The 71257-nt window shown below is 47.0% G+C and overlaps 2 protein-coding genes and 2 long non-coding RNA genes across 4 annotated transcripts; 2 read left to right on the top strand and 2 right to left on the bottom strand.

Annotated features, from left to right (window-relative positions):
• The first annotated feature begins 2700 nt into the window (after positions 1–2700).
• On the top strand, positions 2701–13462 carry NDUFB8 (NADH:ubiquinone oxidoreductase subunit B8). The gene is made up of 5 exons (XM_079975521.1): positions 2701–2859; positions 7235–7361; positions 10054–10153; positions 11664–11819; positions 13305–13462. The coding sequence occupies exons 1-5, from the start codon at positions 2766–2768 to the stop codon at positions 13392–13394; spliced, it is 567 nt and encodes a 188-aa protein (XP_079831647.1). The 5' UTR covers positions 2701–2765; the 3' UTR covers positions 13395–13462.
• Positions 13463–25563: 12101 nt separating this feature from the next.
• On the bottom strand, positions 25564–26814 carry LOC307216552. The gene is made up of 3 exons (XR_013839142.1): positions 26467–26814; positions 26159–26298; positions 25564–25990 (listed from the first exon to the last, which is right to left on the bottom strand). It is a non-coding gene; the product is annotated as an uncharacterized lncRNA (long non-coding RNA).
• Positions 26815–29441: 2627 nt separating this feature from the next.
• Positions 29442–56806, bottom strand: WNT8B (Wnt family member 8B). Its single transcript, XM_079975399.1, has 7 exons — positions 56523–56806; positions 48141–48174; positions 43637–43775; positions 36204–36329; positions 34272–34414; positions 31627–33152; positions 29442–31320 (listed from the first exon to the last, which is right to left on the bottom strand). Exons 1-6 carry the CDS (start codon positions 56588–56590, stop codon positions 32592–32594), a joined length of 1071 nt encoding a protein of 356 aa, XP_079831525.1. The 5' UTR covers positions 56591–56806; the 3' UTR covers positions 29442–31320; positions 31627–32591.
• On the top strand, positions 48409–50779 carry LOC307216212. The gene is made up of 3 exons (XR_013839001.1): positions 48409–48530; positions 49366–49447; positions 50240–50779. It is a non-coding gene; the product is annotated as an uncharacterized lncRNA (long non-coding RNA).
• Positions 56807–71257: the final 14451 nt, after the last annotated feature.

Genomic DNA, 71257 nt, shown 5'->3' with positions numbered 1-71257 from the left:
AGATCAAAACCCATTCCAGATTATTTATCATTAAACCCATTTGCTCTAATGACAACATTAGTTATAAACATACTAATTTAATGAAGACAGTGATAAACCAGGTATACCTACATCTAACTGCTGTTTATTCTCAACACGAATGTGTTGCTTGCTTGCTCTTTCTGTTTCTTCTGCCTTTTTTCTTATTTACAGAACCCTCCCCTGTGCAAGCAGACCTGGAAGACATGCTGCTGCTGGGAACTTTACATTGGCATATTACAGTATCAGGAGGAATATTATGGCTTAACTTTGCATCAGTGTAACCCCACTACCAGAGCAACCTCAACCGTGTGTAGTGATAGGTGGAATCAGAGATGTGTCATGGGAGAAGTACAACCTAGTCAGCAAAACAGTGTAATTTTACCCCGGGCAGAAGAGGTGGTGTATATGTTAACTGTTATGTACTAAAGTTCTCACCCTGGGCCAGTAGGGGGATACTGTAGTTTTCACTCAGGTCCACATATGCAAATAAGGGATTGAAAGTGACATTCAGTGATTGGATAATTACAGAAAATGGTTACTGTTGCGTTCTAGTGGAGCTCTATATAAGCAGGCTGGCTGAACCCTTCAGTTCTGTTCTGTTCTGGCCTGTGAATAAACAAGAGTTGTTTGAAGAATCGCTGTGTCGTCTGATATGTTCACCCACAACTTAACATTAACACTCATGTTGAACTCAGCAGACCACCATAAAATACTTCTCCCATCTCCTTCCACCCTGCCTGCGCAACCCCCGTGGATTCTGACTATGTAGCCAGTTACTGCATATCATCATCATCATCATCATCAAGGGGACACGGGTGGTGCTGTGGGTTAAACCACAGAGCCTAGGGCTTGCCGATAAGATGTTTGCATGTATTGCTGCACTGTAGTTATTACGAGGATCTACGCCTGACCTTTATTGCCCCAGTTCTACAAAAGCTTAAAAATGAACCAGAACTCCAATGTATGAGAGCCTTGGTAGAAGATAAGGTTCCTGAAATCACGATCAATGTTGCTAAATTCTGTGTAGCCGCTATTAGGCGCAGGAAACAAGAGCTTTCCAATGTCAACATGCAGGCGAAGGCAAATACCTAATTTTATTCATGCTGTCTAATTTTAAATTGCTGTTATGGCCTAATCTGTATTGAAATTGTCCTTTGTTTTTTTCCGGTGTTATGCTTCGCTGACTAGCTGTACGAGTTAATCTGGTCTGTGACCGTTTAATAAAATTTGATTTGATTTGAAGGTTGGTGGTTCGAATCCCCATGACGGGGTGAGCTCCCGTTGCTCTGTCCCTGCTCCTGCCAACCTAGCAGTTCGAAAGCACGTCAAAGTGCAAGTAGATAAATAGGTACCACTCCGGCGGGAAGGTAAACGGCGTTTCCGTGCGCTGCTCTGGTTCGCCAGAAGTGGCTTAGTCATGCTGGCCACATGACCTGGAAAAACTGTTTGCGGACAAACGCCGGGTCCCTCGGCCTATAGAGCAAGATGAGCGCTGCAATCCCAGAGTCGTCCACGACTGGACCTAACAGTCAGGGCTCCCTTAACCTATTATCATCATCATTATTATTTCAATTTGTATACCCACCCTTTATCAAAAGGGGCCGTGAGCTTATCTGGGAGTAAGCCATGTGGACTTACTCTCGAGTAGATAAGCTCAGGCTCCACAGGAGCCATGCTATAAAATAAATAGCAACGAAACAGCCATGAGGTTTGTTTAAACAAGAAAATAACAGGTTTGGAATTGGAGTAACAGGTTTAGAATTGCTCAAGAAAGATGTTAAATTATTTTTGTATGCCACAACTGCTGCTTGTATTTTGTTAGCTAAAAAGTGGAAAACCCAAGAATTACCAACGTTAGCTAAAAAGTGGAAAACCCAAGAATTAACAACGACAGAAGAATGGCAGATGAAGATGATGGATTTTTCGGAGCTAGCCGACCTAACTGGAAGAGTCCGCGACCAGAAGGAGTAATATCAAGAAGATTGGATTAAATTTAATGATTACTTAAATATGTTAAGTTAAATTAACTGAAAACAGCTTGCAGATACTCAATTGGTTTAGGATTTTATTTAAGTTAAGTGATGAATTAATATGTTTTAATTTCATAATGTGAAGATCTAAGGATTTAATGTTTAAGTTAAATTTTATAAGGACTGTGATTTGGAAAACTGTTAAAAGGATATGCAATGAAATTCAACCAAGGGGAAGCGAGGAAGTCACTGAACAATGTTAACAAGTGTAATTTTTAATAAGGCTACGATTTATGTTTGTTTGTTTTATGTGTTTGTTTGTTTACAATGTTGTGAAAACCAGTAAAAAAAATTAAATAAAACGCGACAATTAAATTAAACGTTTCACTTTCAATTGAGGGAGAGCACGAAGGCCCCGTCGCCCCGTCTCTCGCTTGAGGGGTGGGCAAGAGACCACAGAAGCAACTGGCCCTTAGCCGCGCGTGCGCTGTAAATCGACCCACTGTTTCCCGTGAGGGAAGAGGCCGCTTCCGCCCGGCGGGAGGCGGTGACGGCGACGGCACGCGGAGGCATGGCGTCAAAAGCAAGCGCGGGGCTTAGGTCCTGCGACGCAAAGGCTGGGGATGATGGGAGCTGTAGTCCAAACGACAAGGCCGGCATTTCATGCGTCTATGATGTGCGTGACGGAGCGCGCCGCGCGCCTCCGCCCCCCCTTAGCCCCGCCCCTTTCTGCCGCCAAAGGCCAGAGTCCCTTTCGGCGCTTGAAGGGCCGCCATGGCGTTCGGCGGCGCCGCTGTCCGGCTGCGGCCTCTCCAGCTGCTGCGGCCGCTGGCGTGGAAGGCGGCGGCTCCGAGCGGCGCCCGTGCCGGTCCGTGAGTTGCTGCTGCTGCCGCCGCCGCCTCCGCCGCTTCCCATGGGGTGGTGCAGAGAGGGGAGGTGGGGAGGTGACCTTCCCCTCAGGCAGGCGGGTTGTGGGGGTCAACATCCCTTGGGGGGGGGGGGTCACTGCCCCACAGGTGGGGGTCACCTTTCCCTCAGGTGCGGGGCCACGTTCTCAAATGGAGGGGTCACCTTCCTTAAAGGTTCAGTGACTGTCAGATGGGGGGGGGTCGCTTCTCCACAGGTAAGGGGGGTCACTACCCCAGGTGGGGAGATTAAAGGTAAAAGGTAAAGGTACCCCTGCCCGTACGGGCCAGTCTTGACAGACTCTGGGGTTGTGCGCCCATCTCACTTAAGAGGCCAGGGGCCAGCGCTGTCCGGAGACACTTCCGGGTCACGTGGCCAGCGTGACATCGCTGCTCTGGCGAGCCAGAGCCGCACACGGAAACGCCGTTTACCTTCCCGCTGGTAAGCGGTCCCTATTTATCTACTTGCACCCGGAGGTGCTTTCGAACTGCTAGGTTGGCAGGCGCTGGGACCGAGCCGCGGGAGCGCACCCCGCCGCAGGGATTCGAACCGCCGACCTTTCGATCGGCAAGTCCTAGGCGCTGAGGCTTTAACCCACAGCGCCACCTGCGTCCCTTCGTCACCATAGTCACTTTTAATTTGCATACCGCTGTTTTGTATTGCTATACACAAGGCAGCTTACAAGCTGAAGAGGCAACAAAATATGCAAGAAAGTTCACAAGTTCACACACCTTACAACGATCCAATACAAATAAGCCATAATTTAAAAATGACTTAAAATAAACATGTAAAATAAAGAATATTCAGTAATCCATCAGCCTGTAATACACAATAAAATTAAACTCTCAAAATATCAGCCAATAATGATTCAAGAGAAATTTACTCTCAACAGTTACAATAAACCATTACTAAATTATATCAATAAAAATAACAAGTCATAAAATACCACAATACATTAACTATGTAAAAAAGATTGACTTAAACAACAAGGTCACATAACTTTTGAAATTAGTAAAGGAATCCCCCCACTCCTTCCTTCCTTCCTTCCTTCCTTCCTTCCTTCCTTTCTTTCTTTCTCTCTCTCTCTCTCTCTCTCTCTCTCTCTCACACACACACACACACACACAGCCTTCGCAGTCACTTCTGCTATTCTTAAAGCTGTGGCCTGGGAGAGGCTTTTCTAGGGTACCTTCATAATAATAATAATAATAATAATTTATTATTTGTACCCCGCCCATCTGGCTGGGTTTCCCCAGCCACTCTGGGCGGCTTCCAACAGAGATGAAAAATACACTAAAATATCACATATTAAAAACTTCCCTGAACAGGGCTGCCTTCAGATGTTTTCTGAATGTCAGGTAGTTGTCCATCGCCTTGACATCCGATGGGAGGGCATTCCACAGGGCGGGCGCCACCACCGAGAAGGCCCTCTGCCTGGTTCCCTGCAACTTGGCCTCTCGCAGTGAGGGAACCGCCAGAAGGCCCTCGGAGCTGGACCTCAGTGTCCGGGCAGAACGATGGGGGAGGAGACGCTCCTTCAGATATACTGGACCGAGGCCATTTAGGGCTTTAAAGGTCAGCACCAACACTTTGAATTGTGCTCGGAAACGTACTGGGAGCCAATGCAGGTCTTTCAAGACCGGTGTGATATGGTCTCGGCGGCCGCTCCCAGTCACCAGTCTAGCTGCCGCATTCTGGATTAGTTGTAGTTTCCGGGTCACCTTCAAAGGTAGCCCCACGTAGAGTGCATTGCAGTAGTCCAAGCGGGAGATAACCAGAGCATGTACCACTCTGGCGAGACAGTCTGCAGGCAGATAGGGTCTCAGCCTACGTACCAGATGGAGCTGGTAAACAGCTGCCCTGGATACAGATTTGACCTGTGCCTCCATGGACAGCTGTGAGTCCAAAATGACTCCCAGGCTGCGCACCTGGTCCTTCAGGGGCACAGTTACCCCATTCAGGACCAGGGAATCCTCCACACCTGCCCGCCTCCTGTCCCCCAAAAACAGTACTTCTGTCTTGTCAGGATTCAACCTCAATCTGTTAGCCGCCATCCATCCTCCAACCGCTTCCAGACACTCACACAGGACCTTTACCGCCTTCACTGGTTCTGATTTAAAAGAGAGGTAGAGCTGGGTATCATCTGCATACTGATGAACACCCAGTCCAAACCTCCTGATGATCCCTCCCAGCGGCTGCATGTAGATGTTGAAAAGCATGGGGGAGAGGACAGAACCCTGAGGCACCCCACAAGTGAGAGCCCAGGGGTCTGAACACTCATCCCCCACCACCACTTTCTGAACACGGCCCAGGAGGAAGGAGCGGAACCACTGTATGACAGTGCCCCCAGCTCCCAGCCCCTCAAGACGGTCCAGAAGGATGTCATGGTCGATGGTATCAAACGCCGCTGAGAGATCCAGCAGAACTAGGAAACAGCTCTCACCTTTGTCCCTAGCCCGCCGGAGATCATCAACCAGTGCGACCAAGGCAGTTTCAGTCCCATGATGAGGCCTGAATCCCAACTGGAAGGGATCCAAATGGTCCGCTTCTTCCAGGCATGCCTGGAGTTGTTCAGCAACCACTCGCTCAATCACCTTGCCCAAGAATGGAAGGTTTGAGACTGGGCGATAATTGGCCATCGTGGCCGCATCTAGAGATGGTTTTTTAAGAAGTGGTTTAATAACCGCCTCTTTCAGCGGGTCTGGGAAGGCTCCCTCACAGAGGGAAGCATTCACCACCCCACGAAGCCCATCGCCCAGTCCTTCCCGGCTAGCTTTTATAAGCCAGGATGGGCAAGGATCCAGGAGACAGGTGGTTGGCTTCACTCGTCCAAGCAGCCTGTCCACATCCTCGGAGGTAACAGATTGGAATTGATCCCACACAACTTGACCAGACAGGACTCTAGCACTCTCCCGCCCCGGCCCTGCTCCCACGGTGGAGTCTACTTCTTCCCGAATCTGAGCGATTTTATCTGCAAAAAAATTTGCAAAATCATTGCAGGAGAACATGTGGCCCGTACTGGGCCCCGATGTTACAGGTGGTTCCGCTAAATTGTGAACCACCTGAAAGAGTCTCCTGCTGCTGTTTTCTGCAGATGCAATAGAGGCGGTGAAGAAAGTCTTCTTCGCCGTCGCTATCGCCACTTGGTAGGCTCGACGTTGAGCTCTAACCTGTGTCCGGTCAGATTCAGAATGGGTTATCCGCCACCGGCGCTCTAGCCGTCTCAACGATTGTTTCATTGCCCTCAGATCCGTGGAAAACCACGGGGCTCTCCGGGCTCCATGCAATCGGAGAGGGCGCTTCGGAGCCAAACAGTCAATAGCCCTGGTTAACTCCACATTCCAGCGGGCCACCAGGGAATCGGCTGAAAGGCTATCAACATGGGATAAAGCATCCCCTACCACTCTCTGGAAACCATTTGGATCCATTAAGTGGCGGGGGCGGACCATCCGAATCGGTCCCACCTCCCTGCAGAGGGGATGGGTCACAGAGAAGTCCAGTTGCACCAGGAAGTGGTCTGACCATGGCACTTCTTTCGTTTCACTTTTACTTAGTGTCAGATCACCAACATCCGTAGAGGTAAACACCAGGTCCAAGGCATGTCCGTGGCTATGGGTTGGGCCAGACTTATTCAGGGACAGCCCCATGGAGGCCATGCTTTCCACGAAGTCCCGAGCGGCCCCTTGTAAGGTCGTGTCGGAGGTTTCATGCCAAACCTCCACACCCCCACCCTTATTGATTAGACTCTTCTTGTCATTCTACCCCTCACCCCCTAGCTGCCGCTGCGCTTTATGCAGAATGTCGTGCTCTTTCTGCATAAAGGGCAGGGATTTGTGCTTCTGGATCTCTTTGCTTTAGCTCTCATTTTGAATGGCAGGTGGTGACTGAGGATGGAACCGCCTGTGATTCTAGACTACATGCAGGGCTGCTGGAAACACACCCATGTTGGGGTTGTTTCTGCAGATTTTCCTGTGTTATGTGAACTCGCTGTGTGTTCCCCTACACTTGCTCCACATCATTGATTGTCACAGAAGTAAGAAAAAAATGCAGGGACGTAACACTACTAGATCTGGCAAAAGTATTAGATTGTGAAGGGGGAAAACATTGTCATTTTCAGTGGCAACCCCACTTGTTTTGCCGTGAGGTGAGTGTGCTGCTGAACACAGCTGTACACTTATTTCCTTAACTGTGAATTCAAAGCTTCCTTTAATGCAGGCCTAAATGAATTCAGCTTTTTGTTCTACAGCACTGTACTGTTCCTGCTCTGAACAATCTATTCTTTGTAAGCTGCTATTTCCCCCTGTAGCCTTGGGCTTAACTTGCATTTCTTCCTCTAGCTTCGGACATGCCAAAAGACTTGCTGCCTGGGCCTTACCCCAAAACTCCGGAGGAACGGGCAGCTGCGGCAAAAAAGTACAACATGAGACTGGAGGACTATGAACCTTATCCAGATGATGGCATGGGGTGAGGTATACTTGACTCAAAGATTGGGTGATGTGGGGAGCTGGGATTGTGAAAAGCATATGCCTCTCCTGGTGTTGTTTGCAGACACTTGGGTAAAATAAACATAATATTCATGCTTCTTGACTCTTCTCTGCCTACCCCACCCCCAGCAATAATAGATTGTTTTCATGAAGTTCAGACAATGGGGATCCAACCACATAATCCTGGGAACCCCTTGGACTTTGCAAGGCCAGCCAAAAAGGAAGGGACAATTTTAAGCACATATTCGGGTCAATACTGTCTCTCTCAGCATGAGCCACATTAAGATATTTGTTCATCTTCCCATCAACTCAGTGACTTGGGTTATTAGTCCGGTTTTTACCAAGGAGTAATGAAAACTAGGGAAATGAACCTGCATTAGCAACATGAGGTCAGGGCAGTGCCTCAGGATTTTAAAATAGGGAAGATTCCTACCCTATCCAAACCCACTTGAGAATGTTAAAAGGTAAAGGGACCCCTGACAATTAAGTCCAGTCGCAAACAACTCTGGGGTTGTGGCCCTCGTCTCACTTTAAAGGCTGAGGGAGCCGGCGTTTGTCTGCTTCCGCAGACAGTGTTTCCAGGTCATGTGGCCAGCATGACTAAGCTGCTTCTGGCGAAACCAGAGCAGCACATGGAAACGCCGTTTACCTTCCCGCCGGAGAGGTACCTATTTATCTACTTGCACTGTGTGCCTTTGAACTGCTAGGTTGGCAGGAGCTGGGACCAAGCAACGGGAGCTCACCCTGTCGCAGGGATTCGAACCACCAACCTTTTGATCGGCAAGCCCAAGCGGCACAGTGGTTTAACCCACAGCGCCACTCACATCCCTGTGTTGAAAATGTTAGTAGTGTGGGTGGCGCAGTGGGTTAAACAACAGAGCCTAGGATTTGCCGATCAGAAGGTCGGCGGTTCGAATTCCCGCCACAGGGTGAGCTCCCGCTGCTCGGTCCCTCTTCTGCCAACCTAGCAGTTCGAAAGCATATCAAAGTGCAAGTAGATAAATAGGTACTGCTCTGGCGGGAAAATAAATGGCATTTCCGTGCACTGCTCTGGTTTGCCAGAAGCGGCTTAGTCATGCTGGCCACATGACCCGGAAGCTGTACGCCGTCTCCTTCGGCCAATAAAGCGAGATGAGCGCCACAACCCCAGAGTCAGGCACGACTGGACCTAATGGTCAGGGGTCCCTTTACCTTCAACTACTCCTTTAGAATTACAGTCTACACTGTGGGGAATCCATAACTGATAGGGGAGCTTAGATTTGAAGTGAAGGCAGGAATCCAAATGCAACAGGGGTTCTCAACTGGTTTGGGCCAGTGAATATAATTCATTGGGTAATTCTGAGCAAATCCTGGGGTGCCAGTTGCAAAATGGTTGCTCTGGGGGTGCGGGTGACAGAACACCAAATGTTTGCCATGTCTAGAAAGAGACAGGAATGCAAAATGATGTGGGCATCCCCTTTCCATCAACAGAAAAAAGGTACCTACGTCAACCACTTCTGCATTCACTCACAGAGCAGTTCTTTGCACACCTTCTGTGTTCAGAACGGAAGGGAGGGTTGATGTCCAATCATGGCATCCAATGAAATGTGGGCATGTTTAAGGGGACCTGTTCAGTGTAAGAGATGCTGAGCCAATACACACAAGCACTGAGCAGGAAGGGCAAATAGGCCCTCATGCATTGCTGATTTGGAGGGCAATATTTACAGAAACCTTTTTAACAGACTCCATAGATACCCAGGGGGTCAGGTTGGTGACTGCTGAAATACAACAACATTAAGTCTAAAGTTTTTAAATGTAAGTAAACAATTCCATGTTAATGTTGTCCTTCTGTAGAATGAAGCTCTTCAAGACTCATAATTGAGAAACATTGGCCTAATTCATGGAGGATCCTCTCCCTTAGTTCACATTTGTAATAATATTAAAGTGGCACTAGCTGCCACTGTGACATAAACTCCCTCTCTCTTCCCCTCCTTCCTGATTGGAATTTGGATCTTTTCTAACCCTGTGATACATATTTTTAATTAAATACACAACTCCGAATGGGTTTTGTTTCCATGACTTAGTGGTACAGTGGTGCCCCGCAAGACGAACGCCTCGCAAGACGGAAAACCCGCTAGACGAAAGGGTTTTCCGTTTTGGAGGCGCTTCGCAAAACGAATTTCCCTATGGGCTTGCTTCGCAAGACGAAAATGTCTTGCGAGTTCCTGCGGGTTTTTTCCCCTTTCCCCCCCCCTTTTCCTAAGCCGCTAAGCCGCTTATCAGCTGATCTGCTGATAAGCCGCTTAACAGCTGATGGCTAAAAGCCACTAAACCGCTAATAGCGCTAATCCGCTAAGCTGTCAATGGGCTTGCTTCGCAAGACGAAAAAACCGCTATACGAAGAGCCTCACGGAACGGATTAATTTCGTCTTGCGAGGCACCACTGTATATCACACTATATCCCGCAGAACCTGCAAACTAGGAAAACTGGGAAATGGTAAAACACAGGCAAATTGCTTTTTACAGAATGAAATGGCTGAATATTTTTTAATGCATAAACATAAGAGTACTCAGATCTTCATAGGATGCTTTACCTGCTTTCTCTTCCGCTCTTGTATTATTGTTCTTGTAAGCATTTTTCTGTTTGTCTAGTGCAATGGATTTATGGTGACTTCCTTATATACTTTTCATAGTTACGGTGACTATCCCAAGCTTCCTGACCGATCCCAGCATGAGAGAGATCCTTATTATCAATGGGACCATCCTGAGTTAAGGCGTAACTACGGCGAGACAGTAAGGATGATAGTTTTTTGTGTTCCATTTCTGTGATTTCAGTTTGCAGTCCATATTTGTCTGGGTTAGGGAGAGTATCACCGAGTTGAGACTTTTTACTGAATCACATTCTGATGCTTCCAAGCTCAAAAGATCTTTCTGTTCTTGAATTTACTTAGTGTACACACATTGACGCTTTAGAATCCAAGTTTTGAGTATGAAAATGATAATTGTATGTGTTTTAAAAATAGATTCTGACCTTGCAGAGATTTTGCTTTCTGATTGCAGTGTATGAAGTCACACAGTGTCATCAATACCTGTGGTGCTTTGCAATGTAACACAAACTAAACAGGTCCTTTTCCTAAGAACTTAGTCTAAACATGGATAGGGAGGGGACAGAAAGGTGCTGGTAATAAGGGGTAAGCAGGAGCAACTGACGCAGGTGGCGCTGTGGGTTAAAGCCTCAGCGCCTAGGGCTTGCCGATCGAAAGGTCGGCGGTTCGAATCCCTGCGGCGGGGTGCGCTCCCGCTGCTCGGTCCCAGCGCCTGCCAACCTAGCAGTTCGAAAGCACCTCCGGGTGCAAGTAGATAAATAGGGACCGCTTACCAGCGGGAAGGTAAACGGCGTTTCCGTGTGCGGCTCTGGCTGTGGCCAGAGCAGCGATGTCACGCTGGCCACGTGACCCGGAAGTGTCTCCGGACAGCGCTGGCCCCTGGCCTCTTAAGTGAGATGGGCGCACAACCCCAGAGTCTGTCAAGACTGGCCCGTACGGGCAGGGGTACCTTTACCTTTACCTTTAGGAGCAACTGAAGTTATAGGCGCATAGGATGTGTTTTCACCTGGAAACACAGCTTTAACAAGGGAGGGCAAATATTAGAGAGAGATCTTTATCAGTGGCTTGAAGATTAATCAGAGAAGGTGTATGCATTCAGGGGGATGATGTCACCTAGACATCATCCAGACGTCCTGCATTGCAGGGGGTTGAACTAGATGATCCTTGGGTCCCTTCCAGCTCTATGATTCTATGACGTAAACAGCATCAAGGATAAATGGATGGCTCTGTTTCAGGGAGCAGGAGGTCTCTAAGCAGATCAGGGCAACAGTTGGAGGAGTGAAGATCACAGGCGAGAGTATATTAAGATACAAAACAGAAAAAGTCATCATGGGATGATGTCTCATCACAGCAGAGTCCCTTATTTGCAGAAAAATCCAGTTTTTTTATGTTTTTTTGTGGGGGAAGCAAAACAAGTCTGGAAGGGGAGCATGCGAGGAAACTGGGTGTGTCCCCCTCCTGGTTTTTTTACTGGGTCTTCACAGCTAACTTTGTTTGCTTGTCACATCAGTTCAAGGGGAAGATTTATTCCTGCGATGTGAACTAGTTCACGTCTAAGCTTCCCCATAGACAACCACTGGTTCATAGTATAAGCAATGAACGTGTGTGAAGCCCTCTCTCATCTCCATAATGACCCCAAGATAACTCACAGGTGCTGTTGGCCGTATATAACCACGCCTCCCCTTTGTCTTGACCAGCTGCATTGGCATTTTGATATGTTCATCCGGAACCGGGTTGACACATCTCCCACTCTCGTGCCCCGGAACACAATGTTTAAGTACCTCTTCGGCTTCATTGGTTTCATGGTCACCATGTTTGTTCTTGGCGAGATATTTCCATCCTACCAGCCTGTGGTGAGTTACAAGTCAGCCTTTTTGAATACCAGTGTTAAGTTGTGGGTGAACATATCAGACTACACAGCGATTCTTCAACAGCTCTTGTTTATTCAGAGGCCAGAACAGAACTAACTGAAGGGCTCAGTCAGCCTGCTTATATAGAGCTCCAGTACAACGTTACTGTAGCAACTTTCTAAAACTATCCAATCACTGAACGTCACTTTCGCCCCTTCATTTGCATAAAAACCATCCAATCACTGAACGTCACTTTCGCCCCTTCATTTGCATAAAAACCATCCAATCACTGAACGTCACTTTCGCCCCTTCATTTGCATAAAAACCATCCAATCACTGAACGTCACTTTCGATCCGTCATTTGCATAACTATGTACAGTATCCCCCTGCTGGCCCAGGGTGAGAACTTCAGTACATAACACCCCTCCCCACCAAGAAAAGGCGTTAGTTACAATTGTAATTGTTTTCTTATATACAGCACTACACGTAATGGTTCATATAGGCACAAAAGCATATCGGTTACATTTCACATACTTCCACATACTTAGACCAACAGTGTTACATGTCCAACAACATAGTCCTTTAAATAGCCTTGAATAGCCTTTAAGAGAGGGTCTTGAATATCTGGACAACCACTTTCTGTCTTTTGTTAAAATATTTGGGGAACCTCAGGCTAGGGAGTCATCTGTGCTCCTCAGGACTCTCCCTAAGCCATTCCCCTCTCTCCAAGCCACACTTTCTGTTGCCCAGCTGGAATGTGTCATTGAACTGTGATCGTGCTTCTGGTTTGCCTGCATAGAAGAGGGGTGGGGTGTAAACCTTGTGAGTTTTTTATTATTATTATTATTATTATTATTATTATTATTATTATTATTAACTAAATTTGTATATCGCCCTACACCCACAGGTGTATTCCAGCATGTGGCTGGAATGTAATCTGCTGTAGCAAAGTCAGAGTTGCAGCCCTGGATGAATCCCCATAAAGAAATGGTGGCCCTGAAAACAAACTATCCTTGAACCCTGAACTTTGTCTACAAGGATGGGGTTCTTACTGCTCACAATACAGTGGTACCTCAGGTTAAGTACTTAATTCATTCCAGAGGTCCGTTCTTAACCTGAAACTGTTCTTAACCTGAAGCACCACTTTAGCTAATGGTGCCTCCACCTGCCGCCGTGCTGCCGGAGCCCGATTTCTGTTCTTATCCTGAAGCACTATTTCTGGGTTAGCGGAGTCTGTAACCTGAAGCGTATGTAACCTGAAGTACCACTGTAGATTGTTTGGCAGGTGATAATCATCTGTCTTAAGTGAGAAATGCAGGTGGCCATGTGAGCAAGTGAAAAGTGGGGGACATGGTCAGATTCAGCATGTGGGTTGGCAGGTATTTTGTTGCTTTGAAAGGGCTCACCCGGGCCTCTTGGTGTGAAGTTCTGTACTCTATAAACATGTAGTGTGATGAGTTAATTCTCGCTGTCTCCTGTTCTCTGCAGGGCCCAAAGCAATTTCCCTACGGCGATCTGCATGTGGCACGAGGGGGAGATCCCAGCGAAACACCTGTGGTGAAGCACTATGAGATATAAGAATGGCTGGAACTGCAACTCCTCTTTTACCCTCTCTGATCAGGATTATCTATAAAACAAACTGTACATCGTCTCAAGATCCTGGTGTGGTTTTTTTTTGAGGGGGGGTGGACACGACGGGAGGGCACAACCATGAAAGCCTCTATTTAGTTATTTCTGATTTGTATGAGTATGTTGTACAGTGGGCCGTGTGGATTTAGCATGCATCGCTCTAAAACCTAAAGAGAGTTCTTTTATGTGTAACCTTGTTTCCTTCAGAACCTTTTGCATCGTGTGAGAATCGGCACACAAAGTATGATCAATACAGCATGACTCAGAAATGTTGTAAAGTAAAAACAAAAGAGCTGTAATATTCTGACAAACATCCAGGTTATTCAGTTAAGTAGCACTGGGACCAGCTTATTTTTGAATGAGGGGCAAACAGTTAGCAAAAGAAAAGAAGCCAATCTCAGCTACTGTGTGGTTGGCTTGTCAGGCTAAGGCCTGGGTTCAAATGCCCATTCCGACATAATATTAACTCTTGCCAGTCACAGCCTGAGCTATGTGTCTGGGTTTTTGTGAAAGATGAGGGGGAGGTCAGTTATATATGCAGCTTTGAGCAGTGAGATGTAAATGTGATAATAGATAAAATAATCTGTCTTCTGTTTAAAAATCTATTTATCCATAGTAAGGAAACATTTATCATTATTATTATTTATTAAATTTGTATATTGCCCTATAACTTTGGGTCTCAGGGCGGGTCGCAAGATAAAATCAGAATATTAAAACTACTAAATACATAATCAAAACCAACCCAGTAACCTCCCCTCCACCACCACTTGTACAGCGCCAGCAAACAGTACCAAACTGCAGTGACGGAAAATCAGAAAAGGGGACTTCAAAAAGAAAGCATTTCCTTGCCTTCCATCAAAACCTAGCTATCAACTCGCAAGGAATTGTCACAGAAATCCATAGATCACAAGTTACTACCAAAAAATATCCCCTCAGGCCTGAAACAAGCAGAACCAAATGAGAAGTCTCACCATGTGTAAGAAATAAAAAACAAGTCAGCACCAGTAATAAAAACAAACAAACAGGGTATTGAAGAATAAATGAAGAAGTAGAGGAGGTACAGACAAGCCTTCAGCAAAGTTAACAGTGGATAAACCCTTGGAATGAGTGTGAGAATAGGGGCGTTGCATAAATAAAATACCTCTATCTTTTTTTATCACGGAGGCTATACAATGCAATACAATTGGGTGAAGGGAAATTCTAATTTTGTTTCTCTGGGTTACTTGACACCAAGCCAAAGAAAATGATCCTTCGCATAGTGGTACGTGTTCAGTCCAAGTGCATTTTAAAGATCACTTTATAAAGATGTCTCGCCCCAGCAGCATGAGCAGCTCAGTTCAACAACAAAGCTTGCTGTAATAACGAAACAGCATTCCACCAACACTGCTGCAGTGCTGCTTAACGACAACCTGGCGATGTAGTCCGATCCTTGATGCGAATGAGCACTTGGACTAAATTTAGCCACCGGCACATGCGGGGCGAGGGGGGGGCGGGGAGCAGCTGCAATGCCATGTGAGGGTCAGAGAGAATGCTCCCACTTCCCCCCTCCCCGTGTAATTATAAGGGGGAAGGGAGTGGAGGATACAGGACCTTGCCAGAAAAGGCAGTGACTGTTAAGACTGCAGAGGATCAGGCTGCTCAGATACAGATAGCACTGGGATCTTAACGCCTTCCTGAGAGTAAACACCAGTGGATACAATGGGACATACAAAGCATTTGTAGGCTGAGATGTACCATGAGAGGTGCAGAGGGAATCCGGGTGCAAGAAAGTGACAGAACGAGCAGAGTGGGAAGGTTGATGGGTCCAACTCATGGGTGCAACTCTCCTTTGCTTCCCAGCCAACTCAAGCAGTCGGTTACGAAGCCTCGTGCTCCATTGGCTTGCATGCAGACTGGTTGCACTTTTAAAAGTTCACAAACACAAAACCCGGTGTATTGATGCCAATTTGTTTATCAACCTGGGAATCGCCACGCAGGAGCACCCTGCAACATTTAGCGGCTGGCCCTGCTTGCCTTGTGCTCTGTTTCTGCTCTTCAGAGACAAGAACAGCTTCTTACGTTGCCAAGGCTGCAACAGTCGGACGTAAGAGAGAGGTAACCAGGGTAACCCCGATGTTTCCAGAAGTGCAAAAAAAGGGAGGTGGGAGGGGAAACTGTAAGAAGCACCCAGAACAGCCTGATGAATATGCTAGAGGGGCAGGGGGTATGAAAGCCAGTTGGTGGGAATGGAATAGAGTAGCTTGGGAAGAAAAATAAATGAAGAGACGCATAGATATAAAGTTGTTTAGTCGTGTCCGACTCTTCGTGACCCCATGGGACCAGAGCACGCCAGGCACTCCTGTCTTCCACTGCCTCCCGCAGTTTGGTCAAACTCATGCTGGTAGCTTCGAGAACACTGTCCAACAATCTCGTCCTCTGTCGTCCCCTTCTCCTTGTGCCCTCCATCTTTCCCAACATCAGGGTCTTTTCCAGGGAGTCTTCTCTTCTCATGAGGTGGCCAAAGTATTGGAGCCTCAGCTTCAGGATCGGTCCTTTCAGTGAGCACTCAGGGCTGATTTCCTTCAGAATGGATAGGTGTGATCTTGCAGTCAATGGGACTTTCAAGAGTCTCCAGATATAAAGTAAGGTAAAGGTAAAGGGACCCCTGACTGTTAGGTCCAGTTGTGGCCGACTCTGGGGTTGTGGTGCTTATCTCGCTTTATTGGCCGAGGGATCCGGCGTACAGCTTCCGGGTCATATGGCCAGCATGACTAAGCCACTTCTGGTGAACCAGAGCAGCGCATGGAAACACCGTTTACCTTCCTGCCGGAGCAGTACCTATTTATCTACTTGCACTTTGACGTGCTTTTGAACTGCTTGGTTGACAGGAGCCGGGACTGAGCAATGGGAGCTCACCCCATTGCAGGGATTCGAACCGCCGACCTTCTGATCGGCAAGCCCTAGGCTCTGTGGTTTGACCCACAGCACCACCCGCGTCCCAGATACAAAGTACAGGCAACCTATTTGTCACCACCCGGCAGGGCAGTAGACAAAATCCTGCAGTTCCTGCACTGCTAATAGCAGTCTGAGGACAGCTGTCTTTTGGACATTGGGAGTGTGTGTTTTTTGCATACACACACCCAAGCCACTCCTCCTGTCAGGTGTCGCTCCCTGGAAATATGCTCTTTTGAGCTGGGATCCACTCTTCTGCCAAGGGGCAGGGCAGCTTCCATCAAATTCTGCCCTTGTGCACTGTGGCTAACCCACCAGGAGCTACGCTACTGTTAGGAAAAGAAGCAGCAGCGAAGCCCTGACGCCCCAACTTTCTCCAGCTCGGTAGTGCTGGGAACTGGAGAAACAACACAGCTACACCTTCCCAGTCTTGGTGGTGCTGCCTGGAAAAGAAAATGGGGGTGGGAAATGCAACCACAAAGCTGTTTAGGACCAGCAAAGCTGCTGAGAACTTAAAACCGAGGGCTGCTGTGATGTGAGTGAAACAACAATTGCAATATCTCAATTTAGGTGAGCGCCGCAGCCACTGCGATAGTTTTATCCTGCTCCCAGTCCCTCCAAGTGTCCCTGTTTTCCAGGGACAGTCACAGATTTACGGAAGCCATCCAGGTTTCCGATCTGATCCTGGAATGTCCTGTTTTTCCTTAAAGGTAAAGGGTCCCCTGACCATTAGGTCCAGTCATGACCGACTGGGGTTGTGGCGCTCATCTCGCTTTATTGGCCGAGGGAGCCGGCGTACAGCTTCCGGGTCATGTGGCCAGCATGACTAAGCTGCTTCTGGCGAACCAAAGCAGCGCACGGAAACACCGTTTACCTTCCCGCTGGAGTGGTACCTATTTATCTACTTGCACTTTGATGTGCTTTCAAACTGCTAGGTGGGCAGAGCAGGGACCGGGCAACGGGAGCTCACCCCGTCACGGGGATTCGAACTGCCGACCTTCTGATCTGCAAGCCCTAGGCTCTGTGGTTTAACCCACAGCGCCACCCGTTTCCCTATTTTCATCAGAGAAATGTTGGAGGGCATGGAGTTATGTGACCCCACCGAGCCAAGGAGATAAGTAGCTATACAATCTTTAGAAGACATCTGAAGGTAGCCCTGTATAGGGAAGTTTTAAAATGTTTAATGGTGTATTATGTTTTTATAGATAACAGGAGCTGCCCAGAGTAGCTGCAACAACCCAATCAGATGGGTGGGGAATAATAATAATAAGAAGAATGGAATAGAATTTCTCTATTTTCATTGGTGAAGTGTTGGAAGTTATCATAGAATCATAGAGTTGGAAGGGACCACGAGGGTCATCGAGTCCAACCCCAGCAGTGCAGGAATCTTTCACCCAACAGTGGGTTTCAAACCCACAACCCTGAGATTAAGAGTCTCATGCTCTACGAACTGAGCTATTGCAGCTTATGACAAGAGAAGGTGCCAACTAACACGAGGGGTTGACTCTGCGCCAGCTACTTTGGGTAGTCCCAGCATGCCTTGCTTGCAAAGCCCTCTCTCCTAAGAGCACTCAGCCTTGCTCCTATATCCAAGTGGTGGCAACTTTGAGCGTGCCCTGTTTGCTGCGCTGTGCCATTCCCATGCAGCCAAACACACACACACACATATCCCCATCTTCACACAGAGCCAGCTGTGTGTGAGAGCATGTCACTTCCCTTCTAGAGGGCAAAATGCCTCGAGGAGAACATGGCGCCCGAAGCCTCGATTGCTGTGGGTACATTTGATGGCGGCAGAGGGGGCTCGATTGTTTAGCGGGATGGGGTTTGTAAAGGCACTTGCTTTGAGTATAATACTTGCACTAACTTCTATTGAGGGAACAGTGTGAGTCCCCGCAAAGTCCTTTCTCCAAGTGTCTTTGAAGCCAAGAACCCATTGAAAGGAAGAAAGCCCTGAAGAGGGGATTAGTTTGTTCAGCAGCTGTGAATTTCAGTGGGAGGTTGATGAACTCCAAAGTCTTTGTTTAATTTCTTCCCTCTTGTAAATGGCCCTGCTGGAGGGGAGAGACCCACAGGACTAAAACAAGGAAGAATCCGAGCAGCGGGGCGCTGTGTACCCGCCACAAGGACTTTTCCCAAACACTTTCGGGAAAAGGTGTTGTTGAAGAGAGCCAGTGGGGATTAGCATGTGAAATGGACTTTCCATTGACTCCGCCGTGGGGAGGGAGAAAGGCAGTTGGGTGTCTTGGTTATTGGACTTTTGTTCCCTCGCGCCACCCTCCTCTTGAGGCCCGCTAAAGAGGTTTTGATTGGGAGGCAGCTGGGTCTGTGTTGTCTCGCTCGAGATGTGGCCACCTGGGAAGCCCAATGTAAATATTTCTCCTCTCAGGAATGCACCTTCATTAAGGAGAAATGAATATGGGGAAGCATCCAATATGCGAGGACAATGGCCCGCTGCCTCGGCCGCTGGGAAGCCTGTTGCTCCGGCCGACCCTGGGCTGGCCCTGCACTGCTGTGAGGGGTCAACGCACTCTGCAGCTGTGTTGCACCGGCATATGTGGCGCAGAAAGGAGCCTTCGGCCGAGTTCCCAGAACCCCGTCTGCTTGGGCACCCGCCTGGAGGGAAACCGTCCTGCGCTTTGCCAACAGGTGTCACTCTGCTGAATGGCACGGCTTGGAAGGCCGCAGCCCCCAAGCGCCAATTGTGTGGGGAAGAATGCCGGCCGTGAAAGAGGGGGCCCCCGTGGACCAGACCGGGCTGGGCCTTTCTGCTTCCCAACACGGGTGGAAGGGCAGCGTCAGAGAGCTGCTCTCTCAGGTCCCCCCCATCCTTGTGCCACCCCCTCCCCACATTTGCCTGTCGACTAATTGGCACCGGGACAAGGAAAAGGGAAGAAAATGAGCTTTGCAAGAAGGGGAGGGCGGTGCAGAAAAGTGATCTTTATTTCTCTGGCTCCGCACTCAACGTGCAGCCCCTCTGAGCTTCTCAGGCGTGCTCTTTCTGAGGTGCAAAACGGGATGGAGAAGGCTATTCTTGGAGAGGAAGCGCGCAAGTCTACAAAAAAACAGGCCTTGCGATGATGCAGTGCTTCCTCAGATAATTTGGGAACATTCTTCACAAAAATGAAAGGGCCAGTGCGCTTCAAGTTCACCTGTCATGCCCCTGGAGTTGCTGCTTTACTCCCGCCACAGGGGCAAGGGGTGATTCATGGCTTATCTGGGTCTCTCAACTCTCCGGGCTAAACTCTTCAGTGGCCACAGGTAAAGGTAAAGGGACCCCTGACCATTAGGTCCAGTTGTGGCCGATTCTGGGGTTACACCTCCCATCTCGCTTTATTGGCCGAGGGAGCCAGCGTACAGCTTCTGGGTCATGTGGCCAGCATGACTAAGCCATTTCTGGCGAACCAGAGCAGTGCACGGAAACGCTGTTTACCTTCCTGCTGGACTCGTACCTATTTATCTACTTGCACTTTGACGTGCTTTCGAACTGCTAGGTTGGCAGGAGTAGGGACCGAGCAACGGGAGCTCACCCCGTCGCGGGGATTCAAACCGCCGACCTTCTGATCGGCAAGTCCTAGGCTCTGTGGTTTAACCCACAGCGCCACCCGCGTCCCTCAGTGGCCACAAGCCACTCCTCAACCTGGTTTGGTGTTTTTTAAATAGCAGAACTCACAATGCTAATTGCGTAGGACATCACTCTTAAAATATTGCAGGACAGGCTCACCCACAGGAGTAGTTCTTGCCTGTTTGCAATTTCCCAGCAGTTCTTTTCTGCTGCCCTGCACCTAGCAGATGGATATCTCAGTCTGTAGCAAACACTTAAAATAAAATAAATTAAAAATCTTTGTTTAAAAAGAGGCCTCCTTTGTGGCCAAATGCGAAAGCTGGTTTGCATGGTTCTTGCACTCTGGTTTGCCTGTGTTTTGCATGTCCTTTGTTTCTCTGATGAAAATAGGAGCATGAAAATAGGGACAGAACTACATAAATGGTATAGAAACTTATTTAGGTATGCTACTACAGCAGCAAGAATGTTGCTTGCCCCAAAGTGGAAAGAAGCAGAAGTCCCAGTAAAGGGAAGAATGGATACAAAATGGATATGCAGAAATGGCGAAACTTACCGGAAGAATAAGAAATCAAGATGACAAACTTTTTATAAAAAAGTGGAAATGGTTTATTGAATATTTGCAGATAAATTGTAAACAGATAAAAACATTGGCAGCATTAGTGTAACAACCTTCCGTTTTATAAGAGTATATATTTCCAGTAGATAAATAAACGAGCAAGTTAAATGAACCTGGATTTGCAGGAGATATGAAAAAATAAATTTAAGGAACCGCAGAAAGAGGGGGGGAGGGAGTCAAATTTTGAAATGTTAAATTGATTGCAAAACTAATGAAATGTATAAAATAGAAAAGTATAAATGAAAACTAAAAAAAGAAAACAGGAGCATCCTATGCATGCATATTCGCATCTACATTGGTCACCGTGTGCCAATTGCAACCTCTACGCCTAACCTAGCCCCAGAGCCAAAATGAAGGCATTTGGCACTTGGCTTCAAAGGAGGACACAGATCAGTTAGTTAGAGCGTGATGCTGATAATGCCAAGGTCGTGGCTTTGATACCCATACGGACCACCTGCATATAACTGCATTGCAGGGGTGGGATCCTCATGGTCCCTTCCAACTCTTCAATTCTATGATAGATCTTGTGGTCCTCATGGCCAGATTTAGGTTTGATGAGGCCTTAAGTCAGGGGTCAGCAACCTTTTTCAGCTGTGGGCCGGTCCACTGTCCCTCAGACCATGTGGTGGGCCAGACTATTTATTTTTAATTTTTTTTTATATTTTATGAACGAATTCCTATGCCCCACAAATAACCCAGAGATGCATTCTAAATAAAAGGACACATTCTACTCATGTGAAAACACCAGGCAGGCCCCACAAGTAACGCAGAGATGCATTTTAAATAAAAGGACACATTCTACTCATGTAAAAACACGCTGATTCCCGGACCGTCCGCGGGCTGGATTGAGAAGGTGTTTGGGCGGCATCCGGCCCATGGGCCTTAGGTTACCTACCCCTGCCTTAAGCTACTGAAGGTAATGGGGCCCTTTATATGTCACTGTTTTTGTATGTGTGTGTGTTGAATATATGCTATATGGTAATTTATGGACCTATGGTAATAGGTATCTGAAGCCATTTGCACATGTTGCCATGAAACCAGTCCATGCAGAATGTAGGCACCCTATACAGTGGTACCTCGGGTTACATGCACTTCAGGTTACATACGCTTCAGGTTACAGACTCCGCTAACCCAGAAATAGTGCTTCAGGTTAAGAACTTTGCTTCAGGATGAGAACAGAAATCGTGCTCCGGCGGCGCGGCAGCAGCAGGAGGCCCCATTAGCTAAAGTGGTGCTTCAGGTTAAGAACAGTTTCAGGTTAAGAACGGACCTCCGGAACGAATTAAGTACTTAACCCGAGCTACCACTGTATATGGAAATGAGCAAACCAGTGATATTTTAGGGAGTAGGCTAGCAGGAGGGGCCCATTACTTACATCAGGCACATCCAACAGGTAGATCATGATCTACCGGTAGATCAGTGGATGTCATGTCAGTGGTAGATTACTGGTAGATCACTGGCTCCCCCCAAGGAAGCTCAAATAAAAAATGCTCAACAACTTTGACCTGAACCCCCAGATCACTGCCAGTCTTTAACTCTGTGAGTAGATAGTAGTCTCTTGGGAGTTGGCCACCCTGACTTACATCATAGGAGCCTACAGAACACAAAACACTGTTGCTGTTTGTAGGTTTTATTTTATTTGTTTTCTATCTTATATTTTGGAAATGTACATCCAGGTTTTTTTCCTTTAAATCTTTTGGGGGCCCTCAAGAGAGTGGGGCCCTAAGCTATAGCTTGTTTAGCTTATACGTAAATCCAGCACTGGTGGTTCTAAAGGGAACCAGGTACTATGGAGAGAACCAGTAAGATATGGTTACAGAAGGGGAAAGAATGAGAAAACGTTCAGACACTTGTCTTTGTTGAATGGCTGCGTACCAGCTTGTCTGTGTGCAGAACAGTGGGTTTGTGTACTCAGTTCCACCCAGGGAGAGAAATTCCAGACCACTTGAAATATTAAGTTGTGGGAGATGCAAAGAGGTTGAGGGAACGTTTTTTCATATGTGGTGGACGTGTAAAAGAGTAAAAGTGTATTGGGGATTGATACATAATGAATTGGGGGGGAAATGTTCAAAAGTACTTTCCCAAAAAAATCCAGAGTCCTTTCTGTTGGGGATAATTCAGACTGAATTTCCCAAAGCGTGTTCTCCTTCATGGAGAGCACGTGTTGCAGTGGGGGCCGCCAGGACACTCCAAAGTTGGGGGGCGGGCTAATTGATCGTTGGCCACTGATGCGATTGGGGCTTCCCTTGTTGTTGGGAAGAAGTTAATGTTGCCATTTATTGATTGACAGCCAGAAATAGTAAAACTCCTTGCACGAGGCTAGGGCTTCCTCTTTTCGCCCGTGCATTGGATTGCCCGTCCCTCCCTCCCTAGAATAGGGTTGTTTGCTTTGACCTTGCTATGCCTGTCATGGGGTCGTCTGCTTTGGAGCGGGGGCCTGGTAGGAATTTTGTCCATCTGGCTGATTGGCTGGGGCCATTTGGTTTTTGCCTACTGCATAGCAAATCGTCACAACTTGTAAGGTTCGCAGTTAGGCATTGGTTTATGGTTTGGTTGGTTGAGGGGCATGGATTGGCTGTGCCTGCCCCTCTAATGCTGCTGCTGCAAGGGATTCCGTTAAAGGAATTGGGAGCTAACTATTGCTTGTCCACTCTGAAAAGGGGGCTCGGGCCATAGCAATGAGCTCCTGGTTGCATTTGGGGTGAGGGCAGGTTCCCTGCTCCGCGTAACCTCCGAGTGTATTCCCCCATTCTGACTTTCGCATCGTGCGGAATGTCAGTCTGTCCCCCATGGTGGGGGCAGATAGTCGCAACCAATGCCTACGCAACCACTCACAAATTTGTATTTTAATAAAGTTGTGGCCAAAATTATGCCAAAAATCTTAAACAAAAATTTCTGTGTGATGTGTGAGTTATTGGGGTGGACCTGGGGACCTCGACACACAAGTATCAGAAAAGGTTATTTATGTATGCCACTACTGCGGCACAAAAATGGAAAACGAGTGAGGTCCCAACCAAAGAAGAATGGCAACTTCAGTTGACATAATATGCGCAGCTTGCAGACTTAGCATATAGAATAAGAGAACAAGAAGATCATACGTTTAGAGAAGATTGGAAAGCGTTTATTGAATATATGGGAAATATGCAGCTGAGAACGCTGGCAGCATTAAGATAAATTCAACAGTGTAAATAAGCTTTGATGGATGCAATAATGGAATACTGAATGGTATAGTTTTTGTAAAATATGCAGGGATTTATGATATGCAAAACGAACCATGAAAAGAGAAGAAGGGAAGTCATTGACATTTTAAGGTTGTTTAAATGAATATTCTAAATTGTAAAACAGAAAAAAATATGTGTGTGTGTGAGAGAGAGAGGTTGCGGGATCAATCACGAGGAGGAGAAATTTTGACTTCCCGCATGACCTCCTCCCTCAGTACTTATGAAAGACTTTAGTTTTCTTGTAATTCACAGCCAACTGTTCTCTTTGTCAGTATCCTGAGAATGCCCTCATCAATCCTTTGTTTGAGATAGAAGTACCCCTCTACTATTGTCCATGTTGGATTGCTCAACCATTCCTACTGTGTCCTTTCTTTTAGCAGATCAAGACGATCAGGTGATAGCAAAAACTGCAAGATTTTTCACAGGGGGCAATTAGAATAAGATCTATTATTTGATTTTTGCTGTAAACCTCCAAAATGTATTTTGCATAGTTAAGTTTTCACCTCTATCTTCAGTACATTTTTATTTTTATTGCTATGGCCAGTGGCTGATGCAAATAAAAATTCTTCTTCTACTACTTATGAAAGATTTGTGCTAGCCAACTGCCACCGCCAGAGGGAGCCTAGGAGATTTCCTGTGAAACCTTCTCTTTCTGAGGATGATTCCAGATGTTGGCTTAATCGTACAAAGACTGCTGCAGAAACTTGTGAGATTTCCTGCAGAAAGGATAAATTCAGATTACATGGGGTTGGAATACAAAAGGCTCATGCAGAAACTTGTGAGATTTTCTGCAGAAAGGATAAATTCAGATTACATGGGGAGGGAATAGAGTGGTACCTCGGGCTACATACACTTCAGGTTACATACACTTCAGGTTACAGACTCCGCTAACCCAGAAATAGTACCTCGGGTTAAGAACTTTGCTTCAGGATGAGAACAGAAATCATGCTCCGGAAGTGGTAGGCCCCATTAGCTAAAGTGGTGCTTCAGGTTAAGAACAGTTTCAAGTTAAGAACGAATTAAGTACTTAACCCGAGGTACCACTGTACCAGGCTTGTTTATCCCAGAACAAAATGCTTGTCTTCCCATTAGTGGCATCCATATCACTTCTTCTCCTTCCCAGTGTCATTCCTGGAGATTTCCCCTATTTTAAGGCAGGGGTTTTCCCTCCAATCCTGGCCATCTTGGACTTTCCAAGGATTGCAAAACACCCCTATATCAATGGGGAGTCAGGCCGGTGCAAATCTGCATTTTGCCCCACTACGGCAATCCCGCCGACGGGCAATTTGATACCCACAACATCTTGTTGATGCTGCGAAAAACTCACATGTGTGAGGAGCACCCAGTCTGCAATGAGCACCCATCTGAAAGCACCCTAAGACTACAGAGTCTTCCACTGGATCTTCCAGTGTTTCTTCCTCGTTTTATTGCAGACAAAGATCTGGTTCCTGGGAGTCCTGTGGCACTAACAACAATTAAGAACACGGGAAAAAACAAAGAGCTCCTTTTCCCTCCTTTCCTCTTTCTCTTGTAATCATGAAATGCCAAGCGGGGAGCACGCAGGTTGGAATTTTATTTCAAAAGGATGACTAAAGTAAAGGTAAAGGGACCCCTGACCATTAGATCCAGTCATGGCCAACTCTGGGGTTGTGGCGTTCATCTCGCTTTATTGGCCAAGGGAGCCGACTTACAGCTTCCAGGTCATGTAGCCAGCATGACTAAGCCGCTTCTGGCGAACCAGAGCAGCGCACGGAAACACTGTTTACTTTCCCGCCGGAGCGGTATCTATTTACCGTATTTTTCGCTCTATAACACGCACCTGACCATAACACGCACATCGTTTTTAGAGGAGGAAAACAAGGGAAAAAACATTCTGAATGAAACAGTGGATGTATCATTTTTGTGTTTCATGCTGTGGCCACAGACATGTGATCTGATGGTGAATTTGGGGTGACCCAATGCAAAAATCCTGAGAATCCCTGTGGATCCATGCTTTGTAACCACGTTTTTGCACCATTGCAGCCCCAGGCAACAGTGGGTGCGTGATTTTTTGGGGGCAGGCTGTAGCCATGGACATGCTATGTGCTCTGATGGTGAATTTGGGCTGACCCAATGCAAAGATCCTGAGGATCCATGTGGATCCATGTTTTGTAACCACGTTTTTGCACCATTGCAGCCCCAGGCAACAGTGGGTGCGTGATTTTGGGGGGGCAGGCTGTAGCCATGGACATGCTATGTGCTCTGATGGTGAATTTGGGCTGACCCAATGCAAAGATCCTGAGGATCCATGTGGATCCATGTTTTGTAACCACGTTTTTGCACCATTGCAGCCCCAGGCAACAGTGGGTGCGTGATTTTTGGGGGGCAGGCTGTAACCATGGACATGCTATGTGATCTGATGGTGAATTTGGGGTGACTGAATGCAAAGATCCTGAGGATCCATGTAGATCCATGCTTTTTAACCACGTTTTTGCACCATTGCAGCCCCAGGCAACAGTGGGTGTGTGGTTTTTGGGGGGCAGGCTGTAGCCATGGACATGTTATGTGATCTGATGGTGAATTTGGGCTGACCCAATGCAAAGATCCTGAGGATCCATGTAGATCCATGCTTTTTAACCACGTTTTTGCACCATTGCAGCCCCAGGCAACAGTGGGTGCGTGATTTTTGGGGGGCAGGCTGTAGCCATGGACATGCTATGTGATCTGATGGTGAATTTGGGCTGACCCAATGCAAAGATCCTGAGGATCCATGTGGATCCATGCTTTTTAACCACATTTTTGCACCATTGCAGCCCCAGGCAACAGTGGGTGTGTGATTTTTGGGGGGCAGGCTGTAGCCATGGACATGCTATGTGATCTGATGGTGAATTTGGGGTGACTGAATGCAAAGATCCTGAGGATCCATGTGGATCCATGCTTTTTAACCACATTTTAAGTGGGGAGGGAAGGAAAAACACAGAAGGGACAAGGAGCAGGAGAGGGGTGTGCAGAGAAGCAGCTGGCTAAGAATGCAGGAGAGGGGTAGGGAGGAAAGGAAGGCAAAAGTTTTCCCTCACCTACCCACCCAAGCCAGCCAGCTCGCGCTCTCTCTCTCTCTCTCTCCCTCCTGCATGTTTTCAGCTTTCCCCTCTGCTTGCCTGGAGGGGAGGGGCTTTCCCTGCTCTTTGTTCCGTTTGAGCAAACACAGCAAGGAAACAGAGATGGGTGGGCAGTAAGACCCTGAAGCAGAATGCCGGAAAGCAGCCGCTTCCTCTTTTCAAGTTTCCCTTCTAGGAGACGCGCGGTTTGATTTTTGCCTGCTTTTTTTTGCCTCCCCTTGCACTATTTGGCTCCAGGGACCACACATTCGCTCAATAACACGCACAGACATTTCCCCTTCCTTTTTAGGAGAAAAAAATCTGCATGTTATAGAAGGAAAAATACGGTATCTACTTGCACTTTGACGTGCTTTCAAACTGCTAGGTTGGCAGGAGCAGGGACCGAGCAACGGGAGCTCACCCAATCGTGGGGATTCGAACCTCCGACCTTCTGATCGGCAAGTCCTAGGGTCTGTGATCAAAAAGATCATTGAGAACATCGTCGAGCAAAGGGGAATTCCAGACTGTCGCTATTTTGCAAGTGGGAATTCTAGCTCGTAGCAGCCAGGCCAGGTTGCACAATTATCGTGGATTTGGCACTCAACAAATCCTCTTATTTGGGGAATTTTTGCAGTTAGGAAAGTGTTGGGTAAAGTGGTTCATTGGATAGTGTGAAATAACAATTGTGATGTCATGTAACACCCACCAGAAACAAATAATAATGGATGGTTAATAAACCTACAACATGGTGCAGCGGGCTGAAAAAATAGAAATAAAAAAATACCACACGGACATCTCAGTGTTTAGCAAGCACTTAGCTTTCAATTTATTTATTATAACCTAGACAGAGGTCTATTGACCAGTAATAGGTAGCTAGACTGGCTTTAATATGGAAAATTAACAGCAAAAGCTGATACGACATAGATAAATTAATGCCTTGGGGATTAATCTCAGCATGTCCCATCCCAAAGTCCCATGAAAAAAAGTTGTGTTGTGTAACCCATGCACAGCAAGGAGGGAAAAAACAAGCAAACCAGTTTTCTATCCAAAGTTACAAAGCTTCATCACTAGGCCTAATAGAGATACACAATCTAGACGGATAAACAGTTATGCATACGTATATCACAGTTAACTGTGCAATAAATAAAACTTCAAAGTGCTTAACTCTCCTATTTACAACATAATTAAATACCTTACTGGTGTTATCCATGCCGTCTACTAAGGGGAAGGGTTTTGTAAGTTGTAGCATTATGAATAATAAGAAAGAGGGTTTTAATAAATTCATCCTGCCCTGGGGTGACTGGGTAGGACATAAGAAAGCACTTTCACCCCTCCCCTCAAATATAATGTCTAATGTGAGGCTGGGGGCTGAGAAAGCTGCTGTGTGGATGGTTTACAAGCTGGTTTTGGACACAGCACCCTGACTGTCCGCATGAACTCAAAGTGTAGTCTGCTCAAATTTGGGTGATTGTTTTTTTCAACCCAAGAAGCAGTCTCCCTGTGTCGGCAGCAGTTAGCGCTCAGATCAGCCCTGTGTTTGCTCTTCTTGGCATAGTGATGTATGGAAGTGAGAGCTGGACCATAAAGAAGGCTGATCGCCAAAGAATTGATGCTTTTGAATTATGGTGCTGGAGGAGACTCTTGAGAGTCCCATGGACTACAAGAAGATCAAACCTCTCCATTCTGAAGGAAATCAGCCCTGAGTGCTCACTGGAAGGACAGATCCTGACGCTGAGGCTCCAATCCTTTGGCCACCTCATGAGAAGAGAAGACTCCCTGGAAAAGACCCTGATGTTGGGAAAGATGGAGGGCACAAGGAGAAGGGGACGACAGAGGACGAGATGGCTGGATAGTGTTCTCGAAGCTACTAACATGAGTTTGACCAAACTGTGGCAGGCAGTGGAAGACAGAAGTGCCTGGCGTGCTCTGGTCCATGGGGTCATGAAGAGTCGGACATGACTAAACAACAACAATATCAATGCTTGGCAGTACAGACTTGTGGAGAACAACTCTCCTGCAATCAGTTCCTGGAAAGAAGCAGAGGGCTTTCTCCGCAGCATCGCTGGGAGAGATAAAGGGAGGAGAAACTTGGCGAGGATCTTAACGGGGACAAAGAAAAGGCGCTGAAGAAAGCAAGAATGGATACTCCAGATGGACTGCCGAAAACATGAGAGAAGGAGTCATGGGATCTCGAAATCAGGACGTTTGAGACAGCAGCTGATTAAGAAGGTCAAATGGCACCCTGAAATTTTCCACCCAGAGCCTCTAAAACGCTTATTCACACTGCGCTGCACTGTTGAGGGCTGGAGAGATTATTAAAGAGGCAGAGGATTCTCCCCGTGGCACAGACAGCCCAGAAGTGCTTGAAGAAAAATCCTTCTAATTCTCCGGATAATAAAACTCCAGATATTAAGTAAGCATTGAAAATAACGTTCCTGTGCATTGAGATTTAGTTTACATTTCTGGATCAAAATTTCTTTCTTGCAATATCACATGTTTTCCATGGTGAAGATGTGCAATGATCTCCATCGTTCATTTTTTGCTGAGGGCTTTCCAGAGGAGCAAAGGGTTTTTTTTTTAAAAAAAAAAAATTCAGAGCTACACTTTTGCTATCTTCAGTCTAGCACCAGTTGTAGTATAAACACTATTAACTGGGAAACACTGGCCTGCGAGTGCTCCAATTGGAGAACCGCCTTTACCAAAGGTGTCATGGGCTTTGAAGACACTCGAACTCAGGACGCAAGGGAGAAACGTGCTAGGAGGAAGACACGCTTGGCAAATCCACACCGTGATCAGCTCCCGCCCAGAAACCAATGTCCCCACTGTGGAAGGACGTGCGGATCCAGAATTGGCCTCCAGAGTCATTTATGGACTCACTGTTAAAACTGTGTTCATGGAAGACATCTTACTTGGCTATGAGTGATTGCCAAAGAAGAAGAAGAAGTCGTGAAATATCTTATCGCCACATTGTAATGGATAGGTTTGAGGGAAGCCTTGGAGGGAGGGAGCTGTCAGGTCTTTTTTGTAAATGGGGCTGGGTGAGTCTAGCTGGGGTCTAGCCCCATACAATTTGGCACCATACAAGGGGGATCTACACTGGGCTCTGCTTTCCCTGTGGATCCTGCTGCCCGAGGCAGTCTCCCCATCTTGTCCTATGGGTGGGCCGGCCCTGGCTGAGGAGCCTGCAGACAGCAAGCAAAGGAATTTTTAGAATAGCCTTTCCCAAGCTAGTGCTCTTCAGATGTTTTGGAGTACAACTCCCATCATTCATGACCATAGGCTATGCTGACTAGGTGTGATGGGAGTTGTAGTACAGAATATATGGAGGGTACTAGTTTGGGGAAAGTTGGGTGCTAATGGAATAGCTTTACTGCTTTTCAGTAGATTTTTTTTAAGCACTAGACGAACAATGCAGCATGCACAGGGAGCATGTGTGCATAGGATCTGAGAACATAAAAGTTCGCAAAAAGGCATGTTCTCTTTGTCTGTTTCAGTGTCATTGTCATAAATGAAGCCACTATCAAAGTGAAATTTGGCTCCCACTACAGCTGCAAAAAGCTACAACGCACTATTGGGAGAAGAACAGCATTTTCCAAGTACAAAAGCCTTGATCACTTGAGTGCCGTGAAAATGTGATATCCTCACCCCAGAAGAACTATACTGGGAGAGGATGTCTTGACCTTACAATTGACTGAGCAATGAATGTAAAATTATCGTGCCAAAAAACATAACAGAACAAACTCTCATTACCTGGTAAGGCCATGAGATTATGATTTTTTTTTTCTGATTCTAAGGAACAGTATGTCCATATTTTTTTTATTCTTTTCGGCACATTATAGCAAATTTATGAGTTATGGAAATGCATTTCCATTAGGGAGCACTCAAAACAGAAGCTGTATCCTTCCTTTTTCACCCATGTTTGTCTCTCCTTTCACCTTCCACTTCAGAACTGCATTCTTTTCCAACTGCAGCTAGTTCCTGGTTCCTATTCCCTCCCTGAATGTGCAACGTAGTCTGCCACTCATATTTCCTGTTCCTCCTGGCCCTTCAAGGTTCGTTTCAGCGTTCAGGGATCCCTACGAGTGCCCTTTTCCTGAGGAGCCTCTCAACACAATTGGCTTCCCTGAAATAAAACTCTTTTTAACTCACTTCACTCCTCCTTGATCCAGCTGTCACAATAAAAGGGCTAATCAGGTTCTGCAACAGAAGTCAGAGAGAGAGAAAGACCTCTACTTTTTTATTTTAAAAAAGTGGGTGGGTGGGTAGCTGTGCTTTTCTCAAACCTGTAGACAGAAGCATGGTCCTGATCCCAGGCATGTACTGGAATGTGGAGTTCAAAGCTAATAGCAAAGGACACAGAGGAAAGCTATCCTTGAAGACAGCAGATAGAGCAACGTGGCTCAAACACACTTGGATTTCCCTGCCTATGTAAGCAAGCTCTGCAGATGTGGAGTTGCTACCTTGCAATCTTGGATACAGTGGTGCCTCGCAAGACGAAAATAATCCGTTCCACGAGTCTCTTCGTCTAGCGGTTTTTTCGTCTTGCGAAGCATCCCTATTAGCGGCTTAGCAGCTATTAGCGGCTTAGCGGCTTAGCGGCTTAGAAAAAGGGGGGAAAGGGGGGGAAGGGAAAAAACTCGCAAGACTCACAAGACGTTTTCGTCTTGCAAAGCAAGCCCATAGGGAAATTCGTCTTGCGAAGCGCCTCGAAAAACGGAAAACCCTTTCGTCTAGCGGGTTTTTCGTCTTGCGAGGCATTCGTCTTGCGGGGCACCACTGTAAAAAAAAAAAAGTCCTAGATTGGGTGGATGTTTAGTAGCTTCTGTTAAGGGTAGGATGGCCTCTGAGGTCGCACCAAAGGACCATGTGTTTCCTTACTTGGAAAAGAAACCCAATTCTTGGTCCAACAACAAATCCGCTCCAGTGGTATGCGGTCGGTGGACTAAGCTAGTCCCCTAAATGTTCCCGGTAAATCAGAGTATTATAGTATTATAGCCTGCTGCCTCCTTCCCAAAGCCCAGGAAGCCTTTGCTTGGCTCAGTGAGGGATATCTGATGCTCCGACGGGTCCAAGAGACATTCCCTCACCTTCCCAAAGCCCACCCAGCTTTGGGAAGGAGGCAGCAGGTTTCAGCATCCTGGCAGAGGCCTAACACCTCCTTTGCAAAGTCCAGGAAGCTTCTGCCCAGCTTAGGGAGGGAGGCATGATGCTCACATGCGGGACATAATGTATGTGCAATCTCTCTCTCTCTCTCACACACACACACCCTAACACCCTCACAAACTGTTGCCTCTGGCCCTAACTGCTCCCCTATGAAAAATTTCACCACACACGACAACTGTCTGCAGGGGCGCCTGGAAACTTCATCTTTGCTGGAATGCCTGTGAGCTCCCTCCCGTTGGGCTTCCCCAGCTACAGTGGTACCTTGGTTCTCGAACTTAATCCATTCCAGGAGTCTGTTCGACTCCCGAAACCATTCAAAAACCAAGGCGCAGCTTCCGATTGGTTGCAGGAGCTTCCCGCACCCGAGCGGAAGCCGCGCTGGACATTCAGCTTCCGGAAAACGTTCGCAAACCGGAACACTTCTTTCTGGGTTTGCGGCGTTTGGGAGCCGATTCGTTCGACGGCTAAGCCTTTCGGCAACCAAGGTACCACTGTACCGGGTCGTTGGTTCTAACTTAAATACTATCCAGAAGTGAAGAAAAATCTGAGGGGGAGGAGGTTGGCAGGGGGCTGGTATTAGGGCTGCTTCCTCTTGAGCTTGCGGGAGGCCGTGCTGCCCCCACCACGTTCCCGCTTCTCCTTGCGCACGCAGTAATATTTGGTGACGCGCTTGCGGCACTGCTCGCACCGGACGGCGCAGCACCAGTGGAACTTGCAGTTGCAGCTGGACACCATCTCGGCTCGCCGCTCCTCCACGGCCAGCCCACAGTCCCCACACAGACGCTGACAGCTGCGCTTCTCCCACTTGCTCAAAGCCTTGCCCCTCTTCAGGCACTCCCGGCCCTCCGTCCCCAGCAAGCCCAGAGTCTTGTTCTCCAGGCAGTAGTCAGGGGAGTCCTCCAGGTGGACCAGCTCCTTCTTAGAGATGGAGCTGAAGGTTTCGGCAATTGCCCCCCGGCTGGCGGCACTGTTGCCTGCCCCTTGGAGCAAGTCGACCTTCAGGCCTTTGTGGTATTTCTCCTTCAGGTAGGTTCCTACTTCTCGAAACTCGGGCAGCTGCAGCCAGCAGGTCTGCGTGGTGCAGCTGCCGGATACTCCGTGGCATTTGCAGGTCCTCTTCATGGTCCCTTTCACTGCCTAGAGAGGAAGGAAAAGACAAGAGGGAATGCCATGCAAGAAGGCCAGGTGAACCGGAAGCCACTCCCAGGGCCGGATTTCGGTTTCTGAGGCCCTAAGCCACTGAAGGTAATGGGGCCCTTTATATGCCCTTTGTCAACAACGAATTGTCACTGTTTTTTTGTGTTGAATATATGCTATATGGTCATTTCTGGACCTAATAGTTATCTCAAGCCATTTGCACTTAACAAAATATGTATTTTATCAAAGCAATTGCTTTTTATCTTATATTTTGGAAATGTACATCCACTTTTTTCCTTTAAATTTTTTTGGGGCCCCTAAGATAGTGGGGCCCTAAGCTATAGCTTATTTAGCTTATACGTAAATCCGGCACTGGCCACTCCCCACCCCCCTGCCCAAGTTCAGTAAAAAGGTAAGGTAAAGGACCCCTGGACGGTTAAGTTCAGTCAAAGGCAACTGTGGGTTTGCGGCGCCCATCTTGCTTTCAGGCCAAGGGAGCCGGCATTTGTCCACAGACAGCTTTCTGGGTCATGTGGCCAGCATGACTAAACCACTTCTGGCGCAACAGGACACTGTGACGGAACCCAGAGCGCATGGAAACGCTGTTTACCTTCCCACCACAGCGGTACCTATTTATCTACTTGCACTGGCGTACTTTTGAACTGCTAGGTTGGCAGGAGCTGGGACAGAGCAACAGGAGCTCACTCCGTCGCATGGATCCAAACCGCCAACCTTCCGATTGGCAAGCCCAAGAGACTCAGTGGTTTAGGCCACAGCGCCACCTGTGTCCTGTGAGTTCAGTATCTAGAACTAGAAGACTTTTGACTGAAGTGGATCATAATTTTCTACCTGAAAGGGTACTTTGCAACTGTTTTGGAAAACTGTTCCATCAGTGGTCAGAGTCTTCCTTCCAATTTCGACAGAAATTTATGAATGGCAAACCTGCTGACATTAAATTCTGGAGCCTTCAGGAAATTTGCCAAAGTGTTTCTCTGTATCAAGCCATCCATCTAAATTGGCTGCGCCAGAGGAGGCTACCTCATCAGGAAGGAGGCTAAAGGATACCCATCTCCTGCTTCAACCTTTTTCATTTGCCATAGGTGGAAAATGTGTTGTTACCTTTCTGCCTGCCTCATTGTTATGCAGGTTCATCGCTGCTCTGGCGTCCTGCCCTGTCTCAAGTGCGTCCACAAACTGCTTTGAAATGGCCTCCCCAAAGCCCACGTTGTCGCTGCAGCCTCCCCACAGCCACCCTTGTCCTCCTGTTGGAGAGAGAGAGAGAGAGAGAGAGAGATGTCATCAGATATATGGAGTCAAGAGGCAGGTGAGCTTCTCTCAGTCCTTTCATCCTCATGGTGAGTGTTACAGCTGCAGCCAGAAAAGAGCTGGATTCTCAATAACGAGATTTATTTTAGGGGCAATAACAAATTCTGCAATCCCCAGAGCGGTTTAACAATCAAACCCTTTTTGCAGGGAACTCTAGGAATTGTATCTTTCCAAGGGGAATTAGGGAACGCCTCGCAAACTCTCAGCACCCTTAACAAACCACAGTTCCTGGGATTCTTTGGAAAAAGCCACGACTGTTTCAAGCTGGCTGAGTGAGTGCATTGAATTGCACAAGGAGGTTGAACTAGATCACCTCCAAGGTCCTCCGCCCATCTCTAGGATTCTATGAAAATACACCATTTCTTGCAGAATACTGAAGCTACAGTCATAGAATCATAGAATAGAATCATAGAGTTGGAAGAGACCACAAGGGCCATCGAGTCCAACCCCCTGCCAAGCAGGAAACACCATCAGAGCACTCCTGACATATGGTTGTCAAGCCTCTGCTTAAAGACCTCCAAAGAAGGAGACTCCACCACACTCCTTGGCAGCAAATTCCACTGTCGAACAGCTCTTACTGTCAGGAAGTTCTTCCTAATGTTTAGGTGGAATCTTCTTTCTTGTAGTTTGGAGCCATTGCTCCGTGTCCGCTTCTCTGGAGCAGCAGAAAACAACCTTTCTCCCTCCTCTATGTGACATCCTTTTATATATTTGAACATGGCTATCATATCACCCCTTAACCTCCTCTTCTCCAGGCTAAACATGCCCAGCTCCCTTAGCCGTTCCTCATAAGGCATCGTTTCCAGGCCTTTGACCATTTTGGTTGCCCTCCTCTGGACACGTTCCAGTTTGTCAGTGTCCTTCTTGAACTGTGGTGCCCAGAACTGGACACAGTACTCCAGGTGAGGTCTGACCAGAGCAGAATACAGTGGCACTATTACTTCCCTTGATCTAGATGCTATGCTCCTATTGATGCAGCCCAGAATTGCATTGGCTTTTTTAGCTGCCGCGTCACACTGTTGGCTCATGTCAAGTTTGTGGTCAACCAAGACTCCTAGATTCTTTTCACATGTACTGCTCTCAAGCCAGGTGTCACCCATCTTGTATTTGTGCCTCTCATTTTTTTTTGCCCAAGTGCAATACTTTACATTTCTCCCAGTTAAAATTCATCTTGTTTGTTTTGGCCCAGTTCTCTAATCTGTCAAGGTCGTTTTGAAGTGTGATCCTGTCCTCTGGGGTGTTTGCCCACTTCTCTGGAGCAGCAGTCCTATGTAACTGCCACAGCACTGATAGGGGAGAATCAATTCTGCACAGTTTTCTAGCTCAGTTGGTTAGAGCATGGTGCTGATAACAGCAAGGTCACAGGTCTGATCCCCATGTGGGAAAGCTATCTATAAATTATAGGACTCTCAGGGACCCTTCCAACTATGATCTATGATTCTAATAAAGTGAGGACGTAGAGAAGGGCAAGAAATGTTATGTTTGGATTGGCAGTTTTGCTTCTCTTGCAATAAGAATGGTCACAAGAGTAGGGTGGCCATACATCCGGATTTTTCCAGACACGACTTGGATTTCAAAGGCAGAAGTGATGGGGGGGGGGGCGGGTCCAAAAGGCAGCACTTTGTCCTGGATCTTAGGCAAGTCAGTCGAAAAAGCTTCACAACTTTTGGGATGTCCTGGTTTTTTACTTTTTGAAATATGGCAACCCTACACAAGAGTCCTTACCAAGTTGCCCGTTGCGTGAATCATCGCATCCACAATTGTCAAAGTCGCCCAGGCTGCAATTGCGTGTCAGTGTGTACATGACTCCAGCGGAGCTGATCGCATGGACAAAGGCTGTTTCTCGGTTTGCTGTCAAACAAAGACACAGGAAAAAGGAAACTAAAGGAGGTGCAAGACAGTACAGCAGCAGCTCCTGGGATTTGGAGCATCCATGATCAGAAAGGCTGAATGGAAACATGGAATTGTAAAAGGGTAAAAGATCATTGGGAAATGATCCATAATGAATTGAAAAAAATAACAACAACAACAACAACAACAACAACAACAACAACAATAATAATATAAACTGAACAGCAACCTTCTGTTTAGAAATGGCGAAGAACAACTTAGGGCTCTTCATCCAGCAGAAACGAAAGGTAGACAACATTCTACTAAATAACATGAACTGATGCTATTATTGATTTTTTGGGGGGACCAGTCTGCTAAGAACTGCCTAGATTAAAAACAGGAGAGTTAACTCCTACTAATGTCAAAGACAGCCATGGGAGGGAGTGGACTTATAGATCTCTCCTCTGCCATCCTGCCCCTAACACGAAGGCTGAAATCTTTTGCCTCTGATAGCAGAAAGAACAGTCACCTAAACTACTCAGGATCACTGATGTGCCATGTAGTGATGTGACTGCTTTTCCCACTGCATTGTAAGTGTGGGTTAAATGCAAATAAATATCTAGTTGCTTCAGGGTTGTACAAATAATTGGCGGGGAAGGGTCTGGCTCCTTCTTTCCTTGCCAGGAGCAGGTACCGAGCAACGGGAGCTCACCCCATTGCGGGGATTCGAACCGCCGACCTTCTGATCAGCAAGTCCTAGGCTCTGTGGTTTAACCCACAGCGCCACCCACGTCCCTTGAAGCCATGTAGATTGCACTCAAAAAACCAAACCTGTTAGAGAAAACAATACACAGAGCGTATTGTCTGGCTTTTGGTTCTCTACATTTCTCTTGAATGGCAGTGCCACTGATGGGTCACAGCTGGAGGTACAGATGTGCAAAGATAAGCATAGCAGCCAGATTTGGTAACCAGAGTGCTTTTCTTCTGTTATGTACTGGGTTGAATAGGATCCAAACTGCAGCAGTCTGATTGGCCCTAGAACAATAGGATCCAAAAGGCAGCAGCCTGATTGGTCCTAGAACAATAGGATTCAGAATGCAGCAGTCTGATTGGTCCTAGAACAATGCAGCAGTATGATTGGTTGGCAGGAACTACCCAATCATGCTCCAGATAGAAGTGAATCCACAACCTGATTGGCTTACAGTAGAATTCCGGAATTAGCCAATCATGTGCAGCCCATTGTGTAAATAATGTATATAAAGCAGATACCTTGAGGGGACTTTCTTTCATTCCTCCTCACCACTATGAGCTGAATAAAGAGCATGAAATCACTTTGCGACTCTGAGTATATTTCACTGGCGACGAGGATGGGATCCCGCTGAGCTGACTGCCACACATAGCACCGCAGCACCGCCACCTGCCGCATCGCTGCCTCGCACCGTGTATCCAGGCTTCAGCTCCGGGACACAAGGAACTCAGAATGGCAACCAACAGCAGCTTTTCGCCGTTCAACCCAGCATCTGGAGACTGGGAAGCATACGCCTCCCGTTTCACCTTCCTCCTAGAAGCCAAAGGGGTCACCGATGAAGAAGACGCCAAGAAGAGGGCAATATTCTTCAGCGTCTGCGGAGAGGAGACGTTTGAAATCGCCCGGGCTCTCCTTGCGCCTGAAGACGTCGCTACTGTTCCATACAAAACAATAATGGAACAGCTGAAGGGGCACTTTTCGCCGCAGCCCTCAGTGGTGGCTCGTCGAAATGCCTTCTACGCAAAGCGGCAAGCCCCTGGGGAAACCATAACTGGGTTTGTGACCTCTCTCCGCCAAGCCGCCCGGTTCTGCAACTTCTCAGAACTGGAGAACATGCTTCGTGACCGCCTCGTCGGTGGCCTGAGGGATGAGAAGCTGCAACGACGCCTCTACGCTAAGAAGGACCTAACGTTCCAGGTCGCTCTGGAGGAGGCCCTGGCAACGGAAGCTGCCGAGAGGTCGACGCAAGAGGCACGGCCGAGCCAGCCATCCCAACCGAGGGTCCACCATGAAGACCTCACCGACGACTCAGGATCCAACAGGGAGGAGGTGCACCGAGTACAGCAGCGCACTCAAGCAGCCCACATACCACAGCTGCCTCGACGAGAAGGAGGGAACTGCGCAAGCTGCGGAGAAAGTCACGAGAGGAGGACCTGCCGTTTCCGCAACGCAGAGTGCAGGCAGTGCAGAAAATCGGGACACATCGCCCGGGTGTGTCGGGCTCGGCTCACCCGACGCCAGGCATCAGATGACCAATCCAAGAGCCCCAGGTCCCAGGGCCCAATGCACCAAGGCAACTCGACTGAGCTCACGGACTTCCAGGTATACCAGTTGCCCCACCCCAACGTAGAGAAAATTTATGTTGACGTACAGATAGAGGGGGCCCCATGCCGCATGGAGCTTGACACGGGTTCAACTCTATCCATAATCTCGGCAAGGACCTTAAGGAAACTCTGTCCTACTGGGGGTCCCAAACTCAGGCCGGCCCCATTCACCCTCCGGGACTTCCAGAAACGTAAGGTCCCCACAATGGGGGTGGGGACCTTCAGGGTGCAATACCGAGGGCGGACGCGGCAACTGGAATTGCTGGTGGTCAAGGGCCCCTACATTAGCTTACTGGGATTGGCATGGTTTGGACCACTGGGGCTAGCCGTCACCGGGGTGAACCACACTAGCTTACAAGTGGACGTGGACGCCATATGCAAGGAATTTCCGGGGGTTTTTGATGGGAAATTGGGACAGTATACGGGCCCCCCCATTGCTCTACAGCTTGACCCCACAGTACGACCGGTCAGGCTCAAGGCCCGCCGGGTCCCGTTCGCCCTGAAACCCCGTATAGACGAGGAATTGGACCGGCTTGTGGAGCAAGGAGTGCTGGAGCCGGTGCCTAATGCCCCCTGGGAAACCCCAATTGTCACACCCGTCAAGCCTAATGGTTCGGTCCGCATCTGCGCAGACTACAAATGTACCATAAACAAGGCCCTTACGGCCCATGCATACCCAGTGCCAGTGGTCAGCCATGTTCTTGCCACCCTGGCTGGGTCGAAAATTTTTGGCAAGCTGGATTTGGCCCAAGCATATCAACAGCTGCCAGTAGATGAGGCCACAGCAGAGGCACAGACGATTGTGACGCACAGAGGAGCATTCAGGGTAAAGCGGCTGCAATTCGGTATCAGCGTGGCACCAGGCATATTCCAGAATCTAATGGACTCTCTACTTAAAGGGATTCCTGGCGTCACCCCCTTCTTCGATGATGTGTTGATTGCCGGGCCCACACCAGAGGAGTTTGAGGACCGCCTCCGCACTGTTCTGCACCGTTTCCAGACGGCGGGTCTCAAGGTGAAGCGGGAAAAATGTCTACTAGGAGTGCCTCAGGTGGACTTTCTGGGATTTATGGTGGACGCAGAAGGGGTCCACCCGACTGGGGACAAGGTACGGGCCATTTGTGATGCCCCAGCACCCAAGAACAAGACTGAACTTCAGGCCTTCTTGGGACTATTGAACTTTTACCATTCCTTCCTTCCCCACAAGGCGGCGGTAGCGGAGCCCCTACACAGACTCCTGGACAAGCGGGCCCCTTGGGTGTGGGGCCAGCGCCAGGAGGCCGCATTCCAGGCAGTCAAGGACTTGCTTGTCTCAAACTCGGTCTTGGCACACTTCGACGAGAGGCTGCCGGTGGTGCTAGCATGCGACGCCTCGCCCTATGGAATTGGCGCTGTCCTGGGACACCAACTCCCGGATGGAAGAGAGGTACCAGTGGCATACTTTTCCCAGACACTCAACGCAACCGAGCGGAACTACTCGCAAATCGACAAGGAGGGTCTGGCAATTGTGAAGGGAGTAAAAAAATTCCATGATTTCTTGTACGGGCGGCCCTTCACCGTGGTGACTGACCACAAGCCGTTGCTTGGCTTGTTTGCCCCTGAAAAGCAGACCCCCCAAGTGCTGTCTCCTCGTGTCCTCAGGTGGTCAATTTTCCTTGCCAGCTACCAGTATGCACTGATTCACCGTCCGGGGAAGGCGATGGGCCATGCGGACGCCCTCAGCAGGCTACCACTACCGGAAACAGGCCCCGACCCAGCACCTGCACAAGAGGTTATGAGCCTGGAGCTGCTTCCTGACCGCCCCATTCAGGCACAAGAAGTTGCACACCATTCCAAGAAAGATAGGGTCATCTCCCGGGTCCTGGACTGGGTGTGGAGGGGATGGCCCAGCAGCAGCCCCGGGCCAGAATTCGCCGGCTACACAACCCGCAAACATGAACTGTCGGCCCACAAGGGGTGCCTGTTATGGGGAAGCAGGGTCGTTGTTCCCCAGCCCCTCCGCAAAAGGGTCCTCACAGCCCTACACGAGACACACCCAGGGGTAGTAAGAATGAAGGCCCTTGCCAGGAGTTATGTGTGGTGGCCAGGGATCGATGGAGAGATAGAGGCCTGGGTCAAACACTGCCAGGCCTGCCAAGAATCCCGCCCAGATCCCCCAAGGGCCCCAGTCCAGTCCTGGGAGTCCGCCCGAGCACCATGGTCACGCCTGCATGTGGACTTCGCTGGCCCCTTTCAGGGGAAAACATTCTTCATAGTGGTGGACTCCTACACCAAATGGCTGGAAGTCGCACTGGTACCGTCCACTTCTACGTCCGCAGCCATCCGGGTACTACGCAGGCTGTTTGCAACCCACGGGCTCCCTGACACTCTTGTCTCAGACAACGGGACTGCATTTACGTCAGGAGAATTCCAAACCTTCACAACGCAGAACGCCATCCGCCACATCCGTTCGGCGCCATTCCACCCTGCCACCAACGGCCAAGCAGAACGCATGGTGCGGACCACCAAGGACACCCTTCGCCGTATGACACAAGGGGATTGGGAGTACCGCCTTGCCACATTCCTTCTAGCACAGCACAGCACCCCCAGCTCAACGACTGGCCGGAGCCCCGCTGAACTACTAATGGGTCGGCGCCTTGCAATCAGATTGGACCGCCTTCACCCCGATAGAGCTCAGGATGAGGCAGTGGTGGGGGAAGGCAAGAACCCCCGGACCTTCGAGGCTCAGGACCCAGTGTACGCAAAGAATTTTGGGGCAGGCCCAGCATGGGTACCCGCCACAGTCACCAGGGTCACTGGCCCCGTGTCGTATGAGGTGCTAACGGATGGGGGGCAATGCTGGCGCCGCCACTGCGACCAGATACGGCGACGATTCCCAGGAGAAAACCAGGAAGAGGAAAGGGCAGAGGAATCCCAAGGAAACAGAGGGGCAGTGAGGCCCATAGAGCACGAGGGGCCAGCAGGAGAGGCAGAATCATTAAATACAGAGAGGACCTGCGAGGCCAAAAGGACACTGGAACCAGAACCACGACTGAGTGAGCCGGTTGCGGCAGACCAAACAGCCCCATCACAGCCAGCATCCTTGGAACACGAGCCAGAACCTGAACCCCGGACCAGGGAACACCCCAGGCCGCAACGCACACGTAGGCCGCCGGCGTACCTCGAGGACTATGAATGCGACCTCCCGGGCAGGACTGGAACTTAGAGGGGAGGGGTGTTATGTACTGGGTTGAATAGGATCCAAACTGCAGCAGTCTGATTGGCCCTAGAACAATAGGATCCAAAAGGCAGCAGCCTGATTGGTCCTAGAACAATAGGATTCAGAATGCAGCAGTCTGATTGGTCCTAGAACAATGCAGCAGTATGATTGGTTGGCAGGAACTACCCAATCATGCTCCAGATAGAAGTGAATCCACAACCTGATTGGCTTACAGTAGAATTCCGGAATTAGCCAATCATGTGCAGCCCATTGTGTAAATAATGTATATAAAGCAGATACCTTGAGGGGACTTTCTTTCATTCCTCCTCACCACTATGAGCTGAATAAAGAGCATGAAATCACTTTGCGACTCTGAGTATATTTCATCTTCTTAAAAAAAAACAACGTTTAGGGGTACTCTCATTTTGACTCAAGAAAATCACCATTTTATAGTTCAAATTGAGGGAAATGAATACAGTAAATGGACAAAAGTACAAAGAATATGCATTACTCATATTGAAAGACTGACACTCAATGAGGCCAAACTTTCATCAATAAAACACCACACGTCCACATTCCACACAGCTTCACACATTAAACCATGGGTAGACAAACTAAGGCCCGGGGGCCAGATCTGGCCCAATCGCCTTCCAAATCAGGCCCACGGACGGTCCGGGAATCAGCATGTTTGTACATGAGTAGAACATGTCCTTTTATTTAAAATGCATCTCTGGGTTACTTGTGGGGCATAAGAATTCGTTCATTTTTTCCCCTTCAAAATATAGTCCGGCCCGCACAAGGTCTGAGGGACAGTGGACTGGCCCCCTGCTGAAAAAGTTTGCTGACCCCTGATGCTCGCTTCCATATGCGACTCAGGAAACACCGGGAAAGGAAATGAAGGTGGTAACAAGAATCAGAGGTGGTAACAACGAAACCGGCCAATCACCATGCTATTCAACCGAACTGACAATTCACCGTGCTAGAGAAGAAACTATTTTTTTAAATAAAAAAATTGTTTCTTCTCCATTAGATTCACAAAATGTTAAGGGGTATTGCGTACCCCCAGGAAGAAAAGCACTGCGTAACCATATTTGGCTAAAGCAGCAGTCGGCCTTAGCTTTTTCTCCTCGGCTCCCCTGTTGTGTAATAGATAGATTAATTGCCAGGGAACTAGATTATGTGGGTGATGGTTGTGAGATGATAAAAGCTTCTTCCTTGGGTGACTGCGTCTTTAAAAGGGCACATAAACTCTGGAAAATTGGCAGTTAAAAGCATCCTTAAATCCCCTTAACAGCTCCTATGGGGCCGTTCCTATCTTTAGACTAAGCAAGGCAGCTTCCTGGGTGCCATGAACTGGCAGCAAATTGTTAGTTGGTGGCGCTGTGGGTTAAACCGCAGAGCCTAGGACTTGTCGATCAGAAGGTTGGCGGTTTGAATCGCCGCAACGGGGTGAGCTCCCGTTGCTCGGTCCCTGCTCCTGCCAACCTAGCAGTTCGAAAGCTCGTCTAAAGTGCAAGTAGATAAATAGGTACCGCTCCTGCGGGAAGGTAAATGGCATTTCCGTGCGCTGCTCTGGTTCGCCAGAAGTGGCTTAGTCATGCTGGCCACATGCCCCGGAAGCTGTACGCCGGCTCCCTCGGCCAATAAAGCGAGATGAGCACTGCAACCCCAGAGTCGGTCATGACTCGACCTAATGGTCAGGGGTCCCTTTACCTTTTACCCTTCAGGCAGGCAATGTCTCAGGAAGGCCCGGCCAACCCTCCTGACATTTTCTTACCACTACGCAGTCCTCCGTGGCTGGAGAGTTGCAAAGCTCTCTCTGGGCAGTTCCAGCGATCCCAAGCAAACTGGAACTTGCATTCCTCAATCCCACTCTGTGCGCCGGCCGCAACACTGCTGGAATAGATGAGGTATGCCTGCAGGGAGAAAAGGGCAAGGGCAAAAGAGGAGCTTCCACAAGGGGACATGCAGAGATTGCCATGGCTTCAAAACCTCCCTCTAAGAGTTCAATCCTTGCCTGACAAAGGAAACCCTATTTGTATCCTCTGCAGCAAAATGGGACTTAGCATCATTGTTTCCTGGAAGGCCCAGGAAGTGAGTGGCTATGTGCTCAAGTCCAGGAGACTTGTCTGACTGTGTCCAGGGTTCGAGTCGACAGAGATAAGATTGTGCAGTGAATTTGGTGACACCTTCCATATTTAACATGCAACCAGTAAGCAACGAATTCGAAAAACAATTCCATTAGAAGCTGAAAAGGCGAAACAGTGCATGATCTGAATATAAAGTACTAAAATGAGAAAGTGCAGCTTCCTAAACCACTCATTCCAGGGCTCTCGGAATGTCTCGCCTGCTACTCCTCCTTTAGATTACCAAGAGGATTTTCTTCCTTTGAACTAGGTCTTGAGTGCCTTCTTTTTTCCTTGCACTGAAAAAAAGGAAGTTGAATTTTCAGGGCTGTGCTGAAAATTTATCCCAGTTTTTCTCCATCCCAGTGATCCTCGGATGAAAGGCGCTGGAGAAATTTAATTATTAATAACAAAATAATAATCGCAGAGGAGAGCGTTGGGGTGTGTGTGTGTGAAATTCCTGTGGTTGGGAGGGAGATAAGTTGTGGGGTTTTTTTTAAGATCAGGCAGTGCGGTCAGTTTAGGGAGGCTGGAGAGATGTTTAAACATTGGCCAACTCATGACACTGAGGTAAGCTCAAAACCCCACGGCCGCCCAAATTTCAAGCCAGGAAATGCTCAAGTGCCCTCAGAATGAGGCAGAGAAATTAAAGTCTCAATTACAGGAGAGGAAAACGTACAAGAAATTGGAGAGTCATGGATGCTTTAGCTGAGATTTGTACATTGCAGGGCGTTGGAACAGAGGACCCCTGGGGTCTTTTCCAACTCTACAATTCTATGATTCTAAGATTTTATGGTGTACTAGTTCTGGCACAGAAGGTTGCTTTGCCTGACCTGGAAACAAAAGTAAAAAAGCAGCAGGACAGAGAGGGAAAGGGCTTATTGAGCCAATGCACATCAGACCCTACTGGTCCTTCCTCAGGAATTTCAGATAACAGGAATTCGAAATCTGGATGTGCTACCTGTTCTATCTCCTCTGGGTAAGAGACAGAAGGGCCAGCACATACCCTCCAACATTTCTCCGATGAAAATAGGGACGTCCTAAAGAAAAGTGGGACGTTCCAGGATCAAATCAGAAACTGGGATGGCTTCTGTAAATCCAGGACCGTCCCTGGAAAACAGGGTCTCTGGCAGCACATTGGGACTTTGAATTACTGTTCTCTCAATTTCCCTGAAGAAGGACCAGTAGAATATGGAACCCTTTGGATCAGGATCAATACCACACCACCACCACCACCGTTTACCACATAGGTGTTTTGTTTGTTTGTTTTGTGTTTTAGTTAGTTTGCTCCTGTTTTCTTTTTGCAGGTTCCCTGACCTGGTCTATGTGCTGGGCTTTCTCTGACCTGGTCTATGCGCTAACTGCATGGCTGAGCCAGACCCCACCTTGTTGAGAACTGCAGAGCCTCTCGTTTGTGTCGTTTGCTAATTTCCCACTTGGATCATGCTTTCTCCCAGCTTCTTAATCCACCTCCCAGCCCAACCCCCAAACAGCCAACCTGTCAAGTACAGCCAGACTTTTATCTAGACTCTTCAGATGTGTGGCCCCCTCCCCAACTCCCCACCCCCTCTCCCTTCCTTCCTTTTACTTCAGGGGGCCAAGTTCAATATGGTGTTTTCCTCTATGAAACAGCATCGGTGGAGGAAGCCCTATTCAAAGTCTTCAAGGCAGGCAGCTGTGTTTGTTTTTGCTGCAACAGATGGACCGGCAGAGCAACTTCAATGGGGCTTACTCCTAAGTAAGTGTGCATAGGATTACAGCCAAAGGGCCCCTTCAAATATCCTTCTTATTATACGCCCAGGATTTTTTGTGCTCAAGATGCTACAGGAATGGTCACGTGCAATCCACTTTTAACACTGTTTGCATCTGCAAACATTTTTTGGGGGGAGTCACACTGCTTCGCTTCCAAATCAGGGCATATTGCATAAGAAATCTGGTGACTTTTATGCTACAAATGTTCTAGTTTCTTTACAGTGGTACCACCTGTTGCACAGGGGATCCATTATGGAGCTCTGGACGGATCCCGAGGTGTGCTTATCTGGAGGTGCCGCTTCTGCGCATGCGTGTGGTGTGGTTTGGCGCATCTGTGCATGCGTGCGGCATGTAGAGCTCTTCTGCGCAAGGATACGTAACCAGAGGTGAACGTAAGCAGAGATACCACTGTATTTTGTTTTGTTTTTGTTCCGCTATTGCCCCTCCAGAGAGGAATAATGTGGAAGCATTGTGGAAGCACCGCAGAACAAACAAAAGCAGAATAAATTTACCGCCAATGCACTGTTGCAGAATACACAGGTGGGGAGAGCCCAATTTTGTGGTGTTCGTTCAGAGCCCCCGGTCGTTTTACTGACTTTTGACCTGTACACCACTGCTTTATTCTTCCGCTGCCACCAACCACGTTTCTTCTGAGTCTCAGTCAGGTTATAAAGTCAACAACGAAGATTGAAGTTTATTGAAGAACAAACAAGTTTTAAATATGTTCAGAACGGTTTCTCAAATGTGCGCCCTTAACTAGATGTGGTACTATCTCACACAGTCACAATCTTCTCTCTCAGTTCTATCCCTGTCTCTCACTCTAACTGCCACAACCACTATGTTCGACTTTAACTGCCTCTGTCTGACCCTCATTCCTCTATCTGAAAGATTAAGCAGGGTTTTGTAGCAAAATGCTAGCGCTCGGAACATCACCCAGAAGATCGCAACTAGAGAGATCGTTGTCTTGAGATGTCACTTCCTGGTTTGCCTGGAGAAGCCTTTTTCAACAGAGCTCAGCAACAGAAGTATTGAGGAAGTGTCGGGTATTGAAATTTTGTGCCCCTGACCATTTTGCCCCCAGGGAAACTGCCCCAATGGATCCACCCATGCTAGGCCACTACAACTCAAGAAGCTTATGAGGCTTTTAGCTCAAGGAACCAGTCTAGTATTTGCTAGGTTGCATTTATATGTTGACCTGTTCCATTTTATACTTGACATCTCTGGGCTCGATCAGGTGATGCTTCCGCACGCCCCACAATACGGCTGTTGTTGGCATTTGTCTGTCTCGAGAGAGAATGGAGTGCGCCTTCGGGGTAAACCACTGTGTTGGCAACACGGAAGTGAACTTCCCAGGGAACAAGAGTGTCTGGAGGTCCTGGGCTGCTCCCCCTCCCTCCCAAGACCCCCCACCCTCAGCCTCACTGAGGGTGAGGTCCAAAGGAAAGCAGAGCAATGCGTTCTCTGGATAGCAATTCCACAGCATGGAAATTAGCATTAAGGTAAAGGTAGAGGGACCCCTGATCATTAGGTCCAGTCGTGACCAACTCTGGGGTTGTGGCGCTCATCTCACTTTACTGGCCGAGGGAGCTGGCGTACAGCTTCCGGGTCATGTGGCCAGCATGACTAAGCCGCTTCTGGCGAACCAGAGCAGCGCACGGAAACACCGTTTACCTTCCTGCCGGAGTGGTACCTATTTATCTACTTGCACTTTGATGTCTTTCGAACTGCTAGGTTGGCAGGAGCAGGGACCGAGCAACGGGAGCTCACCCCGTCACGGGGATTTGAACTGCCGACCTTCTGATCGGCAAGTCCTAGGCTCTGTGGTTTAACCCACAGCGCCACCCGCGTCCCTAATACACGAAAGGTGCAAGAATAGGGACCAGTACAAAAATAACAAAAACCAGCCAGGAAACTGGTAACCCTAACACCAGGGCTTTTTTCAACATCTTTCAGGTGGGTGCCATTGCCATTATAAGAGAACAAGGGAAGCATTCATGGTGAGTTCCGGCACGTCTTTTTCTAGAAAAATAGCACTGCTTAGCACTATGCGTAAGGTTCAAGTCATCAGCTACTATGGTGTAGAAGAGTTGAATCTGGACTTTAGCAACTTGGATTCAAATCTCTGAAACCTGCCCAGCCATAAACCTCTTTGGATTGCCTTGGGCAGGGATGTTGGGAAGAAAGAATTGGGGGACGGGGAATACTGCCCTGAGCTCTTTAGAAAAAGAGAAAAACTGCTTCTTTCCTTGCTTTTTGTGCTTAAGATTCAGCACTCAAGAGACAGAGAGTGCAGGGAGCCCCTGCCCAAACCTTAGCAAACCTGGGAGGCTGGAAACAGGCCTGATTTTCAGCAGATCTTGGCTTGTTGGAATTAGAGACACAGATCAAAGGAAACGCACTTACCTTGGGACCAGTCATCAGGAAATTATTCACTGACCTGGAAGGGAGGAAAAGGGATCATCAATGGAGAGAAGGAGAGGGAATGCCTGGAATTCCCCTGTGCCACCCCTGCCCAGCCTTTGGAGGGTCGTCCCACTTACTGAACCAAGCGCATATGCCCATTGTTGCCCAGTAGGCACTGCTGAAGGTTCGTTGGGGCTGCGAGCCTCTCCCTGTCATGATTCATTGCCTAAAGATAGTTGAAGGATGGTCAAGTATTTGCACTTGGGTTGAAAAAACAGGATGGAATTGTGGTTGGCAGTAGGCTTGTGGCTGCAAAGGTATTGTACGAAATGGAGGAAACCACACATGGCCAGAGGGAAAACGCTTGCCAAAGTCTGAGGACCGATTCAGGTATTAGAAATGTATTTAACAACATGGTGTGAGACCACAGGTATTAGATATTTCTTGATATGACACCTTAAGTATGATTTTATATAGATTTGATTTGTATTCTCTCCCCCCCCCCCAGCCTTGCAACTATTAGGCGTATCTTTCTATTTTGTACTTTGTATACGAAAGATGGAAAGATGATGGTGGTGATGATTTGATTTATAACTTGCCTATCTGGCTGGGTTTTCCCAGCCACTCTGGGCAGCTTTCAACACATATAAAAACATTTAAAAAATCAAACATTAAAAACTTCCCAATCCAGGGCTCCCTTCAGATGTCTTCTAAAACATGGAAATCTTTGGTAAAAGGCGAAAGATTTATACGATCTCAAGGGAAACCAGAGAACTTTTCACAGAACTGAAATTAGAAAGCCCCTATGACAAATGAAAATGACATTTGCTGCCTGAACACTTGAAAACTAAGTGAGAAACTAAACACGTAAGAAATCAGATGGTGGCCCAGATTTACAATTTAGTAGAGATAACAAAATAGAATATAAAATTGTCTGAAAATGTTGAAAATGCAATTTTTCCTGTTGAAATGTGGTATCAAAAACTGAGCTTTTCAAGTGAAATTTGAGCTGTTCCACCTATGTAGAAAGATTTACCAAAACTTAAGAGATGATAGTATCATTGTACCCCAGCAAGACCTCCTTTTCAAGCCTTCCTTGACTGCATAGGAGAAAGGGAAACAGCCCCCCCAAGAGTCACTGTGGATGGGACAAGAAGGAACAGAAATGTATATCTGGAAAATGTCTGCCCCAGAAGATCTGGGCAATTATTGCAGTTGCATTTAGCTTAATAGGTGCGTCTGTTGATATGGAAACAGACCTTCACCCAGCGCAGATACGGGCAAGGCAGTGCTACCCCTAAATGTAAGTTTATAATGAATTTATAAAGCTTTGTATCTCTCCACCATAAAACTGAAATAAACTTCAAGTGGGACATGCAAAGAATAGACCGCAAGAACCAACTGTGAAAACCAAGAAGAATGCTTTTATCCCCCAAGTGATTCTCCACCTCCAATCTCTCAGGCTTCCTTGTTGATTTTCATCACCCTCCCATAATGGCCCCGTTCAGATGACCATATCTCAGCCTAATAAATTGAGGTATCCATTTTCCATGTTGTGTAGCACACACCTTTGCCCCTCCCTACACAATATGAGCAATCAAATCAGGAAGCCTCTAAAACTTCCCATTTTCGTCCAAACTGAACAACCGGTTCCCAGTTTAGGAACCAAGCCAGGATATTAAAACCACAATTGGTTTGAGCTCCTGGCTTGATCTGAAACCGGGACCAGTTTGCCAGTTTGGACAAAAGGTGAAACGATGCTTTTTGATTTGACTGCTTGTGCCGTGCAGGAAAGAGCAAAGGTTGCTGCATTCAAGTTCCATCCTTTATCAGGAAAGACTACGATGGAAATATTTCTATTAAAGCACCTTCACATTCGTTTTTGTAGCAAACCTTTGAAGCAATCACTTCTTAGCAGACCGGCTTTATCTCCCTTCAAAGGCAAGGGCAGTCGTCAAGGAAAGAGAAAAGACAGAGCACACAAATTCAGGTTTACCGGCCAGCACACAAGGGGACAGATTAATCGCTGGCGCAAAATAAGCACCTATGTGTGGAGATGTTCCCTTTAACAATAGAAGTTGTGGTTATTTCTTTTTTAGAGCCAGTTTCAATTTACCACTTGCCACGGAGTGAGCCGGACAGCCACAGACTCCCAATTGGGCGAACTAAGCAGACTCTAAGCTAAAGAAGCAGGCCACCCTGATCCTCTTCTTCAAGACGATGGGATTACCGGTAAATACCCGAATGGCCTTGAAGCTAGGATATGAAATAGAGCCGTCAAATTTTTAAAAGTTGTTTTAGTTTTTTTACTGCTTAAACCCTGCTTTTCATCCATTTATTGTTTAACTAACTGTTTAACTGAATGTGTATCTTCTTCTCTGGCCTGATCCAGCAAGCCAATTATTATGTTGCAATGACTTTTTAGTGATAACAGACAGTCAAAACATTATTTTCATTGGCCCTGAATCTTTTGAATTTTATTTCTGCTTGGCTGAGTTGCAGATCTTCTGGATTATACTCAGAGGAGAACTCTATCAGATTTTGGGGGGGAAACAATAGCCGAGGAAATATTACTGGACTTCAGGAATACTTGCCGCTGGCAGAGCCACAGCATATTAAATTTTAATTTGCAATCTAAAGAGGATGGTATGTGCATATTAATAAATCACTTTTTAAGGGCCAAGGTGTCGTCTGAAAGTAAAACCTCTAAAAGCAATGTGGGTTGCTTCCAAAAATTACCACTTCATTTCTTGAGCCAATTATTATTGCTATTAGTTGTAGTATTGTGGCATATTGTTAGCTTGCTCTTCAGCACAGTATGTCCCAGGTCAAGCACAATCCATGGGTTAGAATACACAAATTACATATAAAGCAACAAAACCAATCAAAATGAGAAATCATCATATTAAGAAGAGCAACAGGAAATGCGCCATGAAGACTACAGAATGGGCTACTCTCTCTCCTTTAGTAATTACTCCAATATCCTACAAATGCGCATCCTATTTATGGATATATGCATAGCCATGAGTGAAGGGGTCATTTAAACAATCTGTTGCCTTACAATCTCATGAAACACAACTTTCCAGTTGCGCAAGCTGGGCGTACAACTTGTTCTCATGACACACACAAAAAAACCCACCGTCACAGAAATCACTTCTGGCGCGATTGGGTGCTTAGAAAACATTATTCAAGAAGCATCCTAATTTTCCTTCAACCTTATTCTCAGTGCTCCTGTAGAATTTGCTGATTTCCTTGTAAAATGTAAAGGAGCCCTGGACGGTTAAGTCCAGTCAAAAGCGACTATGGGGGTGCAGCACTCATCTCGCTTTCAGGCCGAGGGAGCCGGCGTTTGTCCACAGACAGCTTTCTGGGTCATATAGCCAGCAGGACTAAAATGCTATTGGTGCAAAAGGACACTGTGACGGAAACCAGAGCGCATGGAAATGCCGTTTGCCTTCTTGCCACAGTGGTACCTATTTATCTACTTGCACTGGCGTGCTTTCAAACTGCTAGACTGGCAGGAGCTGGGACAAAGCAACAGGATCTCACCCCATCATGGGATTTTGAACCGCTGACCTTCTGATCAGCAAGCCAAAGAGGCTCAGTGGTTTAGACCACAGCACCACCCACATCCTTGTTCCCATATATCAATGGGAAAGGTACGGAAAAGCTCGTTCTTTCCCCGAAACGGACTGAGATTTTAACTGATGAATCATCTCTTCAGTGAAAGCTTATATAGCAGACCAGCATTTGCCTATTGATGTCTTGGTAGACCTGAGATAAAGAGGCATAGAGCCATAGATACCTCACGGATGAAGAGAATACCATCCCAACAAACCTTGCAGATGAATATTTCCCAATTATATCTATCGCTAGCATTAGGGCTCTTTTCAGCCAGAACTCATTGGATGTCAGTTCTAGCAACTTTCAGATAGGCACCATTGCCATTCTAAGAGAACAAGAGAGGTGTTCATGGTAAGTTCCATTACCTCTTTTTCTATAAAAAATAGTACTGGCTAGCAGATATTCTGCATTGTTGGTTTTCATCCTAGTAATAAGAGTCGCAGGCAGCTGAAGCTAAAATCAGGGTCAATGCATATGATTATGATTATATTTTCACCTCACCCATCTGACTGCCCCAGCCACTCGGGGCAGCTTCCAACATATATAAAAACATAATAAAACATTAAACATTAAAAAAAATCTTCCCTATACAGAGCTGCCTTCAGGTGTCTTCTAAAGGTTGTATAGTTACTTATAGTTACTTATCTCCTTGGCTGTCTTCTGGCAGTTACCTCCCTGCGAGAAGTGAGGTTACAGGGAACCAGGCAGAGGGCCTTCTCGGTAGTGGCGCCTGCCCTGTGAAACGCCCTCCCATCAAGGAAATAAACAGCTATCTGACTTTTAGAAGACATCTGAAGGCAGTCCTGTTTAGGGAAGTTTTTAATGTTTGATGTTTTATTGCGTTTTTAATATTCTGTTGGCAGCCGCCCAGAGTGGCTGGGGAAACCCAGCCAGATGGGCAGGGTGTAAATAATAAATTATTATTACACCTCCATACCCTCCAACATTTCTCCAATCAAAATAGGGGTGCCCTAAGGAAAAGTGGGACATTCCTGGATCAAATCAGAAACCGGGATGGCTTCTGTAAATCTGGGACTGTCTCTGGAAAATAGGGACACTTGAAGGGTCTGCGTTGCGACGATTTACTACAAATCACCCAGAAGTTTCTGATCTAAATTATGTCCATATCTGGCCAAGCAGATGGAGACCATCAATGGAGCATCACTTAGTTGGGTTTCCATAGACTAGACTCTCATGGTGAGCAGATTTGGTGGCTTTGATAAGGGCAGGACTCCCTCACGACACCTTAAGAAGGGTGGCTAGGAGCTGTCAGGATCAGGTGTTCCGCAGATTATCTGCACTAATTTGTGTCACCCTGAAATTGTTGGGTTATGTCCAGGGGTCAGCCAACCTTTTCAGTCATGGGCCAGTCCACTGTCCCTCACACCTTGTGGGGGGCCGGACTATATTTTTGGGGGGAAATGAATGAATTCCTATGCCCCACAAATAACCCAGAGATGCATTTTAAATAAAAGCACACATTCTACTCATGTAAAAACACCAGGAAGGCCCCACATTTAACCCAGAGATGCATTTTAAATAAAAGGTCACATTTTACTCATGTAAAAACACGCTGATTCCCAGACCATCTGCGGGCCAGACTGAGAAGGCGATTGGGCCGGATCCAGCCCCCAGGCCTTAGGTTGCCGACCCCTGGGATTAGGGCAGATAAGAAGATAATTGCCCACAGAGACTCGGGAAGTAAGGAGGAGAGTTGGTACTTGGGTGATTTTGTATGATTGTTTGAATTTGTATTCATTGTTTCGTTTATGAATAGCTTCCTTAGGAAGCATCTTGAGGCAATTTCCCAATACCGGGGGGGACGACCCCAACCCATATACAAAACGAGTACGTATATAAAAACAGTGATTACCATTCCATGTATAAAGCAACTTCAGATGAACTGCATGCCTTCCAACATTTCTCCGATGAAAATAGGGATGTCTTATTCCATATTAATAATAGTTTTATTATTTTTACCCCATCCATCTGACTGGGTTCCCTCAGCCACTCCAGACAGCTTTCAACACCCTCCCACCCCCCCAAAAAAATTAGAAAATTTCCCTATATAGGGCTGCCTTGAGAGGTCTTCTGAAAATTGTAAAGTTATTTATATCCTTGGCTTGGGGGATCGGGTCGCATAACTCCAAACCCTCCAACATTTCTCCGATGAAAATAAAGACATCCTAAGGTAAAGCGGGACATTTCAGGATCAAATCAGAAACTGGGGCAGCTTTTGTAAATCCGGGACTGTCCCTGGAATATAGGGACACTTGGAGGGTTTGGAATTGCACCTGATGGTGTTTAATTGCGGGTTCTATTATCAAGATTAATAAAACGGTGGCCCTTATTTGCACTAGTGTGTTGATTCTGTTCTGAGCCTGGAGCCAGAAGCATTTTAACTAATAAACAGCTCAGTAGCTGTGGAGTTTGGAGGCAACAAATGAACCTGGCGGTCGAGTGCTATAGCACAGTTTGCTCTGTAATGCTGGATGCTGAAGTTTGGCACTAGGCAAGTAGCAAGAGGTTCATCAAGTCCTGAACCTAATCTGAGTGATGGTCCATACACAGGGATATTCCTCCCTATGGTGTACATGACAGAGTCCAGAGAGGGGAGAACGGAGGTTTGGGAATGTGCATCTCGTATTCCCACGTTTCAATCCTCCGTCTAGCAAACTTTAAGCAGCTGGAGCTGTACCTCCTTCTCATCTCAAGACACTTTGGAAGGACGATTAAATTTAGACAGAAGAAAGCACTTTCCCTTCCCTTTGGGAAAGTTTTAAAGTGGTTAGGGCCCTTAAAATATATATACCAGCCTCACCACGCACAAATCCTGACCCTGGTCCCTGCATCCTTCCAGAATAACATAAGTTATTAAGATTTTGATCTCTCTCTTTCTTACTCTCTCTCACTCACAAACATTTCCACCACTACCTCACCCGCTGGACTGTGGTTCTTGGGAGCTATTTAACGTTTATTTTTTAAATTAATGCTCCACCACTGCCAATCTGGAATGCAGATGCACAGAAACAATTGCTTTAATTGTGGGTGGCCCCATTTTGCCGCCAGACCTGTCGACACAGGACCACCGGGTATGATGTTAGAAGGGAGAAGCGGGGAGCCACGAGGAAAAATTGTAGATTATCCTCAACCCCTTAAGAGGAATGCTCTTGTTGAAGGCTCTTAGACCTCTCTAAGGCTTTCCTTTCTCCTGGCAGAAGTTTTTAACCTTAGGATACACACACACAACACTGCTCCCCAACCCTATTTCCCATTCCACTGAGACATCTTTGGCTTAACCATGAGAGGGTTTCAAACATTTCAACAAGCCTGAACGACTTGTTCATGTGCTTGATTCTTTTGCACTTCTGCTGTTAACATCCCAAAAGCAAATCGTATTGGTGGGGGTGGAATATAAACTCAAGATTTCGATACAACTTCCTCCTGTTCCCCCGCACTAGAATCTCTCCTCTGAACATTAAAGAGTCACTACTGCAAAAGTCTAACCCTCTCTGGGTTTTAGTTAGGGCTCCCTAGCCAATTTCTCCAGATTTAATTATCCCTCTGTTAGTCCTTATTAAGAGCAATGGGGAATGATACGAGAAATCTATTCCCCATCCAGCACAACTTGGTTATTTTTACACTCGCAGCATACTGGAATCCCAGTTGAGTTAGACTCTCTGAAAAGATGCCGCAAGCAGCACTGAACTTGGTTAAACTTAGCCCCAGATTTCAACAGGGTGCAAAAATTTAGCTTGCTGGTAGCATGGCAAGCACAGAGTCTATCAAGCACAGAATCCTCTCAGACAACTTTGTTCCACTGAGACAAGAGGATGCCAAGCAAGATCAGGTGATTGGAGGAATTCCTGTTGTCGGAATTAATTCTGCCTGATGGTAAATTCCATGTAACCTAAAGATGTGCCTGAACTTAAACAAATTAACAGAGACGCAGTAAAAGATAATGCATTGCCTATTATCTCACGAACGCTGGGTATTTGCTTCTGTGATATCCTTTCCAAATTTCTTTTTTAAAAGCAGACAATTTCAAAGGCATTCACTAAAGTTTCATGAGTCTCACCAGTACAAAACATTTCAGGCTGAACAACGAAAAACATAGACTACGCAGCAGAACGGTCCAATTGAATTGATTGCTAGTTTATCTGAGAACGGTTGACTTTTTTTGACTGCTGCAGGGAGCCAATTGGAATATCTTAACGAGTTGTGATGTTAAAAAAACGAGGCCGAATGTTCCCTTTTGACACTTTCTTCTTCTTTAAAACCCTTGCTATTCCCTCATTACTGAACTGTCAAGCCGAAAGCTGTGATTTCAACCAGCTAAATCAATGCAACCATAATCTTGGAGGCAGCAGCTGAATTGCTGGTTAGGAACATAAAGGAGACACAGAATGCAAGGAAAGGATAGAGCAAAGCTTCGTAGCTTGGGAACCTTCAGACAGAGGAACCCCTGCTCTTCTGCGATAAGTTCATCTTGCAAATTGGATGCGATACCTTGCAAAGTGGCTTCTCTGAGATTCCCAATGATCTCTCCAAGCAGTCCTCTGGGGGGGTCTGTAGGATGTGCCTCCGGGTGAGGTCAGGTTCCACAAGCCTAAAACACCCTTTAGCGACCCGAGGGAAATAGGAAAGGGGTGGTGGTTGCTCAGAGAGCAAGGTGAGGGTGCCTTTGATCCTGCACGGCAGCGTCCCATGGGCCTGTCTTGCTACATCATCGCAAAGGAAGGAACTCTCGTTACTCACCAAGGATAGCTGAAGTGGAAGAAGGAAACGAGGAACAAGGTGCCTGGATAGGAGCCCATCCAAAACATAATCCAGTCCCCTCAAAAATAAATAAACAAATAAATGAATGAATGAAAGGCGAGAAAAGAAGATCTTAAAATATTAGGATGGTAATTTGAGGAGGGGGAGGGGGGGGAAGAAGAGCAAAATGAGCTTCTAGCCTCTGCTCCTAAAGGGTGCAGAGAAGTTAAAAGACCCCGAATCCAAACTGCGCTGTAGGACAATCGGTCCTGAAGTGCAAGCTAAAGGCGATTGGTGAAATGGAGCCACTGAAATTTGTAAGAAGAGATTATCTACTTAATTAAAGATTTCTCTCTCTCTCCACCCCCCCCCCCAAGTCCTTCAGCCAATCAGGATTCAAGTGCCAGAGAGAGACTGAAGTGATCAAAAGAACACCCCAGGTCCCTCGAAGACAAATGCAACCAAGAAAAAGGATTTTTTTTGGGGGGGGGGTGTTGTTTGACAGAGATAAAAAGACAGAGAGAGAGACAAAACAAATCCCTTCAGTAGTCCCTGGATGCAATCTCCACCATCAGCAACCCTGCAACATCCCCAGAGGCAACTTGGAAAGACTTATTCCAGATCTTTGATCTTTCGCCTTGGAGGCTTCCGTTGCAACCAGCGCTTGCACGAGCATTTTCCGCAAGCATGAATTATATTTGTTCTTAAAGACTGGGGAAGAGGACTTCTGAGAAGAAGGCTGGAGAATCGAGAATATTTGCAACTCATCCCTCAAACAGCTAGATAGAAAAGGAGTTGGCACCCAAAGGTCTTCTTTCCTTCTGGCTTTTTCAATCCCTCCTTTGGAGCAAATACTCTAGACAAGGATGATCTTCTTCTTTGGCGATCACTCATAGCCGAGTAAGATTGTCTTCCATAAACACGGTTTTAACAACGAGTCCGTAAGTGACTGTGGAGGCCAATTCTGGATCCACACATCCTTCCACAGTGGGGACATAGGTTTCCAGGTGGGAGTTGATCATGGTGTGGATTTGCCAAGCATGCCTTCCTCTTAGCACGTTTCTCCCTTGTGTCCTGAGTTCGAGCATCTTCAAAGCCCATGGCACCTTTGGTAAAGGCTGTTCTACAATTGGAGCGCTCCCAGGCCAGTGTTTCCCAGTTGTCGGTGTTTATACTACATTTTTTAAAGATTTGCCTTGAGAGAGTCTCTGAAGCTCTTTTGTTGACCACCAACATTATGCTTACTATTTTTAAGTTCAGAATAGAGTAGTTGCTTTGGAAGAGCATCCGATCAGGCATCTGAACAACATGACCAGTCCAACAAAGTTGATGTTGAAGAAGAAAAAGAAGAGTTTGGATTTGATATCCCACTTTATCACTACCCTAAGGAGTCTCAAAGTGGCTAACATTCTCCTTTCCCTTCCTCCCCCACAACAAACACTCTGTGAGGTGAGTGAGGCTGAGAGACTTCAGAGAAGTATGACTGGCCCAAGGTCACCCAGCAGCTGCATGTGGAGGAGCGGGGAATCGAACCCCGTCCACTAGATTACGATCCCACCGCTCTTAACCACTACACCACACTGGCTCTCATTGCTTCGACACTGGTGATCTTTGCTTCTTCCAGCACACTGGCATTAGATCGCCTGTCTTCCCAGGTGATGTGTAAATTTTTTTGGAAACACCATTGATGGAATCCTTTGAGGAGTTGGAGATGGGGTTTATAAGTGATCCACGTTTCACAAGCATGCAGTAAGGTTGGTAGTACAATAGCTTTGTAAACAAGAATTTGGGTTTCCCTGCAAATGTCCTGGTCCTCAAATACTCTGCACTTCAAAAGCTGCACTCGCAGAGCTCAGGCGATGCTGGATTTCGGCATCAGTGCAAATACTCTAGACAAGGATGATACCAGCACGGTAGGAACCCACAGTTCCTCTGTGCTGACATCATCAGAGAAAGACCGGAAAATACAATGGTGCTTCTTCTACAAGATAATGGTGATGTAGGGAAACACATGCCAAGTGGGTTAATTGCTCAAGGAAAATCTATTGATTACTTTTCTTTGAGAGCCAGTGTGGTGTAGTGGTTAAGAGCGGTAGACTCGTAATCTGGTGAACCGGGTTCAATTCCCCACTCATCCACATGCAGCCCCACTCACCTCACAGAGTGTTTGTTGTGGGGGAGGAAGGGAAAGGAGAATGTTAGCCGCTTTGAGACTCCTTCGGGTAGTGATAAAGCGGGATATCAAATCCAAACTCTTCTTCTTAAAATAATATTCTGCAAAACAGCTGGGTAACTATGGGGAAAGGGAACTTAATAATATAATAAGAGCATGGCTGGATCAGACCAATGACCCATCTAGACCTAGCATCTTGTTCTTATCGTGGCCAACCAAATTTGCATGAGAAGCCCATAAGCAGGACTTGAGCACAACAGTGTAACTATTGAACACATGGGAACTTGCACGAATTTTCGAGCAGAGAAATGTGAGCCCCCTGCCTCAGGGCTCTGGACACAAATGCCCAACAACAGCTCCCACTTGACTCCAACATTTGGGGTTTCCAGCCAGGGCTGGATTAACCACTTAGCAAAATAAGCACGTGCTTAAGGCATCAAGGCATAAATAGGTACCGCTCCGGCGGGAAGGTAAACGGCGTTTCCATGCGCTGCTCTGGTTCGCCAGAAGCAGCTTAGTCATGCTGGCCACATGACCTGGAAGCTGTATGCCGGCTCCCTCGGCCAGTAAAGCGAGATGAGCGCCGCAACCCCAGAGTCGGCCGCTACTGGACCTAATGGTCAGGGGTCCCTTTACCTTTTAAGGCATCAAGGGAAACCAGAATGTGGGGCGCATCTCAGAAATTTTCCATTTCTGGATTTATCATGGACCATACGGTGCAGCTGAACCAGGTTCCACAAAAAGTGGCTCCCACAATAAATGAAAAAATCGCAAACACACACACACACACACAAACACACAAATATACCATATTTTTCGCTCTATAAGACACACCAGACCACAAGACGCACCTAGTTTTTGGAGGAGGAAAACAAGAAAAAATATATTCTGAATCTCAGAAGCCAGAACAGCAAGAGGGATCACTGCACCGTGAAAGCAGCAATCCCTCTTGCTGTTCTGGCTTCTGGGATAGCTGCGCAGCCTGCATTCGCTCCATAAGACGCACACACATTTCACCTTACTTTTTAGGAGGGGAAAAGTGAGTCTTATAGAGCAAAAAATACGGTATATATTGTAAATGACAATACTGAGCATGTAGACATTTGCTTTTGTATATTTTTAACATTAACGGCCACAAATTTCTTGGCTGACCGTTCGTTCTCTCAGCCAAAGTCTGTTAAAAATCCCAACAGAACAACTCTGCAACAAGGCAGGCTGGATGCCTGAGCTCGACTAAGTACAAAAGCAGATGTGTTATGTAAGATTAGCTCTGAGGATCTGATCAAAGACTTTGCAATTAGAAAACGCAGGAGAAAATTTCTCAAATATAAATAAAGTGGACGCATACCAAAATAAACACTGTTTTCCTTCATACTATAGGTTTTGCTTCATTTCGAAAAATAAAATGTTATTTTGCAGTTTACTCTTGTCTATGTTTTGAATTAGATATATTTGGGGGCACCAAAATATTTTAAGTGCTTAGGGCCTCTAAAGGTCTTAATCCGGCCCTGATTCCAGGTCTGATCATCCCACATAGCTCAAGCAAAGGAAGAGGAATCGCTCACAGCAAAGTAGAACTGTTGTCTTTCAGTTGCCTATGGAAGACCTTAATCGTCTGACGAGCCTTTTAAGTAGAGCACTTTCCCAGCCGACATCTATATTGGAATTGTCTTTAGATGCTTGCAAATATTTTCGTTGTTTTATTGCTTGTGTGTTTTCCACCCTGGGCTCCTTTGGGGGGAAAGGCAAGATATACATTTTTCCTATCTCCTGCTTGGACTACTGCAATGCACTCTACGTGGGGCTACCTTTGAAGGTGACCCGGAAACTGCAATTAATCCAGAATGTGGCAGCTAGACTGGTGACTGGGAGTGGCTGCCGGAACCACATAACACTGGTTCTGAAAGATCTGCATTGGCTCCCAGTACGTTTCCGAGCACAATTCAAAGTGTTGGTGCTGACCTTTAAAGCCCTAAATGGCCTCGGTCCAGTATACCTGAAGGAGCATCTCCACCCCGCTGAGGTCCAGCGCCGAGGGCCTTCTGGCAGTTCCCTCATTGCGAGAAGTGAGGTTACAGGGAACCAGGCAGAGGACCTTCTTGGTAGTGGCGCCCACCCTGTGGAACGTCCTCCCTTCAGATGTGAAGGAAATAAGCAGCTATCCTATCTTTAAAAGACATCTGAAGGCAGCCCTGTTCAGGGAAGTTTTTAATAAACGCTGTATTGTTTTTAACACTTGATTGGGAGCCACCCAGAGTGGCTGGGGAAACTCAGCCAGATGGGCGGGGTATAAACAATAAATTATTATTATAATTATTATATTCCTGCTACTGCTACTAACAACAACAACAACAGCAATGCCCTGAGCTCCTTCAGAGAATGGGTGATTCATAAATACCTAAAACAAAACAAAACAAAACAAACAATAATACTGATTACAAGTTGTTATACATGCAAAAGCACCTATACATTTGGGCAGAAGGCGGAGTTTCATTTTAGTTTTTAGTTCTTTCCCCCCCCTCCCCCTAATGTCTCAACAAATGAAACAGATTTGTAAAAATGTTACATGGAAAAAATATGAGAGACATTACACTTACTTCTGTAAAACAAGAAAATCTTTAATATTTTTTTTTTTTAAAAAAGGGGGTTATTAGCAACAGGTGGTGGCGCTTACTTCTTTTTTAATTTTAAATATTTTATTATTAAAATTCAACGTTAATACATACATATTACTAATATACAAACAAGCATACATTTCATACCATCCTTAAAAATATTCATACATACCCACACTCAGTCCCACAGATACTTCCTTTTCCCACCACCATCCCTCACCCCTCACCCCACCCTTGTGTTAGACTTCCAATCTACTCAATTGCAATTTCTTTCCACTTCTATTACTTTCTCCCCTCACACTTTTAAACCAGCTTTCTACTTCTTTTTCTGTTACACATTGTTATCCATCTTCTTTAGTATCTGTGATATTTTAGTGTATTTTTGGTTTTTATGGAATTTTTTTTAATGGTATTTTTATGGTATTTTTTTATGGTATTTTTATGGTATTTTTGGTTTTTATGGAAGCCGCCCAGATGGGCGGGGTACAAATAAATTATTATTATTATTATTATTATTATTATTATTATTATTATTATTATTATTATATTTCAGTATTTATAACAGAACTTGTTTATTGTAATAGGAGTTCTGATTTTTCAATATGATTTTGCAAGTATCCTTTAAACACCTTCCAGTCCTTGTCTATCTTCTCTTTTGAGATACTTCCAATTTCTCCTATTGTTTTAGATATATTGTAATACTCCAATAATTTGGCAAGCCACTCTGTTTTTGTCGGTATTATACCACTTTTCCAATTTTTCGCAATCAATAGCCTTGCGGCTACTGTTGCATATAAATATAATGTCTTGACTTCCTCCTTTAGACTTCCTGGTACTATTCCCAATAGAAAACCTTCTGATGTTTTCCTAAATGAATATCTGAACATTTTTTTTTCATTTCATTATGTATTGTTTCCCAAAATTGTTTGATGTTTAAACAGTTCCACCATATATGCATCATAGTACCATTTTCAGTGTTACATCGCCAGCAGACATCGGGTGGCACTTGCTTCTAACTTAACTGCATTTTCTCTTAAAAGATAAATCCAGATTAAATTGGGGAGTTGGCATTTTGATGCCAACAACATCACATAGTAAGATTTACACATGGGCCCTCTGTTGGTTCCTGCTCTCTTCACTGTGCAGCGAAGTGCTTGTCACGAGACAGGTGTTTACATTCCACAGTCTGTGCTGTTGGAGTTTCTCACGGGAAAGGAGACTGGATGTGACGTACACTGGTTTCCTGTTTTTCACTGTTCTCACAGAGTTCTCTCCGTGCTTTAGAGGAGAGAGGATGCTTTCTCTGCTCCGGCAGAGGCAAGATGTTTCTCTGTAACCTACCAGCTTTGAAGTGTAAATAAAGTAATATAGAGTATGTGGCACGTACTCCTCATCATTCCACTGTGCACGGGCTACTGCAATTTTAACATTCCTGGTTATCGGGCCCAGAAAAACGCAGTCAAAGTGACGGATGGACTTCGGAGTGCCGGCAAAGAATGCAAAGGAATGCAGAGGGACGGATCGGACGATATCTCTGCGCGTCAGGATGATTGATGAGAGGTATGTTGCTCATGCTCCGGGCAGCCTGCCAGCTTCTAATTAATGGCTTTATGGCTGGACTCTGAACTTTTATGGCCATTTTGCCGGGCACAGGCAAAGGCTCAAAGGATCAAGCTCCTATGCTGGGGAAACCGAAAGTAACTTTTAAAAGTGCTTTTGGAATAAAGCAGCTGCAGCACTGACGCAGCATGATTTAAAGCAGCAGAGATGACGCAGAAGGCTAATGCCAGAGTCATGATGGCCCTTCAGGATGCTTGTGGGGTTCCTAAGCTCAATAAGAAAAACTATGCGGACTGGGTTCTCTATGCAGAGGCTATTCTGCGGAAAGAGGGTCTGTTTGAAGTAATTACAGACACCCCCCCAGCTCCAGTTACAGATGCATGGGAAGCTAAAGATTCCAAAGCAAGGGGAACTCTTACATTGATAGTATCTCCAGAAGAGCTCTGTCTATTGCGTGATAAGACCTCAGCCAGACAAATTTGGGACGCTTTGAGAGAGGCTCACTTGAGGACAGAAGCTGGATCCACTATGTTTTACTTTACCAAGCTGCATAATATGGCTCTTGCTGAAGGTGGAGATGTGCGTACACATCTGATGGAGATGCAGAATCTGAGACATGAGCTGCAACAGAGAGGACTCAACTTTCCAGAGGCTGTGTATTCCTTCATGATACTACAATCTTTGGGTTCAGGTTGGGAGTCTGTTGCCACTCAGATTGCTGTACAGCCAACTGCTCAGCTGACAGTGGACTATGTTACTGCCGTGATTCTGAATGAAGCAGACCGCCGGGGTGCTAGCTGCATGGGTAAGGGGGAGTCTTCACAGACGTCATCCCAGAGTGCAGTGGAACCACCAGATGGTGCCAAAACTTTGAAGGCAGTGAAATGCTACTCGTGTGGACGTCTAGGCCATATGAAGAGGGAATGCAGATATCCCAGGGCCAAGACAGAGCAGCGCAGCGGAAGCTCATCGCGTGGAAAAGGCCGAGGCAAAGGCAAAGGTCCGGTGTCCAGGACAACGCAGCACAAGGCAATGGTCTCACGCTTCACTCCAGAGGTTGCAGAGGTCCAGAAGACGTCTAGATCTTTCTTCGTTGTTGATTCGGCTGCAACGCATCACATGTGCAATGATAAGCGACTGTTCGTGTCTTTTACACCGCAGGAAGGTGCAATTCACCAGGCGTATGACCACACAATCCCCAGTAAAGGCTACGGAACTGTTGTTCTTCACAGTTTGGACTTATCGATAAAAGATGTGCTTTATGTACCAGATGCCAAACATAATCTGCTCAGCGTTGGACAGCTGAATGAGCGGAAAATTGACGTTTCCTTTAAGAACAAAAGGTGCATCATCACAAAGAAAAATGATTATGTATTGCATGCTGAATATGTTGATCGTTTGTATGTTTTGTATTATGATGATGTTGTGCAGGATGAAACTTGTTGCATTGCAGGTTCTAACAAAAGTTTGCATGCAGAATGTATTCATGATTTTCATCGAAAATTTGGTCATTTGAATTTTGAGGCAGTATCTAAAATGCCTGCCTTGGTTGAAGGTATGACTATTAAACCCTGCAGGTACCACATGAAGTGCAAGGCATGCGCAGCAAACAAGGTGAAAATGGCTGCGAAAGGTAAGGTGTCTAGTAGGCAAGCTACAGAACCACACCAAATTGTTCATGCTGATTTGGTTGGACCACTAGCGCCCTCTTTGGGTGGAAACAGGTACTTCATGGTTCTCATTGATGCATTTTCCAGGTATATTTATGTGTACAATCTCAAGCAGAAATCAGAGGCTTTTCCAAGGTTCAAGGAATTCTGTGCTTGGTTGGAAAATGTGCATGGTAAGAAGATGAAAATTATTTTCACTGATCGCGGGGGGGAATTCACTTCTCAGCAGTTTGAAGCTTTTCTGACTGAGAAAGGAATTCAACACGATTTGTCTAGTCCTCGCTCGCCATGGCAGAATGGACTTTGCGAGAGGGCAAATCAAACATTGCTTCAAGGGTTAAAAACCTTGCTGCATGATGCAAATCTTCCAGAGAGTTATTGGGCCGAAGCTCTCTCGTGTTTCACTTACAGTTATAATCGCAGGTTGTCTTCAGCGATTGGTTGTACCCCCTATGAGAAGATGTTTGGCAAAAAGCCATACATCAAACACATGAAAATTTTTGGTTCTGACATGTGGGTTCACTCACCACAAAGCTCCAAGTTAGACAAGCGTGGATTGCATGGTATCTTTCTAGGTTATCAGAAAGGGTCTTACAGAATAATGATGACTGACTCTAAGGCAATTAAGCTCACAAGAAGTGTTGAGTACAATGCCAAGTGGGGGGAGAATGTGGGAATTTTCCAATGTTATCCTGATGACAGTGATGAGACTGAGGATAGTCAACAGCAAAAGCAGCCGCAGCAACCCACACCCACTGATGAAGGTTCTGATTCTGAGTCTGAAACTGAATCGGGTGATTCAGAGGATTTCAAGAGTGCGAAAGCCTCTATGCGACCCTCTGAAAGCTCTGATCAGGAATTGGAAGAACCATTGTTCACAATAGGTCACTTTTCTCCTAAGAAGGAAGAGGAGAGTGTTGAAGACTTAAGGCTAATTCGCAGGTCACAAAGAGCAACAAAAGGCAGACCTCCAAAGAGATTTGCTGATGAGTTTGCTAAGATAGCAGTAACAGCTGTTAAAAGCTCCAAAAAGGTATTTGAACCTTCAAGTTTCCAAGAAATCCAGGATTTGGATTCAAAGGAAGCTGAGCCATGGTTAAATGCCATGAAAGCTGAGCTTGATTCCTTGGAAAGGAACAAAACATGGGAACTTGTTCCAGTAGTTCCAGGAATGAAACTGCTTGGAAGCAAATGGGTCTTCAAAGCGAAGACTGATCAAAATGGCAAGATAGTCAGACACAAAGCCAGATTGGTAGCCAGAGGTTTTGCACAGGTACCAGGTGAAGACTATCACGAGACCTACTCACCCACAGTGAGGTATGAGAGCATTAGGCTTATGCTCAAGCTAGCTGCAGAGGAGAATTTACACATTAGTCACCACGATGTGAATACAGCTTTTCTGTACGGATCTCTAGATGAATCACTTTATATGCTTCCACCTGATGGCGTACAGGTAAAACAGGGATTTGTTTGTGCTCTGAAGAAGTCCCTTTATGGTCTCAAACAAAGTGCACGGTGTTGGCACACAAAACTCACTGAGGTATTGTTTTCTCTAGGTTTTAAGCAAGGGAAAGCTGATCCATGTGTATTTGTCAAAGAGGAGGGGCAAAAGAGATTGTATTGCTTGTTTTATGTTGATGATCTTTTATTCTTTTGGGATGATGTCACAATGTACAATAACGCCCTAGCTCAACTGAAAGAGCACTTTGACATGAAAGATCTTGGTGAGGTAAACAACTACCTATCTCTGGAAATAGAAAGAGATCAAGATGGTAACATTCTAGTACACCAGTCACGGAAAATAGCTGATGTGTTAAGCAAACTAAACCTGATGGATGCTAACCCTGTAGACACACCGATGACAACAGGTTATCAGGTAGATGACACTGAAGAAGCATTTTCTGACACTACACTGTACAGAAGTGTGCTAGGCAAGCTAAACTTCATTGCCAGATGTTCAAGACCAGACATTGCTGTTAGCTGTAATTTACTAAGCAGACAAGTCAACAATCCTACTGTTAAGGATTGGAAAGCTCTGACACGTATAGCGCGCTATTTGAAAGGCACTATGCATTACAGACTGAGATTTAACAATCAGAAGTCTGGTGGTCTTGAGATATTTGCAGATGCAAGTTTTGGAAGTGACACTACAGACAGGAAAAGTACGTCTGGAGTTTGCTACATGTACAATCAGGGTCTATTTGATTGGTCATGCAAGAAGCAAACAACAGTTAGCTTAAGTACTTGTGAAGCTGAACTGAATGCACTGTCTTATTCACTCAAAGATTGTGAATGGTTGTTACAATTGTGCAAAGACATGAAAATTCCTGTCAAATGTCCAATCCAGGTTTACCAGGACAACAAAGCATGTTTGGCTTTGCTGAATTCTGAAGGTTGTAAGCAAAGCACGAAGCACTTGCAATTGAAGGTGCAACATGCTAGGGAACGTATTCAGAAGGGACTCGTAACGGTGTCCTATATGCCAGGTAATGAAATTCCTGCTGATGTATTGTCCAAGATTGTATCAAGGGATCAACACTGTACCTATGTGCAGAAGTTGGGTTTGTACTGATATTGTACGAACACGCTGCCCAGTGATGTTCACAGAAAGGGGGAGGATGTTGGTTTCTGCTCTCTTCACTGTGCAGCGAAGTGCTTGTCACGAGACAGGTGTTTACATTCCACAGTCTGTGCTGTTGGAGTTTCTCACGGGAAAGGAGACTGGATGTGACGTACACTGGTTTCCTGTTTTTCACTGTTCTCACAGAGTTCTCTCCGTGCTTTAGAGGAGAGAGGATGCTTTCTCTGCTCCGGCAGAGGCAAGATGTTTCTCTGTAATCTACCAGCTTTGAAGTGTAAATAAAGTAATATAGAGTATGTGGCACGTACTCCTCATCATTCCGCTGTGCTTGGGACACTGCAAATTCAACACCCTCATGGGGGCATGAGGAGCACCTATCCTGTCTGGAAACAGACAGGGTTCCCCCCAACAACTTATTTGCTGAGGGGACTTCCGGTCGGATCGCGAGGTGGAAACAGGTGAGTTTTCCCTCGGGAGAGGGAAACCTGCTCCAAAGAGGCAAAAGGGGGTCTACAAGGGCGCCGTAACCCCCCAAAAACCGCTGAAAGGAGATTCAGTGGATCAGGATCCCAGCGCTGTCAGAAGAGCGATTCCCCCGGCCATCAGGTATCCCCTTTTAGAGGAGACGAGAACGGCGGGCAGAAGGGCCGACAGCGGGACGCCATTGCCAGCCTCCAGGAGCGAAGCCCCGAGTCTGCCCACTGGAGCGATCGGCTTTCCAAATTAAAGAAATCGAATTGGTAACTTTAAAAAAGGATTAAAAATAACAGATTCGGATCTAATTCGATGTAGACAAGGGATAAACAGGAGGTGAACCTTATCTGAACTCCGGAGAACACACAAAGACTATTTACAGACCGAACGGAATCATGAGTAAAAAACAAACGGGGGTTGTTTTCGGCAAAAAAGATCTATCCCCTGTGCTGATGTATAAAAACTATTTGAAACTAAGGGGGTAGAAGATATATTTTTATTTCCCCTACTTCGATTGTATTTTCTTCCTCTCATCTGAGAGATATATTAGAACGTTGAAAAAAGGATCCTGGGAGTGGAGTGTTTCACATTACTTTCGATTTCAAAAAGAACTGCGCAATGAGTTTTGAAACTCCATTTCTTATTTATAATTTTTACTCTCGCCCTTGAAACGATTTAGACAAGGAAGAGAAGAGTTCTTTTTAGTGACTGATTTGGTTGGACTGAGGATTACAGTGGATTTGAGCTTAGTAAAAGTACTTTATATTTTACTTTGATGGAGGGAGAAAGAAAGACCGCCCCTCTTTATTTCCTTTGCTAAAGGGAACAAAGAACCGCCATTTTAAGAGACTTTAGAGAACCGGGATTTGTTTTGTTTTTTGTTTTTTCGTTCCTCTTTTCTCCTATGTGATTACTGTCTTTTCCTGCAACAAGCAGTGGGGTTTATAACCTTTGTCAGGGAACTACCATCGGAGCCAGAGGGAGAGGGAGGGCTCCAGAGGGATTCCGGAGAGCGTACCGGGAGGGAGAGAAGCAGCCCATCTTCTGGGGAAGGAAATCAGCGTAACACTAGTGGAGAAGGGGGGCAGATGGGGGAATCGGCGAGGTGGCTCCATGACTCCTCGCCAGAGACTAGCGGGGAGAGCATGGGTCCTCTGCTGCCCACACCCTCCCTGCGCAGAAGGCTTCCGCGCAGGAGTAGGCGGAGACTAGGCATCAAAGAGCTTCTTTGCTGGAAGAAGTTCAAGAAACGCCCACTGATGGATTCTGCCAGCGATTGAGACAGCCATGGGTGAGTGGCTGTCCGGACAGAAAGGGTTCACCCAGGTAACTCAGCCAAGCATGGCGCCGATTTACGCACGAGCAACCCCTAGAACCATTACAGCAATCCATCAGTCCTTGACGTTGCTTGTGTGCAGCACTGGAGAGGCAGCACGATGAGCCAAACAGGGACAGCTGGAGAGACGGAGCAACCAGCTGCTCTGGTCGAGAGGAACCAAGACTTGGAGCAGCATGTAGCTATCCTGACGGCGCGGCTGGATGAAAGACGGGCTCAGGATGCACAGGTCAGACCCACCCCAATCGCAAGGAAAGTACCAGGGCTGGTACACGTTTGGTGGGAAGCCCCAAGACTACAATGCTTTCCGAACGGAAGTACAGTACGCTTTGGAACTGCAGAAAGATGACTTTGCTGATGACAGGGAGAAGGTGGCTTACATTGTGGGGCATTTGCAAGATGGGGCGCGCGAATGGATCAGGCCCCTAATGGTGACGCAAAATGATGCCTTGAAGGACCTTAAGAAATTCTTCCAGGCGATGGATGCGATGTACTCCAGCGAGGTAGAGCAAAGTGTGACTCGGCGGGAACTGATGGGGTGCAAGCAGGAGAGCCAGTCCGTCAGAGACTACTGGTCGCGTATTGCGATGTTAGTCCACCGGCTAGGGTGGGATCTGGACTCTGAACCGATACAAATGTTGTTTGAGGAGGGTCTGTCCCCCGCAGTGAAGGATGAGTTGTCCCACGTACCCCGACCACGGTCGCTGGATGAGCTCACAAAGGCTGTGCTGGCGATTGGCGTACGCCAGGAAGCGCGGGCTCAGGAGAAGCGGGAAACAAGAGGGGAACGTTTCCATGACTACTGCATTCCTGAGATACCGAGGCAGTCTTCCCAGGCGGTGGAGCCAATGGAAATTGACGGCGCGCGCGCGAGAGAGGCTTCAAACTCCAGTGAAGGTCGTAAAAGGGAGGGAAAGGAGTGGAAAACTACCAAGAAGTGTTTCCTCTGTCAACGACCAGGACATTTTGCTAAGGTCTGCCCTCAAAGAAAAGCCTGGCAAGGGATGGTGGGGGCTGCTGGCTGCGACGAGAAGGAAGAGGAAGGGCAGGCGCAGGGAAACAACGCCTGGCTGCCAAACAGCAGGGGCAGCAGCCAGGCCAGCAACCAATAGAAGTGCCTCAGCCTGACCCCCCCAAGGCAGCTATAGCCATAGAAGTGGTGCTAGAACTCCCAAATGGGCACCCCGTCAAGGTTAAGGGACGGCTGGATTCGGGCAGCTCGTGTAATTTCTTCAGCAGAGACTTCACTCTGGAGCACCAACTCCACCTGTTCCCTCTAGATTTTCCCTTGCAAGTGACCACCATCGATGGGAGGGAACTTCTGGGGGGGGGGGAGTGACACACCAGACCCCGCCAATGCGAATTAAGGTTTCCAGGCACACGGAGACCATTGCCTTTCACGTGGCCACACTGGCAGGACCCCCAATAATACTGGGGATGAGCTGGCTGGCACTGCATGATCCGGTAGTGTCATGGCATCAGCGGTCAGTCACCTTTGGGTCAGCTTACTGCTTAGGACACTGTCTGGGAGGGGAGAACCCAAGAATGACGGTGGCCAGGGTGGCTGGGCTGGCCGTGTAACAAAGGGGGGAGGTGCCACCACAATATGCTGACCTGAAGGAGGTCTTCAGCGAGAAGGAGGCAGATAGACTACCCCCCCACAGGCCCTTTGACTGCCAAATCAACTTACTCCCAGAGGCTCAGTTGCCGGTGGGTAAGCTGTATGCCATGTCTGACCGGGAGATGCAGGAATTGCGGCAGTTTATTGACAAGAACCTGAAGAGGGGGTTCATAAGGGAATCAAAGGCGGTGGCGGGCAGTCCGGTGTTCTTTGTGGACAAAAAAGACACTAATCAACCCAGACATGTAGTGGATTACCGGGCCTTGAACCTGGTGTCAGAACCCGTGACCTTCCCAATGCCCAGGATTGATGACATTTTAACACGAGTGAGGCAGGGGAAGATTTTTACCAAGCTGGACCTCAGGGGAGCATACAATTTGATTAGGATAAGGGAGGGGGATGAATGGAAAACTACCATGTTCACCCCCCTGGGGCTTTTGAGTACTTAGTCATGCCATTTGGATTACAATCAGGGTCCGCCTGCTTTCAAGGATTCATGCACCACGTGTTGGGGCCCCTGCTGTACAAGAATTGCGTAGCCTTTTTGGATGATGTCTTAATCTATTTGGACAATGAGAAGCAACACATCAGAGACGTCAGGGAAGTGCTACAGAGACTGCAGAAACATCAGTTGTGGGTCAAGCTGGAGAAATGCCAATTTCACGTCAGAGAGGTAGAGTTCCTGGGGTACAAGTTGTCAGACAA

Source organism: Podarcis cretensis, assembly GCF_951804945.1.
Source record: "Podarcis cretensis genome assembly, chromosome: 5".
NCBI lineage: Eukaryota > Metazoa > Chordata > Lepidosauria > Squamata > Lacertidae > Podarcis > Podarcis cretensis.
Note: the sequence above shows the minus strand (reverse complement) of the source record. Positions and strands in the feature narration are given on the sequence as shown.

Bases quoted from the DNA above. Each gene is read 5' to 3' on its own strand.
- NDUFB8 (XM_079975521.1), top strand. From the start codon at position 2,766: ATGGCGTTCGGCGGCGCCGCTGTCCGGCTGCGGCCTCTCCAGCTGCTG. The intron at 10,154-11,663 runs GTAAGGATGATA...TGTCTTGACCAG, and splicing joins GGCGTAACTACGGCGAGACA to CTGCATTGGCATTTTGATAT. The intron at 11,820-13,304 runs GTGAGTTACAAG...TGTTCTCTGCAG, and splicing joins TTCCATCCTACCAGCCTGTG to GGCCCAAAGCAATTTCCCTA.
- WNT8B (XM_079975399.1), bottom strand. From the start codon at position 56,590: ATGTTTTGGATGGGCTCCTATCCAGGCACCTTGTTCCTCGTTTCCTTC. The intron at 48,175-56,522 runs GTGAGTAACGAG...CCTCCCTTCCAG, and splicing joins TTCCACTTCAGCTATCCTTG to GTCAGTGAATAATTTCCTGA. The intron at 36,330-43,636 runs GTAAGAAAATGT...TTTGTTTGACAG, and splicing joins CCACGGAGGACTGCGTAGTG to CAAACCGAGAAACAGCCTTT.